Raw genomic sequence first — 72089 nt, forward strand, 5'->3', positions numbered from 1 at the left:
TTACTAGCATAGTTTCATTTATTTAATAGAAATTTTACTATAAAAACTAAAACAATATGAAAAGGATGTTGTTATAAAATGGAAGCCTATATAGGTTAGATTTTTTCTGAGGGCTAAATTTCAACTTAATGTTGATTAACAGAAAATAGATCATGTGGCATTCATTGAGGTTATTCAAGCTATGTGAACACAAACAAATGTGGTTGGGACAGCAATTGTTTTGCATGGGTTCAACCCAGATTGTTCCCTGCACTTAAATCGTAGTTTGTATTTTATGCCCATGGCCAACTATGCCTGGGACATTTTAACCTATATAGAGTAATATGGTTTGCAGTGATTTCTTGATGCTTTTAAATTTTATTTTAGTTTTCATTTGCATTTGTCAGCACTTGTTCCCTACTCTCACCCCAACATACACAATTATGGGCTTTGAAGACCAGCTTTCGGTCATCTTCAAATAAAATTTGATTTTTCAACCTCCTACACTTTTTATTACTTTTTAAAAAAATGTTCAAATAGTATGATACTTTTAATGGAATGATCAGGAATCTACAAAACAACTGAAGAATATTTTACTAACTTTTCCATACCTGGAAACCTCCCATATACTTTCTGTTCCTTAGTTTCAGCACATAGTACTCCTGGTAGGTTGTATTTTCTGAATATTCCACTATGGATAATGTGAGAAACTTGTCTGTAGACAGAGCCACTCCAGTTAAGCTTATATTCATGCACAGACCACAATTTTGGTGCATGCAGAGCAGCAACAAAATTCTAATTAGGTTAAATTAGGCCCTTGAAAAGCCAAATAAAGAAAATATGATCTATAGCTAATTATACTTTAAAGCATGACTTCTTTTTCTTTATCCTTCATTTGGAATCCATGACTAATACTAGTTTAATGTGACAAAATTTAAAGTAAAAATTGTTTCTCAGAAAACACTTCTGGCAAAGATGGAGGCATAGGTGGATGCACCGTACCTCCACGCACAACCAAGATTGGAACAACAACAATTTAGAGGTAGAATAACACCCAGAACTGACAGAAAATTTATCTGAATGGAAGTCAGACAGCCAAGAAGTTGAAATAGACCCCTTCATCCAGACCAGTAGGAGGGGCAGAGACGAGCAGCCAGGTGTGGGTCCTGGTGTGGAGAACAGGGAGAACTGGGCTCATAAGGCAACTGGGAACACGTAAGGCATCTGGGGCACACAAGATTGCAGTGGGTGGACCCTGAGTACGCAAGCGGCAGCTGGCAGACCCAGTGAGGAGGCGATTGTGGAGCAGGGCAGAGCGCACAACCAAGGATCCCAGGGAAGGGACTGAGGTCCCACAGAGAACGGAGCTGCTGCCATTGTTCCCTCTTGACCCTGCCCTCACAAACAATGTCACAATCTAGCGACTGGGGTGCCCAGCCCTGGTGAACACCTAAGGCTCCGCCCCTTACCATAACAAGAACAACCAGACCAAAAAAAAAAAGAGAGAGAGAGAGAGAGAGAGAGAGAAAGAGAGATGGCTCAAACAGAACAAATCAGTGCCCTAGAACTCATCCTTTTGAGTAACTAAGAGATAGCTAACCTATCAGATGCACAGTTCTAAACACTGGTGGTCAGAAAGCTCACAGAATTGGTTGATTTTAGTTGCAAATTAGATGAACAAATACAGGTTACCATAAAAGAGAAATGAAGGAAAATGCACAGGGAACCAATAGTGATGGGAAGGAAATGGACTCAAAACAATAGAGTGGACCAGAAGGAAGAAAGAAACAACCAAACAGGAAAAAATGGAGAAATAAGAATTCAAAAAAAACAAACAAACAAAAAAAAAAAAACAAGGAGAAGCTTAGGAACCTCCAGGACATCTTTAAACATTCCAACATCCAAATTATAGGGGTACCAGAAGGGGAAGAGGAAGAGTAACAAATGGAAAACTTATTTGAACAAATAATAAAGGAGAGCTTCCCCAACTTGGCAAAGGAAATAGACTTCCAGGAAGTCCAGGAAGCTCACAGAGTCCTAAAGAAGTTGGACCCAAGAAGAAACACACCAAGGCACATCATAGTTACATTAGCCAAGATTAAAATGGAGAGAATCCTAGAAGCAGCATGAGATAAGGGGACAATAACCTACAAAAAAGTTCCCATCAGACCATCAACTGATTTCTCAAAAGAGACCTTACAGGCAAGAAGGGGCCAAGTCATGAAAGGCAAGGACCTACATTCAAGATTGCTCTATCCAGCCAAACTTTCATTTAGAATGGAAGGGCAGATAAAGTGCTTCTCAGATAAGGCCAAATTAAAGAAGTTCATCATCACTAAGCCCTTATTATATGAAATGTTAAAGGGACTTATCTAAGAAAAGAAGATTTTAAAAAATATGTACAGTAAAAGGACAGCAAACTCACAATTATTAACAACCACACCTAAAGCAAAACCAAAAGAAACTAAGCAAACAACTAGAACGGGAACAGAACCACAGAAATGGAGATCACATGGAGGGTTAGCAACAGGGGAGTGGAAGGAGGAGAGAGGGGAAAAAGGTACAGAGAATAAGTGGCATAGATTGTAGGTAGAAAATAGACAGAGGGAGGGTAAGAATAGTATGAGAAATGTAGAAGCTAAAGAACTTATAGGTATGACACATGGGCATGAACTAAATGGGGGGAAGTGGGTGGGAGAGGGTGTACAGGGTGGAGGGGAGTGGAGGGGGGAAATGGGACAACTATAATAGCATAATCAATAAAATATATTAAAAATAGCTAGATATGTTTAGTAATAATTATAGTTCTATATCTTTACACTTATATGTGTTGTACCATCTGGCCTTTCATGTATTATATAATTTCAGCCTAATAACAGGTTGCAATCCTCTATGCAATCCTCATTTGGAAAACTGAGGCCCCAGATGTTAAGTGACTTGGGTAAGATTATATGACTGTTGAGACCCTTAATTTGAGGCAGTGTTATTTGAAGCCATATGTCCCTTACTCTGCAACCCCACTTTTATCTGTTGTCTAGCAATTTATGCTACAATTCTCTAAATAAATTTTCAACTAAGGTGTAGTAAAAATTTAGAGATGTGAGAGACCTTAAAGATTCTCTAAATCAGAAGTTTATATAAATAAAACAGAGATCCAGAAAGGGTCAATCATTCTCCCAGCTACATCCATTTCAGGACAGAAGCCTGTGAATCCGACTCCTAGAACTGTTCTTGTGTTGTGGCAGCATTCATCAGCTGCTTTTTCTAGCACTATCAGGGGCTGTTTTCAATTATCCCTGTTATTAGTTCCCTTTACTCTATCATTAGGCCTTAAGCTCCATCTTTTTTACTGCTTCTAGATCAAAAATTAATCAACCAACACAGCATTTTGACTTCAAAATATGTAATGCAATACTTCTTTTAAATAGTTAACCATAGTTTTCAACTAAAAATCAAAATAACCATATACTTTTTCATTTGAGAACATTTAAATAATATGAAATGGCTGTTTTTACTGTTTTTGAGCTGATTTTTGGGTGATTGTATAAAAAATGAAATATAATCATTTATCATTATCCTGTAGCTCCCTGGATCTCTCTTAGAATACCTGTCTTAGGAGAACGCTAATGATCAAATTAAACTCTCTAAATACAATGGTTAAATAAGGAAAGCTTACCCAAGATCCAGTGTCATATTATATATATATTTTTTTCTAGCTCCTAATAATTTCCCCAATAGTACAGATCTGTGATAAAACAAATAAATATGCTCTCCAGAAATGTGTTCATAATGGCAGACAAATTGGTGTGACATTTTTTACCACAACTACTTATTTTTTTCTTCATTCAAACTTAAGTTTACTCTAGATCCTTACTCCCTATATATATCCAAAGGCACAAATGTTTATGATTAATGTGTAAGAGAGTAAAGCTCATCTGAGAGTATATATAATTACACTTTTAAGAACATCTTGAGAGTTTGGTAAGAGATATGAAGTACATGTGTAGAGTATAATGAGAACCAGTTTGTTATTTAGTGATTATATATACTAAATCAACAATTATGAGACAGCTATTTGGTTTTTAACACCACATCTTCTTCAGTGGACATTATATTTGTTGACTTCTTTGACTCAAAGAGTGGCCTGTGTGTAGTGGTTAAGCTTCTTTTCCAAGAAAAATAATCCACTTTTTTTGAGATATCATATATTTCTCCAAGATTTATGCAGGTGTAGCATTGCCATTTGGCATTTGCATAAGTTCTGTTAATTAGAGGGTTTATTTCAATTCCATTGTATAATTATCTTGAAGCACCATTTATATTTATTTTTTAAAAAAGGGCCCCAGAAAGCCAAACCTAGACAAGGATATTCTGAATCACAACAGCACAATTTAATATAGAACCATCACATTTAAACCATTTACATGTCTAGTTGCAAATATACTTATTTTCAGCATAATTTATATATATTGATGGACAAAAAATATGGTTAGAATCATTATATGTATCTGGTTCAATAACAAACTTACAATAAATGACACATTATATCAGAGTACATTTTCTTGATAGCTGAAAAGTCTTCTTCTATCTCTAAGATACAACACTAATTCATTATTTTAAAATGAAAAAGCTAATAGCCATTATATTAGATTCACTTTTTTAAGCTCACATTCATTTGATAGTTGCATAAAATTCATTACCTACAAGTGTGGCAAAGAAGTTGGATTTTGACACTGAATGTTTGAAAGCATGTCATTGACTCTACAGACTACTACAGGCTTGATGTTTTAAAAAATGTGAATATACAATAAATTACCCAATAAACACACTGTAACTATTGCAAAAGTATGAAAATAAAGTGTTTTATTCTACTGCTCTATTGCACACATATTGCCATGAAAGGTTAATGTAGCCAGTGTCTAAAATTTTTCTGTTGCTTTAGTTTCATTGAGAATGAGTTTTTAAAAATTATGTCCATTGAATAGAGATGGAAGGATACAAAGCTGTTTGCATGATGTCAAAACACTGCAAGTGTGAGTATAAATCCTTATCTTCTACACTTCAGATCTCTATTCCTTCCTTGGAAACTGGGGAATTTTGTGTGTGGAGGTATCTAAATAAAGACCCTGCAATCTTTGTTTCATTCCTTTTGATCTTCAACTATTATGGTCCTTTAAAAATTGCCTGGCTAATATTTAGCTTATTTATTAGTGGATTTTCTATTAACCCAGTTTTTATTAAAATATTTTATTTATTTACTTTTAGAGATAGGGTAAGGAAGGGAGAAAGAGAGGGAGAGAAACAGCAATGTGTGGTTGGGACCTGGCCTGCAACACAGGCATGTGCCTTAGATGGGAATTGAACCAGTGACCCTTTGGTTCACAGGCTGATCTACTGAGCCACACCAGCCAGGGTCCAGTTTTTTTTTTTTAAATATGTATCTAGTTTGAGAATAGGTAAAAAATAATGGGCTTAATAAAATAGAACATTATTTGTTAACCAAAATAAGTTACCTAGTTTTTTATATTTTAGATAAGGTAAACTATTTCCTTCCATCTTTGTTATTACAAAATGAATGCAATGAACAAAGTTTTCACTATTGATATTTATTCTTTTTCATTGGATTTAATATGGTTATTTGCTTGAACAATTGTTTCCTCACAAAACTGTAAAATACAATGTCTGTAAAGAAAGTAAACTCCTCTACTGTACTCTTTTATGCTTTTTCTGTGAATGCACAAGCCTAAATAGGTTTAAACAAAAAGTTATGGTGATGGAGTGGATAAAAATATGATTAAGGTAAGTGTGCTGGAAAGCATGGCACATCTGAAGTATCATGTTTGCCAGAAACGGTAGTCTCCATTAATTAATCACTTTTACAGATCACATGATTTCATGTCTATAGTTTTTTTTTTTTTAAAGTGTGTCCTGCCCCTGGCTCTTCTCTCAATCCATGTCTCATAATCTTGGGATATCCACCCTTATTAATTCCAAAAATGTCCTCCTTCCAAGTGCTCCAGAGGTCATTGGGCATAGAGTAGAATTCTGACCAAATAGATGAGTAAAACTAATTTTCTTCTCACTTAGGTATAAATAATGTTCTGTAGAGATTCTGAGTGCAATGTCATATTCATCTTCAAGTTTTTAAAAAGATTTATTTATATATGTATTTTTAGAGAGAGGATAAGGGAGGGATAATGAGAGGGACAGAAACATCAATGTGTGGTTGCCTCTCATGTGTCCCCTACCAGGGACCTGGCCCACAACCCAGGCATGTGCCCTGACTGGGGATTGAACTGGTGACCCTTTGGTTTGCAGGCTGGTGCTCAGCTTACTGAACCATACCAGCCAGGGCTAACCCTCAAGTTTTGATAAAACATTAAAAATATGGGGTGTTATGACATGTAAAATTGTTTCATTTTATATCTTAAAATTTACCCTGAAAATTTAATTCATGCTTAATAACAAAAATATATTATTTGATGTTTTGCGGCAGTACAATTAAAAAAAGGAAATCTAACTTCTCAATCACAACTTTTATACATAATTTTAAACACTGTATTAACTTCTCTTTATATATGAATCACACACAAAAAATTCTTTTAGAAAAATTGCTTTCATTTGAATAATTCAGGTTGCCTCTCTTTGTTAGATCAAATGCTCAGATGATTTTTTTAGTTCATCAATTTATTCTGCTTTTTTACACACAGCTCCAGTTATTTCTATTTTGTGACTGGTGGGAAAGCATTTAAAATTCAAAAATGAATACAAGCCATTACATATCTATCTATACACTCACATATTTTTTAACTCAAGAAAAGGAGCAAAATAGTATTTAATGACTGATGAAAGTTATGTAGACACCAAATGTTAAAATTGATAGCTTCCTCCTTCTAGAACTTATTTTTACTTTATGCTTTTTTATGCATTTTAAAATTCACTGTATACTTTTTATAGTGGTGATTTGTCCAGTGCCTAAGGATGGCTTACATGAAAAAGTGCCAAAGAACAGTTTTTTAAAGTATACTTTTATTGAATTTATTAGGGTGAGATTGGTTAATAAAGATATAGTTTTCAAATGTAGAATGTTATTATACATCATTTGTATTGGATTGTGTGTTCACCATCAAAAGTCTAGTCCCTTCTGTCACCATTTATCCCCTCTTTACACTCTTTTATCTAATCCTACTCTCATTTCCCTCTGGTAGTCACTGTACACTGAGGTCTGTATCTGTGAGCTTCTTTGTTGCCTGTTTGTTTGTTTTTTGCATAATCCTTTCACCTCTTCCACATAGGCCCCAACCACACCCCCACTACAGCTGTCACTCCCTTAACAGTAAATCAACCTCTTTAATAAGGGTGAAGGGATTAAAAAGTACAAATTGGTAGTTACACAAAGTGAGGGGGATGTAAAGCACAATGTTACAATATTGTATAAAGTCAATATTATAAAGTCAATATTATTGACTTTATAGAGAATAAAGTTAATAATATTGTAGTAACTATGTATGGTGCCAAGAGGGTACTTGAAATATTGTGGGGCTCACTTGTAAAAGTAAATGATTGTCTAAACAGTATGTTATACACATGAAAATAATACAAACTAATGTTGAACATAAACTGTAATTAAAGTAAGTGTTAAAGTAAATAAAAATAAAAATAAATAAATAAATATCTAAAGACATGCAGTGCATCTCTCATGAACTTTATCTGGTGTTATGGCACTATCTCATCTTACATATGGCTCAATTTCAATTCCAATAGTAGTTTAGATAGTAAGCAAAGACATTACTTCTTTAATCATGAATTTTGTAAACTTCAGATGAAGGTAAAAATGCACTGTTTTCCCTGTTATTTCATCTTAATGACCTTGTTGACATATTGCTTTAAGGTTGCCTAATAATCATGTCTTCCATGCTCCAGGTACTCTCCTCAATGTATGTGGTAGTTGCAGACTCATTCAAAGAAGCCCAGTGCTCCCCTACAAAGATGGAGTGTATTTTTCTATCACCTTGCATATAAAGAATTCATTATATAACATTTTTGTGTGTTTGCTTTATCTATGCTTAGAATTATACATGCCACTACTAAAAGAAAAATGCATATTCGACATATGTGATAGTTAAGAACACAAATTAAGGGGTACATTATCAAATCAAGAAAATCAGCTATTTAATTCATTGCACCATTCATTGGTGTAATGTTGAGTTATTCTCATAGCTTTAGGGTGGTAATTAAACTGCACTCACCAGTGCACTAGCAAACAAGGTCTGGATGAAGATGGCATAATTTTCTTGGCTCCTTCATATCTACTCTTTTTCACAATAAGGATACTCTGTTTGGCCCTCTGTTCTTTGGGTGGGGCTTTAACTGATTTTTGAATACTTTGTAAAGCTGTCTAGTGTCAAACCAAATGAGGATGAGAACAGCAATGAGAAAGAGAGCTGTTGCTCTCCTAGGTACTCCTAGCTTGGCTTGTATTTGTACAGTTGCACTTTTTATATGGATTTTTGTCCTCCTGAATGTTATTTTTAAATATATTTGTATATGCTACACACTATCCTTCCAGCACTAGCCTGCTCTAGAGCTGTTTGAGGAAGCAGTACTTTATTTGGATGGGTATTATAAATTCTCTTCAGTCCCAGACCCTTCTGGGCTAGAGTCCATGTCAAGAAAGGCCTCTTTATTGGTAAAAGTTGAGCTGAGAGTTATGCTCTGTCGGGGCTTCACAGGTGCAAGTTCATCTAATTTAATATTTTCATTTTTGACCAGAATTGTCTTATCCATGTTTTCTTCACTGTGCCTTGCGACAACAGCATCAAATACATCTAATTTTGGTGGCAGGGTTCCGCTTTCAAATAGGTATTTGGCTAGATAAGAAATGCCAATGTTGGATAAAAATGAGGTAACCATGGCAAGAGTTTTAAATGGGAACCTCTGATTGTAGACGCCATTCTTATCAGAGTAATAACCAGGGTAAAAGATCAAGGGCTGCAGATACAGATATGGCTCACCACCAGTTATTCTCAGGAAAAGGCCAGAAACATAACCTGCCACAGCTCCATATGTATTGGTCCCCTTGACAAACAGCACACAAAGCAGTTGTGGGAAAATGATGATGTAAACGAGGTCTGAGCTGAGGTACCAGAGCCCGTACACAGTCTTCGTTAGCAATGCCATAGCCGTTGCAGATGCTCCAAACACAAACACCGTGATTCGCATAACCCAAACGATTTCCTTGTCTGATGCCTGCAAGAAATTGCCACAGTGTCAGCTTTTCACACAATGTGTTGGCTCATGCAGGAGAAGAATGCATATTCGACATGTGTTATAGTTAAGAATATGCACTATGAGATGCACTTCTGTGCTTTAAAACTTGTCAAAAGAATTCCCTGGTTTCAAATGGCTTCATTTATGGGCAAAACCAACCTAAACCACAGCATATGAAGCAAGCAAACTAGGCTGCCTCCCTGGTGGGCCTTTTGGAAGGGTTTCTGAGTACCTTATGCAGGAAACACAGACCACCTGCACCTTTCCCTGACTGTGCAGGGCAGAGGGGAGATGAGCTGTGTTGTCATAGGAGAATAATAATGCAAGGGGGGATTTTGCTTACTTTTCATTTAAAGAAATAGTTCTTATGTGGCAGAGGAAGCAAGAATAAACCATTTTCTCTCTTTCCATAGGAGCCCTACCAAATTTAAGGTTGACCACCTTAAAAAACAAGTGGGACCATTTTGTTAACTCTGACCTAGAAAATCTAGAGAAACACAAAGCCTTAGTCAAAGGAAGAAGGCAGAGAAGGATGTTGGGCCTTCAGTAGCCCACAACAGAATACTGTTCTGTACCTACTTAACACAATAGGAAAGTCAAACGGGGAGGCTATTTTCAGACAAGGGGGACTTGAGAGTCAGGTGAAGAGTAGGACAGATGTTAATACAAACACCCATGAAATAACTCACTCACCATGTTCTGCTTCCACTAGGGATCTCAAGTTTCTTATCATATTCAACTAAACTCAAAATTTTTCAAAGATATTTCAGGTTTCATTACTCTTTCATTAGAGATATGAGAGTTTAAAATATAGAAATATAATTGTACCTCTTGGAAAATAGTTATTTTTCTCTTTTGCTTTCTGTATTAACATGAATGATAACATGCATTAAAAACATTCATACATAGCATAAGTAAAAATCATTATTTAACCTTGTGTGCTTAATCAAAATAGGGTCAAACTTAATATAGAACATTAGTAAGTATATAATACTACATACACAATAAAAACACTGACAAAGACAGTAACAATAATGTAACATTTTAAAAAGACTTCTTACATTTTGTCTGAATGAAAGCTGGTAGATGTTGCGAGCAAACATTGAACTTGCTGACAAAATAGAAGAATCTGCTGATGACATGACAGCAGCAGAAACTGCACCAAGACCAAAGAAAGAAATGTATACAGGACAGAGATACTGCAGAACAATTGGTAAAATCATGTCTGCTTCTTCTTTACTTTTGGGATCTGGAATCCCATATGCTGTCTGGTTCCAGTCTGTTGAATAGAAACAAAAAACATTAACAACCACTAGAGTCATACATTCTTTATCAGTCTGGGGTCATCCTATTTACTAGGGAGTTTTTTAAAAGAAATTCAGAATGTATAAATTAACCTTATTAGCTGGGAAGTCTAATTATTCTAACTAGGTATGTTAGCCTAATTAGGGGGGAAGTCCATGTACTACTGGTCAAGTGAAATTATCCTACAGGTCCTGGCCTCTAATGGGTTTTGGTTACACTTAATCTTATTCACAATGCCTGCAGAGAACACGATGGTGATCTGTCTATCTATCTATCTATCTATCTATCTATCTATCATCTATCAACCCATATCTTCTTCAATGGTGACATTCCACTGTACAGAATCATAGAAAAAATATTAAACTGAACCATTGAGTATTTCTTCAACCATTCGAAGACATGAGCAGTAACTCAATGTTTCATTCCTGAGTCCTCAGTTATATATGCATAAATGGATGAGGACAGTACTGGGTCTATTCTCACTCATACCCTTCCTGGATAAAAAGTTGGTTTGGGAGCTTCATCGGCATTACTTCTTCCCAATTAAATTCCTTTTTGCATCAGCTTTTACTTACTGGAAATAGGAACTATGATAGATAAAGGAAAGTCTCTTTTTACTGGGTAAAATGTTCAGGAATGAGGCTGACATTTTCAGAATATATTTGGATTCTGTGGTATACAGACTTTAAATATAAGTTTATCTTTGGATAGCTCCTTTAATATTTAGTTATACAGTCGTCCCTCACTATATCATGGTTCACTTATTGTGGCTTCACTGTATCGTCGGGTTTTTTAAAAATATATCTAATTCTGTATTGCGGAGTTTTTGCTATATTGTGGGATTTTGCAGTACATAAGTATTTATATATTTATGATTTTAATTATTTTTGCCTAAAAAATTTAAACAGTATAAAAATACAAAAAAGTTAATTCAAACATATTAAAAGAATATTAAATTGAAATACAATACAGTATGTACTTCATTAGAGGGTGAATACCATACTATACACAATGGAAATGCAGTATGCCACTACTGCTTGCACAAGTTTGCCAACATGTGACTGTACACGGCACACTATTGGCTGATGAAATGGAAGGTGACCAACCACAGCACTGTGTTCCGTATCCTGGGTGCTGATTGGCTCAGTGACCATAGCATCAGTCTGTTTGCTCTCCCGCACTGCTTCTCCTTGTCCACTTCACATTGACATCTGATTGCTGTGTGTAGTGTTGCTCTGCGGTGTTGTGTTTTTGTGAAATTTTTGTAAAGTTTGAATTTATTTTAAGCCCTATGATGCCACACAAACATTCCGCACCTTCTAAGGCTTCTGGCAGTGAATCCAAGTGCCAGAGGAATATGCTTACCGTCAAAGAAAAGGTGGAAATTCTCAACATGTTAAAGGAAGGCAAAAACTATGCAGCGGTAGGCCACCATTGCGGGATCAACAAATCTACTGTTCACTACTTAAAGAAAGACGAGAAGAATATTAGGTCTATGGCAACAATGACTTTTAACAAGACTGCAAACAGGGTGGTCACTTCCTGCAATAAGGCCATTGTGAGGATGGAGTCTGCACTGGTCCTGTGGATAAATGACCGTGGGAAGAAGAATATCTCGCTGGATACCAACACTATCCTGGCGAAGGTCAAGAAACTTTATGATAGTTCTGTGGAAAGCACGGATGTTCATGACGGTGATGAGGATGAAGATGAGGACAAGGATGCAGTGGCAGGACTGTTGAGTGCTTCTCCCACCAGACCAACCCCATTCAGTGCCAGCAAGGGCTGGTTTGAGAAATTTCAGAGACGCTTTGGATTTAAGAGTGTTTCTCTGCCTGGAGAAGCTGCCTCTTTGGATAAAAAACAGTGCCAGCAACTCCCCATAACTACGTTCATCACTCGGATGGAGAGATCAGTTATGCCTATGTGTTTAGCAGAAATAGAAGACACAGCTCAGGGTGAAGATACTGTACCACTTGATGAAGTGGTGCCTTCAGAAGAGCTGTAATTCTCTTCTTGGCTGTGCAGTACATTCATCTCATCGTCATCACCTTCATCACCATCAGTACTGCACGGCTACATAATTCTTGATCTTCATCATTCAAATTTCATACATCACTGGTGAGTACCCATATAGAATTTTATATGTTGTTAAAATTATGTAGGTTTAAAAGTGTAGAAAGTGTTTAAGAGCACATGAAGTGTTTATAAGAGTGTGGGAAAGGTTAATAAGAGAGTGGGAAAGGTTTATAGGAGTGTGGGGAGGGTTTATAAAGCCTTAAAATATATATAAATAATAAAATACATATAATGCTGCTACTTCAAGGATTTTCACCTATCGAGGGGGTAAATGGAACGTAAGTCCTGCGACAGGTGAAGGATCACTGTATAGTAGTCCTCCATCTGTGTTTTTGCTTTCCGTTACTCATCGTTTTTACTTTTCAGTTACTCGTGGTCAACCATAGTCTGAAAATAGAAAATTCCCAAAATAAACAATTTATAAGTTTTAAATTGCACCGTGTTTTGAGTAATGTGATGCAGCCTTTTACAGTTCTGCCCCATCTGGCTAGCAATGTATCTATCTATGCTATATATGCTCCTCATGCATTAGTCACTTAGTAGCTGTCATGGTACCACACTGCTTGTGTTTAGCTAACCTGTATGCAATGTCACAATACCTACACCATTCACGTCACTTCATCTCATTATTATATGCATTGTGTCACCACCCATCATCACCAAAAAAAGAAAGATGAATACTGTAAAATAAGATATTTTGAGGGAGATAAAGACCACATTCATATAACTTTTATATAGTATATTATTGTAATTATTCTATTATTCTTAATATATCACTGTGCCTAATTTATAAGTTAAACATTATCATAGGTATGTAAGAATAGAATAAAACAGTATATATAACAGATCCTCAAATAATGTCATTTTATGAAATTGTTGATAAGATATCACAGGAACCGAACTCTTCCTTGTTATTAATTAGCCTGTGGTAAAACTGACTTCATTATATGTTGATTTGCTTAAAATTGCAGAACCAATCAATGGCATTAAGTGAGGACCTACTATATTAGTTTTGGTACTATCTGCAATTTCAGGCATGTGTTGGAGGTCTTGGACTGTATCTGCCCATGGATGAGGAGGTGACTTGTAGTAGTATGTGCTAAAAATACAACAGATTTTTTGTGTGTACATTAGTATAGCTCCTTCTTTTATTCATTGAACTTTTGTAATGTCATGAGTAAAGAACCAAATAGGAGTCTTTTCCTTTGGACCTTACCATTTTTTCTCCCCCTGTTTTCCATTATAATTGTTCAAACCATGATTTGATAAAGCTTATTTTATAGCATTAACTAAGATGCTATGATACCAGAAATAACAACCACTAAAATGTGTACTTAATCCAAGAAAAAAATCTTTTATACATTTTTCAGTCTATTGTCCTACAATGCACACATACACAGACTAATGGCCAGATCTGTCTTCTGATTATGACATACATGCTATCTTTTATTCAAAGCCACACAATCACCTTTGTCAGACATCTTTTTAAGTGTTTATTTATTAATCATGGATGAACTGGAATAGAGAGTATACAATATGAACCATAACTGCTCTTTTCAAAATTAAATAATACAATAAATAGCTCTACTAATTGAAAATCAAAATAGGCATTGAGTATCATCCTGGATAATCTTTACAAAACACAACAGAGTGAAATGCCACCTTCTTAAATCTGTTTTAATTAGTTAAACCTAGAGAGCTTCTTTAAATTTGGGTTAATATGACATACTTGCATGAAATACTCAAAAGCTGTATAACATGGGAACATAAGGTTCAGGAGTAATCAATAAACTCAATCAAGGGTGAGAATTAAAAAATGTTCTAGATAGAGGCTGATGGTGAGGTAAGCATTTTTAATGTTCTTTGTACCAATTTTGAATAAGATATTCTCTAAGTGACTTAGTGCCTTAATTTATCTTTACCTACACATCTATTGACCAATTTCTCCAAAAAGGAAAACTTAACAAACTATTCAAAAGGTAAAGCAGGAATCTCAAGTCTAAAGTGGTCACAATGGCAGGTAAACTTCTTTTTAGCCAGTAACCATTGACTCTGGCTGTACTTTGACTCATCAAGGAAATTTTTAAAAAGCACTGGTCACTGGCTCTATCTTAGATTGTCAAAATAAAATCCTTATGGGCTAAGAGAGAAATGCTATTTTGCTATTATGCTATTTTTTAAGGAGTCTTTCTTCCCCTGGGTGATGTCAGTGTACTACTTGGTTGAGAACCACTACTCACAGGATTGATTACAAGTACACACTGTTGAAAAGTATAACAACACTGGGAGAGGGGATGCTTATAAATATTTTATTGGCAGGGTGAGCAATGGAAAAATGTTTGGGGAGCATAAATGTAAGATACAATTTGAACACTATATCAAAGGTATATATATGAGGGGGGACCCAAAAATTATGGAATTATCTTCTGGAAGGTAGGCTCCTTGTAATACAGGCTTACTCTGCTACAGGACTATTCTAGGAACCCGTCTCTAGCAGTGTACCAGCTGGCGTTGTTGTGAGAGGCTGCATTCAGCATCAGTGAATTGTTTTTGAAGAGTCCTTCAACACATCTGCCCATTTCATGATGGGGGGTTTATGAGTGCACCTGCCCACACTGCTCTTAGTTCAGAACTTTTTGACTGAAAATGGCATGACCTCCATGCCAAACCCTCGCTATTTACCCTATCTCAGCCTGAGTGACTTTTTTTGTTTTCCCTGAATGAAAAAAGTCCTCAAAGGGAAATGTTTTGCTCATGTGCAAGAGGTGAAACAAATAATGGCAGAAGCACTAAAAGGCATCAAAATCAACAAGTTCAAAAACTGTTCTGAGCAGTGAAAAAAAATCTTGGTAGGTGTATTGCATGAAATGGCGAGTACTTTGAAGGTAATTGAAGTTTAAATATGTGAGAAAAAGTATACAATTTTTAATAAATAAATTCTAGTTTTTTTTAGAGGAAGTGGGAGAGGGAAAGCATTTGTGGTAATTGTTAACTTTGGTGAAGCCTGAGTGAGTTGATTAGTGAAGCTGCAATAGAGTTACCTGTTGATGCTCCAATGGCCCCAATGAGTATGGCTGGTAGAGCCATCACCAGGCATCCAAAAGCTGCCAGAAAGGATAGCACCTGAGCATAGGTGGCTGAAGATGAGGAGAGGACCCTCTGAAAGTAGGCTTGCCATGGGATTCCACCCAACATCTGCATGAGAACCACAGGAACTCAGAATAAATTGGAGGCAAGTAGAATCCATTAGATATTTTTAACATGATATTTTTTACAATCACCTTCAGAATAGTCATTTGTACATCTCTGAAGTGTAGAAAATAGCCCTACATGCCACACATCTCAATTGTTTTCATTATGTTATTGTCATATTTATAATTACGCAGACTTTCCTCAAGTTGTTTTCCTTCATAATCATGTGAAATGTTTTATTTTCCTAAATTTACCTACTTGAAGTTGCATTACAATTACCATGAAGACTATTTTTTCTTATCTAGATGCCCATCTTAATCATCACAAAATTATTTCAAAATATTAAGATTCCGAAAATATGGAGTTTTTCAATCTGAACCCATATAACCCAATGAATATTTCCAGACTGTAATGTGTGCCAGGGAAGGTAATGGTTGTCCAAGCACAAAGATGAATAAGGACTGGTTCTTGCTTAGGCTTCACTGTTCCCTGGGAGAGTCAGTGCATCACAGTGTTTTCCAAAGTGGTGTGTGCAGAGTGCTCAAGACAAAACAGTAGGGCATCAACAATATTAGGATTTCTATTGATAGTCATTTTATTTCATACTTGAATGTTATATGGCTGTTTTATTAAATTATTTATAGTGCATTAGTGAGGTGTATATATTTATATATAAATAATTTGTAATTACATGTACCTGTATTGGGAATGTACTTAAAATTCATATTGAGGCAAATATGTTTGGAGATGTTGAACTATTGTATAATATATTGCATGCAATAAAAAGATACTTATGGTGACAAAAGTGAAAAGCAATGAATCATGTGGGGGTAACAGAGGGGTGGAATGGTGTGAGGAAGCACACTGCCTGGTAAACAGGAAAACTTACAGAAGTGATATTGGAAAAAGTCCTTAAGCACTGGGAGGGTATACTAGATGGAGATGAAGAGAGAAGACAGTATCTGGCAGAGAATTAAATAGAAAAAGAAAGAAAAAGAACAACAAAGCAGCTATGAGAACACTATGTGTTTTGTGTAACTAGAAGTTAGTGTATAGGGAATGGTAAGAGAGAAGGCTGGGAAAATACCTTCCCCTTTATAACTGCCACATTCCTCTGACTGACATACAGTTAGTGTTCAATAAATATATGTTATATGAATGAGTGATGATGAATGAGCTTCCCATATCACAATGTATTTAAGTCGATTCTTTAATTGCCAGTCTCTCTCAATAGGTTCTAAATCTTGGGATGTCTGTCTTGTTTATCATTGTCACATCTATGTCATTCAGAATGCCTGCCACGTATTGATTCCAGAACAATTTTCTTTAAAAAAAAAAAGCCATACATGGCCGTCTGGCTAAGATGGAGGTGTTGGTGCATACACTTTGCTTCCTTGCACAACCAAATGGACAACAAATTTAGAAACCAAAAATAAAATGACCAGAACTGCCAGAAAATTGAACTGTATTGAAGTCCAACAACCAAAGAGTTAAAGAAGAAATATTTATTCAGATTGGTAGGAGGGGTGGAGATGTGTAGTGTGGCAAGGTGGCTAATGGAGGACTGGGTGGGCAAGGCAGTGGCTGGAAGACCAGATGGATAAATTGGGAGGAACAACTGGGGAGCAAGGCAGACTGTGCAACCCAAGGTTCCAGCATGGGGCAATAAAGCCTCAAAACCTCTGGCTATAAAAAGCTATGGGAATTGTGGCAGAAGAAGAAATTCCCAGCCTCAAAGGAGAGCTCATTGGAAAAACCCACAGGGTCTGAGAACATACACAAAAGCCACCCACCTGGGATTCAGTACCAGAAGGATCCAATTTGCTTGTGGGAAGCAGAGGAAATGACTGAAAGCCAGCCGAGAGCTGAGCAAGTGGCACTGTTCCCTTTTGAACCCCATCCCCACATAGGGCACCATAATGAAGGCTAACTGGACTGCTCCACCCTAGTGAATACCTTAGGCTCCACCCCTTAGAATGTAACAGGCCCTCAGAGACAAAAAAAATACAGCCCAAATTGAGGAACAGAAAAAATACAACTAAGTGATGAAGAGATAGCCAACCTATCAGATGCAGAGTTCAAAACATTGGTAATCAGGATGCTCACAGAAATGGTTGAATATGGTTGCAAAATAGAGGAAGAAGTTAAGGCTATGAAAAGTGAAATAAAGGGAACCAACAGTGACTAGAAGGAAACTGGGATGCAAATCAACAATTTGGAGCATAAGGAAGAAGTAAATATTCAACCAGAACAGATGAAGAAACAAGAATTCAAAAAATTAGGAGAGGCTTAGGAACCTCTGGGACTACTTTAAATATTCCAATGCCTGAATCATAGGGGTGCCAGAAGGAGAAGAGGAAGAACAAGAAATAGAAAACTCATTTGAAAACATAATGAAGGGGAAATTCACTAATCTGGCAAAGGAAATAGACTTCCAGGAAGTCCAGGAAGCTCAGAGAGTCCCAAAGAAGTTGGACCCAAGGAAGCACACACTAAGGTGCTGAGGTCCACCCTGCCTGGTCTTAGGAATCTGTAACTGCCTGTGACTATGGCTGAGTAAGAGGCCTCTGAACCAGGAGACGCTAAGGAGACAAAAACTTATTTCCTTGGCATAAACACTGCCTGTTCTAATGCCTGGCTCCCTGTGCATGATAGGCAGTGAATGATGGGTAACAATTCTCTAGGAAAGAGAATGAATCTAAGACAGATGCAATCATGTGGGAATGCCCTAAGGGAAGAGACTCAGGGGGCTGTGGAAATAAAGGGGTGATCAACATCGACCCCTGCCCCCTTGGCCTTGCCAAAGCCTGAGTCCTTGAGAAATCCAAGTCTCCCAGCTGCCTTTGTCTCCTCTGCCTGACTCAGACCTGCAGAAATAACAGGGACAGTGCAGTCCAGACCAGAGTCAGCAGATCCCCGGGGTAATTAGGCCTGAGACATAGAATGTGAAAGACCCTGTGAGATCTGCTTGCTGGAGGATGCTATTTAATTAAAATATGAAGGCACACAGAGGAAACAAAACTAAGTTTTTAAGTCCTGTAGTCTTTTTAAATGGTAAAACCTCTAAATCTCTGGCTTAGGATCCCAGCAGGAGATCTGCCAGAGCCTTTCAAAGCTAACTACTTGTAATTTGCAAACGGTATTTGTATTTAAGAATAAAAGCTTGCTTGGGCAAAAAGATGAGGTACTCCCCACTAGAGAGAGTGGTTGTTTTCATCCCTATTTCTCCATAGGACTCAGTTGTCCATGTGTATGTTTTTCTTGTGTTTCGATGAGCCACCTGCAGTGTTCTGCAATCACTGCCAGTCAGTGGCCCAACACTAAGGCACATCTTAAGTACACTACCCAAGATTAAAGAAAAGGAGAGAATTTTAAAAGCAGCAAGAGATGAGGTGACAGTTACCTACAGAGGAGTCCCCATAAGACTATCAGTTTATTTCTCAACAGAAACCTTCCAGGCAAGAAGGGGCTGGAAAGAAGTATTCCCAGTCATGAAAGGCAAGGACCTACATCCAAGATTACTCTATCCAACAAAGCTATCCTTTAAAATTGAAGGGCAGATAAAGTGCTTCCCAGGTAGGGTCGAGTTAAAGGAGTTCATCTCACCACCAAGCCCTTATTATATGAAATGTTAAGGTGACTTATCTAAGAAAAAAGATGATAAAAAATATGAACCGTAAAACATGACAACAAACTCACAACTATCAACAACCAAGCCTAAAAAAGCAAAAACAAAACCAAACTAAGCTAACAACTAGAACAGAAACAAAAATGGAGGTCACATGGAGGGTTATCAGTGGGGAGAAGGAGGGGAAAGAATGGGGGAAAAGAAGTGTAAATGAAAGGGTAGGGATAAAGTACATGGGGGGAGGTTAAGAATAGTAAAGGAAATGAAGAAGCCAAAGAACTTATGTGTACAACACATGAACATGAACTGAGGGGATGGGGAATGCAGGTAGGGGGATTGCAGGATGGAGGGGAATAAAGGGGAGAATAAATGGGACAATTGTAATCAATAAAATATATTTTTAAAAGCCATAGATGTTCAAAAGTAAAAAAAAAATTTAAAGATTCTAAAATTTATAATCTCATGCCTCAAGTCTATATTTTTCCAAACATTTCCTTTTGTCTTTCAATTGGTAAATCAATATATCATTAACCTCTTCTATGTAAATCAATATTGCTCAATAATATCAATGACTACAGGGTCCAGCAGGAGTGTGGCTTGCTTCGGTGTGGTTGGTAGAGTAATAATATGGGTATAATAATTTGTAGGTTTAATTTGAACATTTCACCTAAAATATCATATGGTATGCTTAAGTGTCATATTGTTAGGTTACAGAATTGTATGCTCATGATTTTGTAAGAAAAAGGGGCATTATTTGTGCCAGATCCTGTATATGGATTGATATATAATAATTTACATACCAATCTCTCTGGACATTTAGGTCACAAGTAGGGTAAACTTTGACTCCCACTGACAAACAGAAGCTCTGTTTGGCAAGGTGGAAAATGGGCCTGGAGGTGAGAGAGGTACGTGTGCTGACTTCAGGGAGACCACTGATGGGCTCTCACAATAGGCCAGGTGAGGAAAGTTGTCAGCCTGATCTAGTGCTAACACAGGGACAGTGGGCAGGTTCCGGATGGGACTGAGTGATACCTTGAAGGCATCATGAGCAAAGCTTGACAAGTCATTTGTATGATAATTGGGAGATCAGAAAGATAACTGGAAGATCAGAGACCATTGGTGAAATATTTCAAGGCTTATTTCTATAGTTATTCATTCATTCATTCAACATCTATTTCAACTTATTCTACAATTTACAAAATCAACTTGACTTAGTCAAATAACTTCATTAGATGGAACAACTTTAGCCATCACTGGATATTATACTTTATCTTGAAAATTAGTAAATCTGAGGAATAAACATGTGGTGTAGAAGAAATGACTTTGGGATTTTGATTCTTCTCTATTTCAGTCTCTTGCTCAGATAATTGTGTGATTATTAATGAATTACCTAACTTATTCTAACTTCTCCATATAACCATAAATATCACTGCCATGCAGGTACAATTACACACACATAATGTTTGATCTCTTTTTCCATTAAATTCAAAATTGCAAACAGTTCAAGAATAATTTCAGCTGATACATTTCTTAACAATCCTTGGGAAAGAAAACCCCTTGCCACCACAGGAAATTTTTTTGTGGTTTTCCTGTGTTCTTAACAAGGAAATGTTTTATTGAGATAGAAACGTCTAATTTCAGTGCTAAAACTTAGCAGGGTGCCACAAACACAAAGTACAATAATCACAACCTATTGTGAACCCTCTAAAGAGGAAAAATAAACAATTTTCCCTTAATTCTGATATAAAAAGTGTTTAATTAATTTATTTATTCATTTATTTTTTAGCCTCACCTGAGGACAAAAAATTCCTATTGTTTTTACAGAGGGAGAGACAAAGGAAGGGAGAGAGAGAAACATCAAAGACAGAGAGAGAGAAGAATACATTGATTGGCTCCCAAACACTCCTGGACTAGGGATTCTATGTGCCTGTTCGGGGGACTGAACCCATAACCTAGGCACCTGTCTCCATCATAAATCAAATTTGCAACCTTTCAGTTATAGGAAGAAGCTTCAACCTACTGAACCACCCAAGCCAGAGCAATGTTTTATTTTATAAAAATATGTATAATTAGCCAAATCACAAAATATGGCAGGTTCTTCAGGTTTTTTACTCTTCCCTCACCTTGCAATCTGCCTTTATCTCTCCTGTGCCCACCTCCCACTGCCAGCATCTCTGCCCTGAGGTTCTGCTCATTCCCAAGTCACCTCTGGCTGTCCTAGGCTTCTTTCCTTGAAGACGCCTTTGCCAATTTATCTCATACACTTATGGCCTAGGGCACCACTAATGTACTTTCTGTGTAGAGACTGAAGAACTGTAGTAGTTCAGAAGAATTTGCCTTTAATGCCTAATTCAAAATACAAAAAAAAGTCCTTTTAGATGGCTTGGCTCTCAGGTTGGGGAAGGTATCTGGAGATAGGACAAGTTGTTCCTTCATTTACAGCACAATGGAAATGTGTACACACCACACATAATACCGTGGGTGGTATCCCTTTAAAATCTCATTTGCTCTCTCCAAATTGACACTGTAAATCGCTCCATCCTTCCAATAGAAATGGTAGGTTCAGAAATGGACAGGAGCCAGTAGGTGAAATTTACATGTAAACATTAAAATCTTGAAAATGCATTTGATTTTAGGAAAAATTAGATTGCATTCCTCAGGTGAGACACCACTTACCAACAACAGAAAACTGTCAAGCCAAGTGTAGACTTCAAATGATTCAATGGTCCCCAGCCAAGGAGCCTGGTATTTGGTGTGCATAGCAGTGAACCCAATGTTGGTAACTGCAGGGTGTGACAGTGCAAAAGGGACGCTGATCCACTGTAACGAAAGAGTGACATTAGAGTATTAGGCAATGATTTTTAACTGTTTAGTGTATGCCAGTCATTTATATGGCATTTGTATTTTTTTGTTTCTTTTATTCTTATAGACCATATATTTCAGTAGTTCCTCTTGCTCAGACAGAGAATAACCTGGAATCATGTCCTCTGTGGAACATCATGAAAGAGTGACTTAGAAAAAAAGTTAAAGTAACTGCCTTGGCCAGTGTGGCTCAGTCGATTGGAGCATCATCCTGAACACATAAAAGGTTGCAACCAGGGCACATGCCTAGGTTTGTTGCAGGTTTGGTTCTCTGGTTAAGGCACATGCCTAGGTTACCAGTTCAATTCCTGATCTGGGAGTGTATGAGAGGCAACCAATTCTCTTTCTCACATCCATGTTTCTCTTTCTCTCTCCCCCGCTCCTTTTCTATCTAAAAAGCAATGAAAATAATGTCCTCGAGGATTAAAAAAAAGGTTAAAGTAACATATTTTCTACTTCTGTGTTTAATTTACCGATAATATCAACTATAGGAGCAGTCACTAGGCATTTGGGAAGAAAACATTAAATTTGAGAACATACATACTTATATGAACTTTTTATGTTTTCTTGAAATTAGAAAAAATTATCCACTCATTAAAATGATAAGGAAAGATTTGATTGAGAAATGGTTGGATGAAACAAAGCTTCAAGGATGAGTCCAGTACATAATTGGTAGAAGAAAAAAGAAGGAACAGATAGTATCTGGCCAAGAGTAGAACATATGGTGTGTGTTTGCGTATGCATGCACACATGCATGTGCACATCTGTTGGGTTAGGTTTGCTTTCAGGGAGGTGATTCTGTGAAGTAGGACACATAAGGATAGATAAGGATAGATATGTGGACACATAAGGATAGATATTCAAGGAGAGAGCCTTGAATTGTAAGCTAAAAGATTTGTATTTTCTTTTGTTGGCAACTAGAAACTGGAGGAATTTCCTCTGGGTTTTAAAAATATTTTAGTAGAAATTCTTTTTCATTTTAATATCATAGAGATGAACAGTCAGTTAAGAAAAAGGGAGGAGTCAGGAAGAGTAGTCAGGTGGCACTGATATAATCCAGATAAAGTCCTGGAGTTGAGTAATGATATTGGAAATGAAAAAATATCAGTACAAAAAGCAAAAACTCATGAAAACAGATTCAATAGTCTCTAGTTATAGCAGTAAGAAAACAGGTCAGAAGAAAGAAAAAACTAACATGTAAACCTCAGATTTATAGTTGTAGGATGATTATAAAATCTACAGAATTATAGAATTTGAAAAGAGGAGATGGTTCATTCCATAAGTTGATTAATTATATATGAGGGGGACCCCCAAAACACAAAATTTATTAATAAAAAATGTGTATTTATTCTTAAATGTTTAAACTTCAGTCACATTCAAAGCACTCTCCATGTGATGCAATGCACCTTTTGAGATGCTTTTCTCACTGCTCAGAACAGTTTTGGAACTTGTTAATTTTGATGCCTTGTAGTGCATCTGTGTTTTTTTGTTTTGCCTCTTCCACATAGGCACAATGTTTTCCTTTGAGGACTTTTTTCATTCAGGGAAACCAAAACCAGTCACTTGGGGCAAGATCAGGTGAATGCTGAGGGTGGGACAGGAGGGTCATGCTGCTTCTGGACAAAAACAGCTGAACACTCAGTGTGCTATAGGCAGGTACTCTCATAAATCACCCAACATGAAATGGGCAAATGTACTGAGAGTCTTCAAAAGAAAATTCACTAAAGCTGAATACAGCCTCTCACAACACCAACTGGTACACTGATACTGATGCGTTCCTAGAACACTCACCTAGCAGGGGAAGCCTGTACTGCAAAGGACTTGCCCTCCACAAAATAATTCCCAGTTTTTTAGAGGGGAGGTTTCCCTCATATGTATGTGTAAGATTTGAAGCTTAAAGAATAAACTTTATTTGGCCTTTTATTCCAATTTAATAGGACCTCAAGTAGTAACAAACAAAACTTTATTCCTTACCAATTTAGTTACATTTTGCAGCAAAAACCTCTCTAATATGTATCCTTCCATAATTTGCCCTGTCATGTTCAAATTAGTACATTTAATCTATGCACCCATGTGTTTTAAATTCTGGTCTCATACAAAGCAATACATCATAAATAAATAGATTCACCCCCTAGAAGTGTGTTTCTTAGAGTGCCAAGTGCATTCTTTATGAGAACCGTCATTGTCTAACTAAGCTTACCTGATATTTTGAACAGATGTTTGTTTCTGGAAGTTTATGATGATGCTAAGAAAATTCAGAATTTCAGCACTGTCCACTTTTTTTAGATATTTAAAAATAAAGAAAAATAGACTTCCTTGAGCAAGTTAAATATTTTTGGATTTGACTAAAATATAAGTGAGTAAAATTCAGTCAAATGCAAGAAATGACTGAACTGTTAATTCTGACTGTAATTAGTTCTTTTGAATTTTCCTCCTGTATATTAGTAATGCTAGAAAGTAAAGAACAAAACAAACACAAATGAGTATGAAATTCATTCTTCATTTCTCCTTTTTAAGTGTCTTAAACACTGAAACTGTCCAAAGCTTTTCATGATACAAAAACAAGCAAACAAACAAACAAACAAGGAGAAGCAAGGCTGCTTTGATCACCTGAGTCACGATGTGCGGCCTTAGCTCACTCTGTCCATGGCCCTTGCACAGAGATCATGTACATGTATGAACCCCTCACAGCTCCCAGCACAGACTGTGCATTCTATTTTCTCTATACTCTCTTAGGTGTTGTGTTAGGTGTTAGATATTATTATACACATAATTATAATCATCACATTTTAAGGTATTAATTTGCAAAAGCTAAACATTGACTAAAATGTGTTCATGACATCCAAAAGTGCTTTTAGTTCAATACTAATAATTTCATGTCTCATAAGTATACAGTACCTTTTATTTAATAAAGCATAGATATATTACCTAATTTAACCTGGGATATATATGCAGTACCTAATAAATCTTTTTAGTGCCTTACATAATTAAGCCTTTTCTTTGCTTTTAGACCCCAAATACTAAATTAATATTGAATTAATATTGAAATAGACAGTATTTCCAAGGGGAGAATTTCTATGACTTTCGAGCAATTACAGAGAGTAACTGAGACTAATATAAAATGAAGATAAGGGCATAACACAGTTTAGCATCAAGGTTTAAATTTTAACATAGAGGAAAGGGTCTTGTCTTCAAACCTCAAGGAAGATTACACATTGAGTTTCCACCAGATGTACACTCGAAGGAAAGGAAGACTTAGACTTTTCTAGGAATTAAACTGAAGGGACACTTTTCTGGAAAAATCTAACAAAACTAGAATTTTTCATTTAATTAATTCATTAAGAAATTTAATATTTCATGGTATCCAACTTACTATATATTACTTGGGATGAAAAATAACATTTCTGTTAGCTGTTGCTGTGTTAGTATAAAATGCTGCATTATCTTTTACAACAGAAGTAAGTAAAAGAAGGAAGTAACAGAGAGGAGAGAATGAGGAGGTAAGGGGGAAGGAGGGAGAGAGGGAGGAAGGAAAGAAGGAAAATGGGAAAAAGGGAGAAAGGTAGGGAGGGAGAAAGAAAGAAAGGAACAGAGGGATAGAAGGAAGGAGGGAGAGAAAAAGGGAGAGGGGGAGGGAGAGAAAGTCTGTCAATGGCCCCACTTACCAGGCCTATGAAAATACAAAAGAGCTGAACAACATCCGTGTAGGCCACGGAATAGAGACCACCCACCAGGGTGTATAGAGTGGCGATGAGTGCAGAGACGATGACAGAAGCATGCACATTGATGTCAATGATCACACTGATGGTGGCTCCTAGAAGAATGCAAACAAGAGAGTGCTATGGTCAAGGTACTCAAATGGACTCCATGTTTTAGGCAAAGACATACTGAAAGTTCAGTGACAGCATGTATTTGTCCCAGTGTTATGTGAAATATGACAGCTAAAGTTAGTTTTCATATTGAAAATTTTAAATTTCAGTACATTGACTATGCATATACATGCATATATTTAAAAATTCTTCTAATTTAAAAATTAGTGCTTTGCTAACTTATTTATGTAAGGATGCCTGAAATTTATGATATGATTTCAGAAGTCCATGAAATACATGAAATTTAATTCTAAAAGAACTTATATTAATTCTACCAATTATTGTAAACTCCAACTTAAAGTTAAATATATGCAATATATTTACTCACATCTATGAAAAAGCAACCCTTTATGATGAGCATACTAACCCATTTCCACATTTTACAATTAATATTCATCCTCTATTTTGCATGAACTCTGACTCCTGCTATCTTTTATTAGATGGAAGATGGTATAAGACACCAATGTTTGAGAAAAATTTGTAGGAGAAAAAATAAATTTGGTAAATTGCATCTATAACATTTTTCTCTCTCAACTTTGTTAAAGTTTATTTTATTAATTTTATTTTATTTTACTTTATTTTATTTTATTGATGGAGCACTCCTGTTTTGCTCGTAGGACATCAGTGTTGAAAAGCCCTAAATTTCAATATCATAGTTTTAAGTAGCTTTCGGCATCAAAATTTTAAACTTGCCTTCAAAATCAAATTTGTTTTTCTTACTTTATGGCTGTGTTTATTGTTTGTTTGTGTCTGTATTTCCAATGAGAATATGATGGCATGGACAGTGGGACCACTGTGGTTCTTGAACTGCCAGATCTGCATTCACTAATTGCTTTACAAACCTTTTCCCCATTGTTCTCAAAAGCTGTCAAATTTATATTTCATATTATTAAATGCAGCAACGACAGCAACGCTAAAACACACACAACAAATCTGAATTTTTAGTTGCAAATTTTGTTATATTATCCCTTTTCAATTGCAGGCTGATAGTATACATAACCCACCAGAGGTGAAAATCCATTAAAATACAAAATACTTTTCAAACAAATTTTTCTTAATGCTTTGGCTTTGGTAACAATATTACATTTTCTTTCTTGAGTGAAAACCAAATTAATAAAAGGAAAAGTCTGGTAAGGAACTCAAGGATGATGATGATGAGTTTATTATAAATGACTATGGATAACTGACTGAGTTGTTGTAGAGATATTGAACAAATTATTTTTTCTAAAATTATTTACTTCATGGTGAAACTTTAGTTGGCCATTTTTCTTTTTGTCCAGTTCTTTACTTTAATAACAACATTTTAAAGTTATATAGTTCATGACTTATAAATAGTATAATTATCACCCTACCCCTTTTCAATACTGTCTATATATTAATAGTAATAAGATCACTAGACTAAAAACCTAAAGATATGGAATTCCAGTAGGTGCTGCCATTTGGTTTTAACTCAGTGGCTGCAAAGAAGTCACCTGCTTTTCTATCATTTTTAAGTTTGGGATGAATATTTCTCTAAAATATTTTCTAAATAATTTCATCATTTGTAGTGAGTAAAATCAAAGTTATACTTCTAGATTTGTTGTTAAATATTAGTTTGCTAAAACATAAAACAAATATATTATAAATAAAGTTATTAAAATTCACTGAATTTGAGTTGTCAGAAATATAAACACTGTACATTTCTTTAAAAAGTTTTAAGGTGCCCGTTTATACCAAGACAATAGTTTAAGATTCTCTTAAGTTTCAGTGATGAACTATGTATACTCAGGATAAGGTGGTGCTTGATCTTATATTTGTTTATTCTTAAGTATCCCAAGTTATATCTAATAAACATTGACTTTGAATTATATCCAACTATTTTTTTAAATAAACACAGGTGTTAAAAGTAGACACACATTATCATTATCAGAGCATGCATTTCAACCAATATCAGTAATGTTTTCATATATATTGTTGATGTGTATGTATGTGTAGAGAGAGAAACATTAACATATTTTACATAAACTGACATACACACACTGAAGCACACACACACAGAAGTAGACACACACATACAAAATAATTAACTGCAGCAAAGTTTGTTGTTTAGTTATTATGTTTTATATTTCCAAAATACTTTAAAATATTAGCTCATTAATTCTTTTCTCTCTTAAAGGCTCTGTTATATAAATTGATCTTTATTCAGTAAGAATAAATATTTTGTATTCTGTCAGATATTCAGCCCACTCCTTTTGGATATCTCAGCAGGCAGCTTGTCTTAAAACCAAATTTTTCCAATGTTGAAAACAATGATAAATAAACTACAATTGCTTCTTAGCTAATGAGAGCCAGGTAACAAAGGAGGTGTATTTTCACACATATTTTCATTAGAACACAAGTGCAGAGGTATTTGTGAAGTATTGTTATTTAGCACCATGCAAGTGCAACATTTTTCACTGAGTTATTACAGTATTTTATAACTATCAAATTGTCTTCTTTATTACATCAAGTCATTCCTCTATTTTACAATTGGAGACCAAGAAAATAAGATAAACTTATATAGGATTTTGAGAGAGAAGCGAGTTAAAGGTAGTATAAACTAATATCTGATATTGTAGGGACAAAATCTGATGATAATACTGAAACCAGAAGACATATTTGTAGTTACAGCATATAACATAGAAAGAAATTCATCATATTTTACTTTTGTTTTGACCACTGGATGTCCAGTTGTAGACTTAATGCCTTTATGTCCAACTGTAAGAAGATATGGAGAGAAACAAAGTGAATGCCTGGATGTGAAACATTGATATAGCTTACTGAGGAAAGTCATGGAACTTCCAACTCTATCCATCTTCCAGGAGGAACTCAACACTCAGTAGGATAACTTACATTTCCCCTTGATCAAAAGGGAGGACATTGACCCTGAAGATTTCCCATGATCCCACTGAAATCTCTTGTTTTCCAAATCTTGTAAGTGGGCCAAGAACTCAAGGACCAATAACAGGTTGCCCCTAGCATTAATTGATCTTGGTAATGAGTTAGACCTTAAAGAGTCTAAGTTTATTTTCTAGATCTTAAACATGTCTATGACCCAGTACTTTGCCATGCGATGTGAATACATCAAGAAAGGATGTTACATTCTTTTTCTTTTTCTCTTTTGAAGAAAACAGTTAATAGATGGTTTACTCATTCATTTGTGATAGGATTACAACTGGTAACAAGACACAAATCCTGCCTTCAAGAAATTTGTATTTTTTGTGAGAATGAAAATTTGGCATGAAATAGAAACATAATCACACAAAGTGATAAGTCCATTGAAAACAAAATTCTTTGTGTCCATAGGAAAGGCATTAGCAAGTTCAGGATGACTGCTCTTGAGAAAATGACATCTATGAGAAGAGGACAGTTCTTGGTTAGCTAGGTAGACATGAGAAAGAGGAGAGAGCTGAGTCTAAGGCAGAGGGCTTGGAAAGTGTCAGAGGCAAGAGAGAAGGACTACAGTTATGAAAGAAGGAAGGAGGAAAGAGGAATAAGAAAGAGAGAATCAGAGGCTAAGTCACGAGAAGCCTATGAGCCTGGTTAAAAAGTTTGGTTTTAAAAAGGAAAGGGACATAATAAGGCTTGCATTTTAGAAGGACAAGTGTGATTATCACATGGAGACTACAGGAGTCATGTAGAACTGTAAGCAGGGAGGTGCATTAATCTTGGAGAAAGAGGCTGGGGAGGTCTGATCTGTGACCAAAGAAAGTGAAACTGTGTATCTGATGTTCAGTTAGCCAGAGATTCAGGAAGAGCAATGTTTTGTTAGTTCTTACCTAAGGCTGAGAAGATGGCTGCTGCCCAGAACATTTCTCCCATTAGTGCAGGGATAAAAAGGAGGCCACCCATGCGTTTTCCATAGATCTGCTGAAATGGGTCTAACATGGTCACATATCCCTTGGAACGCATAGGTTTTGCAAAAAACAGACCACCTAAAAGGAATGAAACAAGTGTTTATGAGAAAATAACAAATTCATAATATAATATTCTTTATTATGCTATAATTTCTAGAGGGAAATAAAATTTTAATATATGTTGAAGAAGCAGTCTAAAATAATATCATGTGAGTATAGAACCAAGAAGTGTTTAGCAACCAAAGGCATATATCTTAATACATTTGTCATTGTATGCATCCAAAGAACAATTGAATGGTGTATCCGAGGCATGTAGATTGAAAAAACATGGAGGAACACAGCATTCACTAAAATGACTTCATGCATCACCTAGCATAGCAAGTATTTAGCTAGTTTGGGTAAGCACAGGATTTTTTTTTAGATTTTATTTTTATTTATTTTTAAAGAGGGAAGTGGGGGAGAAAGAGAGAGAAACATCAATGTGCGGTTGCTGGGGGCCATGGCCTGCAACCCAGGCATGTGCCCTGACTGGGAATCGAACCTGTGACACTTTGGTTCGCAGCCCGCGCTCAATCCACTGAGCTACGTCAGTCAGGGCAACATTTTTCTACAATGGTTATTTACACTGTTTGACTTGTTATTTCACTTTTTATTTGTATTCCTGTTCTTTGTGATTTACTGAGTCAATCACTGAGATCTGAACTTTCACTTACCTAAAATCAGACTAAGAGAATATCCAATTGGTGCCTGAGCCCAAGCTAGACCATAATCTGGTACATACACTGCTTCCGCTGTTCCGTTGATATATCCTCCTCCAACCCAGGTTGCTGAAACAGAATGAAAATTGAGGGAAAGACATTCTCATACTTGTAATACCTGAGACCTGCTCATTCTAAAACAGTGACTATTAGCCTCATGTGGCTATTTGAGTACCTGAAATGTGGCTGGTCCCCATGCGCTGTTCTACGAGTGTAAATTACACACTGGATTTCTTTTTTTTTTTTAAGATTTTACTTATTCATTTTTTTAGAGAGGGAAGGGAGGGAGAAAGAGAGAGAGAGAAACATCAATGTGCGGTTGCTGGGGGTCATGGCCTTGTACCCTGACTGGGAATCGAAACCGCGACACTACACACTGGATTTCAAAAGTGTAGTATGTTAAAAACTTTTTTAAAAAGACTTAGTTTGGAAAACTAAATGTAGGATTACTCAATTTTTTTTTGTATTGACTACATGGTAAAATGAAAACATTTGCAACATATTGAGTTAAATACATTCCCTTATTTACATCAATTCAACTATTCTTTATGTTGTCTAAAGTAGTTTGTAGAAAATGTAATATTACATTTGTGGCTCTCATTATACTTCTTCTGGACAGGATTGCCCCAGATGTCTTCTAAATCCATTTAGTCATCAACATTTATCGACACTTTTAAATGACATTATTACATCATAAAGTCTGAGATCATATGCAATGTAGTATATGACTATTTACATTTTCAGTAAAACTGTAACTTTGCCCCCAGTCTCCTAACATGGATCAAGTGTCTTTATTTTGAGTTTCTTCTGTTTTAATTGTATTGATTAACCATGTAGATCATGACTATTGTCCTTAAAGAGTGTGTGTGTGCATGCACATGAACATGCATGCAAATATGTAGTTGTGCATGTGTGTACTTTTTATTAATAGAGTAACTTTAAATCATACCTAAGTTATTTACTACTTTAAAGTGTTAAGAGAGTGAAGGAAGGGGAGAGATGACATTTACTCCAAGGTTAACTAAAGTGAGTTTAAATTACTTTTTCTCACTCTCTTCCCAAGTACCCAGCATATAATTAGGACCTAGACTAGTATTCAGAAAAATTTAACATGTTGAATGCATGTCTACTTGCAATTCTTTGTTCTAATCTGGCTCTTCTAGTAAGCTATTTGACATTTCATAGAGAATAATAAATGTTTTAGATGTTATTTAGTAAAATTTCTGCAACATAATAGCTGAAGGGCAGGTAAAGGAACCCCCCCAAAAACACATTTTGGTTAAATAGGTTTGAAGATGATATACAAATTTTACCATTTTCTTTGATATTGCAATATAATATTTGATTCTTGCTGAAGAACTAAAGTTAATGGAACATTTACATTTCTGCAGTTTATGTATTTTAATAACCAAAATATTTAAAATAATTCCTATGTAGAATTCGTGTAAAATTATAAGACATGTAGATTAGTAAGAAGCTTATATATGAGTGAAACTGAATTCTAAGCTATATCATCCAATTTGACTCTGAAAACTTTTCTACAATCTCACAGAATGTAAGTAAAATTTTAGAATATATACATATATAAAACTATACAAAACAAGCTTTTCTGTTATATTCATGCCAAAAATCTGTTTAAAAAAATAAAAAGCGAAGAAGAGAGAATATTTTGAAGTTAATACTACTTTTAAAGGGTTAACATCAAAAGGCCTCTCTGCAAAGGAATTTTAAGTATATTAGATGGAAAGTTTCTGTACAAAATCCTAAAGTGGGCAAATAATTAATTAGGAGCCATGGTCATCTTCATAGGAGCTTTTGCATGGGTGTTAACAAATAAATGCTGTCATTTGTCTTTTTCATTCTAAGCCCTGCTTAAATTTTACTTTTTTATTTTTATTTTTTATTGTTGACAAACACTATTACAGATGTCCTCCATTCCCTCCCTTTGGTTCCTCCACCCAGGTCCAGCCCTCATCCTGACCTTTACCACATTGTTCTCTGTGTCCATGGGCTATGTATATAAGCATACATGTTCTCTGGCTAGTCTCTTCCCATCTCCCTTACCCCTTACCTCTGAGATCTGTCAGCCTGTTGGATGTATCCATGTCTCTGGTTTTATTGTATCCGTCAGTTTTTGCTCAGTACATTCCACATATGAGTGAGATCACAAGGTATTTGTCTTGTTTTGACTAACTAGGCCCCTGCTGAAATTTTAAAAAGGGTTCACCTATCCCAGCCTCACTGGGTGTATAACTAAGACCTGAAGAAACAAATCCTCACAGGCACCAGACCTGAGACTTCATCTTTCATGTTTCTGCTAGCAACTGGAACTGCAATGTTTCACTGCATAAAAGTAAATGGTCTGATGGTCTTACAAGCACAAAGCTTATTAGCAATCATTTTTCATTGTGTAGGTCTCTTCTTCCTAGTCCAAAAAGAAAACTGATGCCTGAATGATCACAAATATTATAATATAGAAGTAGAGACTTAGGTACCTGTTATGGTTATAGCCTCTCCATTATCAAGTTAGTACCTTATAGGACAGAATTTACTCTTCATGTTTGTATATTTCATGTCAGAATCATAAATGAGAAAAAAACTTTTAAACTATATGTATTTTTATTTTTAATTTTTATTCTTTATCAAAAATATAAAATCAATGATCTGACGAGGGTTAGATAATATGATTCAGATTTTAAATGAAATATGATATTGACCAAGATTATTTTCAGTTCTGAGAGATTAAAAAAATTTTAAAACTGGGCTAGACCATGACTCATTATAAAAAACATTATAATTCAATTTTTTCTGTATAGTTTAACAGCCTTTAAGTGTAACAAACCAGTAAGAGAAAGACAAACAGCATATGATTTCACGTATATGTGGAATCTAATGAGCAAAATAAACTGGAAAACAAAATAGAAACAGATTCATAGATACAGAGAACAGACTGACAGTTGTTGGGAAGGGTTTGGGGTCTGGGTGAAAAAGGTGAAGGGACTAAGGAAAAAAAAAGAAAAAATCCTCAGAGACACAGATAAAAGTATGGGGGTGGGGAAAGGTAGAAGAAGGTAAAGTAGGGGATAAATGGTGATGAAAGGAGACTTAATTTTGTGTGGTGAACACACAGTACAATATACAGATGATGCATTATAGAATTGTACACTTGAAAGCTATATAATTTTATTAACCAATGTCAACCTAATAAATTCAATAAAAAATTTTAAAAGAGGAAAAATAAATAGAATAGATTATTAAAAACAGCCTATTATCACTCTAGGTGATAAAAGAACAAATGTAAAATATTATCTTGATGGACAAAAATAAATAGAATGTTACATTAGAGTAATACAACATTATAATAATTTACAATGAACAAATTGCATTGATATGTAACAGCTTATTTATTATCTTCAGTGTTTTTTGAGTGAAATCAACCAGCTTTGTTTTGCTTTGTTTTCTCATTTTCTGTGTAACAGAAGAAACTTAAGGGAAATATAATAAAAATGTTTTAATCTGCTTCAAATACCAGTATCAGATTTGAATCTTTAGGAGAAAAAAGAAATACTGTAATGAAAAATGAAAACAAAGACACAGAGTTGTGCTCACTGTCTATCAGTTAGGTAGATACTAAGAAAAAAAAATCTGAAAAGCCATGCTAAAATTTTAATGAATGAATTTTATTCTTTGGATTTTGTATTTATCTGATTTTGCATATTAGGCATCATAGAAAATATTTTGCACAATACAATTATTACATACGTGTGACTGGAAAAAATATACAGAGGGTAAAAAAAAGACCTCTTCACAACTGTGTACATTTATAAAGAGATGAGGACAAACCAGCTAGAGGACTGAGTATGCTAACACTGTGGAGAGGCCCTGGGTGTGGCTCTCAGAAGTCCAGGGTTTGGCCCTGACTCTGGTCTTTGTTAACCATGGACTCTGTGCTCACTTAATCACAACATTCAAATATAAAGATAAAGGTATTCATAAAGACCAAATGAAACCATGTACACTTGTCTAAGAGTTAACAAATATGTGAATATCTAAAAGAGCAATCTACAGTCCACAAATTATTCTAGAACACCATAGATTTCAGGTGGCCAAACAGGGACGTAGTCTTCACACATTGGTTTGGTAAGGTACTTCACACAGAGAGCAAATAATTTTCAAATGACACTTTAGGACTAATACTGAGCATCATTTGGATATGACTTATAATGGGATATTTTCCAATGAACACTCAAGAATTCCTTTCAGTATGGGTTATGTTGTTTAAAAACCTAGTAAGACCCTAAAGTAAAATATATTTTGTTAGTAAATATGTATTAAATACTATTACAAATATAATTTTAAATTGTTTTTCAGAAATATTTTCAATGACTAAAAAATATAAAAGAAAAATAATTCACCTCTTAAAAAGAACCACCTCTGGACAAAGGAAGATAGAAATATCAGCCCCTCCTGACACAGAGAAAGCTCAAATGGGAGAGAGCTGCAGATGGTGGCTGGGGATTCTGTGATAAGGCATGCCATAGACTTTTTTTCCTTTTGTATCAAAGTTCCTGGAAATTTTTCAGTGCTGTGAATTACTAATGTGATTGTGTTCCTGTAAGGAAATTAGTTTGTGAAATGGGAGAATTAGGTTTCTAAGCAGGGCATCAATCAATTTGGAATTGTGTTGCCCCGTATTGATTTATTGTTTAAAACCATCACTAGTTTGTGTTTATTGATACTCATCATTTAGTGCAAAGTCATAACTTCATTCCTGTATTAATAAATGAGAGGAGATGCTGACTTTATCTCATTGACACAAAACTTGTAAGGCTAAGACCCTTTTGCACTTCCCTCCACCTCTTTGTTTTTACAGGTTCCACCCACTCAACAGCCCAGATAGCCTAGGTTTGTTTCATTAATATTCTGTCTGATTAATTATAAAATTGCTTTGTTCAGATACTACAGAGTTAAACTACTTAGCTTTTGTTTTAAATAAATGTAAAATTATATATATAATGAACACAAAGAATCCTCAAAGGACAAAGAGTAACATTTGCTTTGTCACTCTGAGAAGTCAAAGAGGGAGGGCAGGATGGAGCTGAGCTCTAAACCTACCTGTCATGGTAAATCCACCCACCAGCAGACCAATGTCTCGACCACCAACTATTATGGCCTCACTGCGCTCTTCTGTGCTGCCACTGTTCTTGGTTCTCCAGGCAGCCCATATTCCCACCAGCAATATCAGAAGGTAGAACACGATGATAGCTATCAGTCCTTCCACATGGAAAGCCATTTTTATCTGGGGGTCTGGAATCTTCCACAGCTGGCTACTTCATTAAGATTTCTGAAGAAAATACAGTAATGCAATATAAACCAGCCAAGCACACATAAACCGTGAGGAATACACCAGCTGGCTCAGGAGAAATCATTTGCAACTTGAAAAAGTACATCAAAATCACATATTAAAATGTCAGTTACCAACAAGTGTCCATATTATTCTATTTAACAATATAGCATTGTTTTGAGCATTCAAAAGATTAAAATGCTTTGTAACAAATATAATCATTTTGTGTTTGATAAATTCTTTCAATATAAAATTAACTTTTTCTTGTATCTTAACTCAGCAAGTTAAGAAGCTCAGGCAGCAAGAAACTGCTTATAAAGAATATGTCTGTATTTGTTTTTTTTGGAACACTATTCGATCTAGAATTATTCAGTAAGGTAAGTGTATCATAAAAGGCTACTCTGAGAATTCTAACACATTCATTTATTCATTCATTTTTTATCTGTTCTTTCAATTTCAGGAAATGTTTCAAAAGTAAGTTGCAGTGAAAATATCTACAAAACACACACAAAACAAACAAAACAAAAACTTTAGAAAAATTCATTCCAAAAACACATCAACTGCAATTTTCAACAAGTGCCTGTAATTCACGTTTCTGTAGCAAGTGGAGATGTTATGTTTAACATCTTGATCAACCTTCTTCCCTATCCACTGTCTTTTGTTCCTCTCATTTCTGCCCTACCCCCTCAATGGTATATACAAGAAAATGATTTAAAGATACACAAGTCCTTAAAAACATAACAGAGGGTCGAAGTATTAAAATCAAGACTCTTAGAAGAGAGATGTCAAGTTCTAACGCCTTTACTTTGTCTTTATCGCCCCACCCTCCTTGAGACCTCGGCTATTTCATGTACCCAGTTCCCTAAGCAGCTTTGTGCGGGAAACTAATATTTGTGCCTGCAGGTGGTTATTGAGACCTTAGGCAAAAGAGTTAACCTCCCTCAGATTCCGGGGTAAGCGAAAGAAGCCCCGGTGGGCTTGATGGGCTCTGCCTTTGTGAGCTACCGAACCAGGAAGTTCTTTCTCGGGTCTCGCCCGGGGGCTCCCCTGCCCATCTGTTCAGTGCAAGGACTTTGTCTCTCCTGTAACCAGACTTTCCAGTCCCTCGCAACCGAGAACCGTGAGTGCCAGGGAGTGGATAGCCCGCGTGTCCCTATGAAGAGGCAAGAGAACCGCGTCCGTCTGCCTGCTCTGAAAAATACCCCACTCCGCGCCTACAGCGTCGTCCCAGAGTGCAGTCCCAACGCACCAGGGATTCCCCGGCTCTGCTCCTACCTGGGGTGGTCGCAACACGGAGAAGAACTCCGCCAGTTTGTCTGCTCCTGGGACTGCCACCCCCGGGAACAGTGGTGGCTGGGGGCTGCAAAGGTGCAGAATGTGTGTGTGTGTGTGTGTGTGTGTGTGTGTGTGTGTGTGAGCGCCTGTGCGCAAGAGTGCTGGTGGGAAGGTGTGGGCGGGGGTGCAAAGGGGCGGGGGCAGGGCCAGGAGCTGGGGTAAGGATCCACGAGCAGCTCCTTGCCTAGCTTCCCCAAGAACCTGGGCGCTGGCAGAGTTCATAGGTGTGGGCGCCGGCGGAGGGAACCTGGAACTCAGCGAGGTTGTGATAGATCTCACTATTGACAAAAGTCCCCTTTATAAGGGTGGCGGGAAGGGGCGATCGTCAGAGCTCAGGAGTGGACGTCAGAGGAAAGTGGTGCTGGGGTGTGTGCGTGCTGGGGACGGTGCCCTCGGAAGCAGAATGGGTGTGCTGGAACCAGGGACTGAGGAACTGGGGCCCAGCCTGGGCTCTGGGCCAGTGCCGCGGTGACATCAAGGTCTCTGTCAGATGCAGCGAGTCTTGTCACTCCCACTTCCTTTCCTCAGGAAAAAGGGCGTGATTCCATTTTCAATCCTAACTTCTGTGACTCACGAAGGAAGCAGTGAATGGGAGCATTGGGAGGGTCTCAGATAATTATATTTTCAGATGGAGTAGCTGGAAGTCCTTAAGAGAGGAGGGGTCGGGTGTTCTTGTCTTTACAGACTTTGTTGGAATGGTTTCTTGAGGAGCCTTTTACTGAGAGCAGAGAGGTATTCTTCCACTGCCTCCTATGGGCCTGGGTGGGGGATCCTGGTTCTGGCTTCCCTGGTGATGGGTTACAGGGGTTACCAACCTTTTGGCATCTTTGGGTCACACTGGAAGAATATAGTTGCCCGGGCCACACATTAAATACACAAACACTAAGGAAAAAAGTTTTAAGGAAATTTATGATTTTTTGTTGTGCTCCATTCATAAGTCAACCTGGGCCTCATGTGCCCATGGGCCATGGGGTTGGACACCCCTGACCAGTAGACATTTCAGGGACCTTTCAAAAGTCATTTCAAAAGTCCCCTTCAATTCTTAAATGGGATCAAATGAAAGACTCTAGGAGCTGTCCAAAACAAGTGAAGTTAGCACATAAACCAGGGAAGACAGCTTTCCTTGTAGAGCAACTAAATTGATTACTCACAGAAATATCTCGTTCCGGTCTTACAAAGAATTTTCTATTTAAGTTTAAAATATCTATCTACACCTAGATACAGAGATTTATGTACTACCTAGATTATTTATATATTCATGGATATAGTTACATACCTATAGTACATGTAGCTACCAGTGTATTAAATATTAAAATGTGAAACTCTAGCCCTGGCTGGCGTAGCTCAGTGGATTGAGCACGGGCTGGGAACCAAAGTGTCCCAGGTTCGATTCCCAGCCAGGGTACATGCCTGGGTTGCAGGCCATAACCCCCAGCAACTGCACATTGAAGTTTCTCTGTCTCTCTCTCTCTCTATCTCCCTCCCTTCCCTCTCTAAAAATAAATAAATAAAATCTTTAAAAATATATATGAAAAAAGATTCTTTTAAAAAATGTGAAACTCTAAATGGGTACAACAAGAAACAGTGTTTTTTAACTCTTGTCCACATCTTTTCAGGCAAAATTTCAGACCATCCCCCATTTTCTACACTGGATATGAAAATGAACCCTCAAATTTATATCACTATACTCTTTTTCTTTGTTCTTGTAAGAATGATAGCTGTATCCACCTACCATGTGTGAGATGAGGAAGCTGTTCAGAGAGAGCAGATGGGGAGAAAGGCCTGCATGGACGGCTATCTCTTTCTGAGTTTCTGGAAAAGGCTGAGATAGCCTGTCAACAGAAACCCTTTTTTACAGGGAAGGATTATGAATTGAAGCAATCTTAAGTAATTGACCCTTGACATTGGCCACAGGTTTAATTTATGTCATACCTATCAGAATATAGTTAAGGTGATGATGATAAACAGCTAACGGTTGTAGCAGGACAGGTATGGGTGATGGCAGTGTATGAAATAATACAAAAGACTCAGGTCAGGAAGCTAGACTCAAATCCAAAGGGGAACAAAAGAAGTGGCTGTCTTCAGAGAAATATCATTAAGGCTTTAGGTATAAGAATTGGGAATACAGCCAGGACATCAGTCTCTCTTGGGAGCCCACCTAATTCACTTTAAGAAGCCAGACTTGCCAGACTATATTCAGTGCCAGTTCTGGGAAGGTGTATTGACCTTGGAGGTGGCCTAAAGTATTCTGATGTGGCAGATTAGCTGTTTTCATGACAAAAAGCATCAATTGAAAATAAAAACTGATAATGTACTGAATCTACTTCTGTACAGACATTTCCTCATTTGCCAAGTCCTTTGAGCTCCTCTGTCTGATCTAAGGATGATGATACTGCATGTGAATTTCTGTTCCAGACTATCCTCCCAGACACCTGTTCCTCTTTTGCCTTTAGTATGCACCTCTTCCTCCAGTTTCCTGAGTATGTGTGATCATGCTTAGAGTTATAGTATACAGGTAAATAGAAAATCAGTTGCAGCTTCTAAATCATTTGTTTATTTGAGATACATTTTTAAGTGTCTTTTATGTTCCAAGTACTATCCTAAGTACTGAGAAACATGCAGAAAATTATATAGACCCTGCTCTTAAGCAACTTATCTTTAGTGAAAGAAGGAATAAAAAACAAAAGCTCTACTTCGGTAGGCTGTTATAAATGCCAGGAAAAATGTATCATATCACAGAAGTTAGGAAAAGCACAAACAAAAGGCCTTCATCAGACTAGAGACAAGGTAGATTTTATTCATTCATCAAACACATGATGAGCACCCACTGTGTTCCGGAAATTGTGATATGTACTAGATATATACCCAAGCGACTGAAACAAAAAGAACCCTGTCCTCAATGAGATGACAGTTTACAACCTTGCTACTGAAAGTGTGGTCCATGGAGCAACAGCATCAGCATCATCTTTTCTTGTTTTTAAATAACACTGGTTATTTGAGAAGGATGCCATTTAGCATGTACATATTGAACAGGACTTGGATACAAATGTAAATGAATAATGAGATTTTGGGGATCTATTTTCTTTAAGCCCTCGTCTTTCATAATGTCTCAGTTTCTTCATACAATTTTTACTTGAACATTTCATAACTTTAATTGATTACATTTAGCTTCAATTGCAATTTTGGCCTGTCATTTCAAAACCAGAGTGATCATTGGAATCATAAAGTGCTTTATAAATTGCAGAATCTAGAGCTCCACAGCAAGGATTCTGATTCAGTGAATCTTGGAAAGGTTTCAAAAATCTTTTTTTTTTTTGTAGTAGACTTATTTTTCAAGAGCAGTTTTAGGTTCACAACAAACTTGAGCCAAATTTATTCTCAGTATACTCAAATCACCCACACATGCACAGCCTCATTAACATCTGTCATTGGCATCCCCCACCAGAGGGGAGAGGGATGAACCTACACTAAAATATCAGCACGCAGAGCCCACAGTTCCCATTAGTGTTCATTTTTGGTGTACTTTCAATGGATTTGCACAAATGTATAATAACATGTATCCACCATTATGGTATCATATAGGCTAGTTTTACTGCCCTAAGAATCCTCTGTGCTTCATCAGTTCATCCCTCACTCCCAACTAACCTCTAACAATCACTGATCTTTTTACTGTCTTCATCGCTTTGCCTTTTCCAGAATGTCATACAGTTGGAATCAAACAGTAAGTAACCTTTTTTAATTAATCTTCTCTCAATTAATAATAGCATTAAAGTCTCCTTCATGTCTTTTCATGGTTTGATAGTTCATTTTTTATTGCTGAATAATATTTCATTGTCTGGATGTACCAGTTTACTAAAGAACATTTTGGTTGCTTCCAAGTTTGGCCAATTATGAATAAAGCAACATAAATATCTGCGTGCAGGTTTTTTGTGTGGACATATATTTTTTATTCCTTTTGGGGAAATATCAAGACATGTGATTGTCTGATTGTATGGTGAGAGTATATTTAGTTTTTTTAAGAAAGTGTCAACCTATGTTCCAAAGTGGCTGCACCATTTTGCATTCTCACCAACAATGAAAAAGAGTCCCTATTATTCCAGATCCTTAATAGTATTTAGTGTTGTCTGTGTTCTAAAATTTGGCTCTTCTAGTAGATGTATAATGGCATTGCAGTTTTATCTTAATTTGCATTTCCCAACGATGTTGAGGGAACATCTTTTCATATATTTATTTATCACCAGTTTACCTTCTTTGGTGAGGTGTCTTTTAAGGTCATTGGCCTATTTTTTAATCAGGCTGTTTGTTTCTTATTGTTAAGTTTTAAGACTTCTTTTTTATCTTTTGGATAAAAGTTCTGTATCAGATAAGTATTTTGAAAGTATTTCCTCCCAGTCTGTGGCTTGTCTTTTCATGCTTTTGACAATATCTTCTGTAGAGCATAAATTTTTCATGTAATTCCAGCATATCAACTATTTCTTTTATGGATTGTATCTTTGGTGTTGTATCTAAAAAGTCGTATTTGTACCTCAGGTCATCTATATTATCTATCCCCTATGTTATCATCCAGGTGTTTTGTAGTTTTTTATTTTATACTTAGGTGATTCATTTTTGTATTTATTTTTATTAAGGGTAAAAGGCTGGTGTCTAGATGTATTTTTGCATGTGTATATCTAGTTGTTCCAGCACAATTTTTTGAAAGACTGTCCTTTCTCAATTATATGGCCTTTACACCTTTGCCAAAGATCAGGAGACTACATTTATGTGGCTCTGTTTCCAGGCTATCTATTCTTTTACATTGACCTGTTTGCCTGTTTCACCAGTGCCACATTCTTCATTGCTGGAGCTATATAATAAGGCTTGAAGTCAAGTAACATCAGTCCTCCAACTTCATTTTTCTTCTTTAAAATTGTGTTAGCTATTCTGGGTCTTCTGCTTTTCCATATAACTTTTAGAATAAGTTTTTCAATATTCACAAAATAACTTTCTGGGATTTAGATTGGAATTTCATTGAATCTATAGATCAAGTTGGGAAGAACTGATATTTTGACAATATTGAGTCATCCTAGCCTATCCATGAACTTGGAATATTTATTTATTTAGGGGTTTTTTATTCCTCTCATTAGAGTTATATAGTTTTCCTCAGGTAGATTTTATACATATTAGATTTATTCTTGCTTCATTTATTTGGGTGCTCATGTAAATGTTGATTCATCTTTAACTTTTTTCCTTGTTTACTCAGAATTTTTTTTAACTTTCCCCATCGATCCTGATTGTCAGCTTGGTTTGGGGAGCCCTGCTATGTTTCAGAGTGGAAAGAGTTTTGAATTCTAAACAGAAAACTCTAGTTTATATTTGCTAGTTATGGAATCTATTTTGTCTTCTTTTAGTTTTAATTTTCCTTTCTCTAAAGTGGAAATATGAAATGTGCAATGTTAGTGTTGATCTCATGGGAATGCGATGATATATTGAGATGGTAAATGTTAAAACACTAAATACTCTATATATGATAAACAACTGCTGTTGCAATAGCTCCTATAGTTTGATTCACTGTGGAAGGCTGCTGATTTTTCAGCTTCTGGTGGTGGTTAATTTCACAATTAGTGGGTGAGTAAATGTCCCTGCCTATTATTATCTAATAGTAAAGAAATGTTTTGCAACTAACCTCAGATGTGCTTCAGGAGTTCACATGTTCTGTGAGCCATGTCATGGATGAAGGCTTAGATTCCAATTCTTGACAATTCTTTAAAAAATTCTCACCTGAGGATATTTTTTAAATCATTGATTTTATAGAGAAAGGAAGGAAGAGAGAGAGAGCAACAGAGAGAGAGAGAGAACATTGATGTGAGAAAGAAATATCTATCAGTTGCCTCCTGTATACAACCCCAGCTGGAGATTCAGCCTGCAACCTGGGTATGTTAGGTATGTGCCCTGATGGGGGATCAAAACCACAAAATTTGGTGATTGGGACAATGCTCCATCTGAACCACTCAGCCGGGGCTCTTGACCAATTTGTAACATGCTTTTGTAGGTAGGGCCGAGAGGAATATAGGAGAACCTTCTGTGTGGCATGAGCCCAATCCCACTCAGAGATGCACAGGACCCACGCCCACGAATAGGTTTTCCCGTGGGGAATCAGGCCTGCATTGTACCTAGGCTGTTTTCAATCTTGCTCTTGCTAAAAAACTCCCTCACCCTGAATTGAGGCAGCAAGTGCCTACTGTTACTTCCTAAAGCCTGTGCTAAACCTCCCCAGTATGAAGTGTAACCAGTTCAACCACTTTTCCCTTTGCATTTGCAAATACCCTTCTTCTGTGATGTGATTAGCAGCATTGTCTCCTTTGTTTTCTGTAAAAGGTAACCACCTAAAGCAAACCTGTGCATAGTAAATGAGGACCATCATGTAACGTGCCCAGAAAAGAAATAAAGGCTGGTCAAGGCAAGGACTGAGGCTTTTTCTCCTCTTGAGAGAGAGGCCATGCTGTCCCTTTTTCTCCATAGGACTCGGTAGTCCATGTGAATTTCTCATGCTTTCTCCATAACTTGGTGGAACCCACGAGCTGGGGTCCACATCAGAGGAGTGGCAATAATACACTTTCAGAGACATGTATGTGGAAGAGATCCAGCTTCTTTTTTTGCCTGACACTCAACCTTACCAACAGTTCCCAGCTTTTCAATGACATCCTCTTCACAATGTATGAAGCTAATTCTTTTTTATTCCTTTAGACTTAGCTCAGAAATAGATTCAAGAGAGCTTTCATGATACATTATCCATGTCCAGAGTGGGTAATATGTTCCTCTTTGAAGCTTTCTCCCACAGTACTTGCCACTACATGTCAATTGTCTACAGATCATGTTTATTCCTCTTTTAGTCTGGAGAAGATCGTATGCCATTCACATTTATATACCCTATACTTAGCTCTATACCTGGAATACTACTAATCAAAAATTTATTTGAATTAAACTGTTTTATCATTTTACAAAAAAAAAATTGAGACTCAAAATGAATAAAGAGCAGACCTTATTGGAATAGACCTCCATGTACTGACAATGACAATAACACTAGAATTAATCACTTGGCTACTAATCAATTAGAATCAAATGCAATTGCCTAGCAAATGCCAAGTTTTTTTCTTGTGTTATGATAAATGGTATGTGATGACTAAACCCTTGTACTTTTAGAACAAGAAGTGATGCAGGAATAATCCAATTGTATATCTCCATCATGATTTTTTAAAAGTACAAAGGTAATGAATAATGTATTTTAGGGTCAATAATTTTCCTCTGTGATAGTGTCATATCCTAATATTGGCTTTGTTTCTTTTTTTAAAGTAACTGAAGTAAAATTTGCATAACATAAAATTAGCCATTTTAAAGTGGAAAATTCAGTGATATTTAGTACATTCACAATGTTTGCAACCACCTCTATCTAGTTCCAAAACATTTCAAAAGTAAAACCCTTACCCATTAAACAGTTCTCCCCACTTCTACACTCTTCTCAGCCTCTGACAACCACCAATCTGCATTCTGTCTGTATGAATTTATCTATTGTGGATACTTCATGTAAAAGGAATAATATAAAATGTGGTCTCTTGTATCCGGCTTCTTTCATCTACTGTTTTAATAATGTATAACCCATATTGTAGCATGTATTAGTAATTTATTCCTTTGTATGGCTAAACAACATTCTATTATAATTGTATGTATATAAGACAATTTATTTGTCCATTCATTTGTTGATGAACATTTGCATTGTTCATCACCTTTTTGTATATTTTGAATAGTGTTTTTATGAACAGGCACATGCATGTACATGTTTGAGTCTCTGTTATCAATTCTTTTGGTATATACCTGGGATTGAATTGCATGCTTTATATGGTTATTATATGTTTAACATTCTGAGGAGCCACAAAATTTTTTTCCAAGGAGCTGGACCATTTTACATTTACACCAGGAGTGGACAAGTGTTTCAATTTGTTCAAATATCAACCCCTATTTATTTTCCTTACTTAAGACATAATAGTAGGTATGTGAAGTAGTTCCTTCATGTTCTTTTGATTTGCATTTTCCTAAAGACTGATGGCATTGAACACCTTTTTCTTTCTTTCTTGGTTTTTTTTTTTTTGCGCTTTGCATCTTCTTTGAAGATACGTCTTTTCAAGATTCCAATACATTTTTAATTGGATAATTAGTCTTTTTGTTTTTGACCTGTAAAAGTTTTTATATATTCTGGATAAAGATTCTCATCAGATAATATGATTTGGAAATAATTCCTATCATCTATTGGTTGTTTTACTTCAATATATATTGTTTAATTATATTTTATTGATTTTGCTATTAGAGTTTTCCCAAATTTTTCCCCTTTATCCCCGCTCCACCCTGCATCTCCCAACCCTCCAGCATTCTCCCCTCCTTAGTTCATGTCCATGGGTTATACATAGAAGTTCTTTGAGTTCTCTGTTTCCTACACCATTTTTGACCCTTCTCTATCTATTTAATGCCTATCAATTATGCTTCTTACTCCCTCTACCTTTTCCCTCCTACTCCTCCCTTCCTCCTCCCCATTGAAAACCCTTTATGTGATGTCCATTTTTCTGATTCTGTTCTTGTTCTAGTTGTTTGCTTAGTTTTTTTGTATTCATTGTTTCTCTTTCTTTCTTATTTTTTAGGTTCATTTGTTGATAGTTGCAATTTTGTTGTCATTTTACTCTTCATATTTTTTATCTTCTTTTTCTTAGATAAGTTTCTTTAGCATTTCATATAACAATGGCATGGTGATGATGAACTCCTTTAACTTCACCTTATCTGGGAAGGTCTTTATCTGCCCTTCCATTCTAAATGATAGCTTTGCTGGGTAGAATATTCTTGGATGTAGGTCCTTGCCTTTCATAACTTGGAATACTTCTTTCCAGCCCCTTCTTGCCTGCAAGGTTTCTTTTGAGAAATCAGCTGATAGTCATATGGACACTCCTTTGTAGGTAACTCTTTCCTTTCCTCTTGCTGCTTTTAGAATTTTCTCTTTCTCTTTAATCTTGGGTAACTTAATGATGATGTGCCTTGGTGTGTTCCTGTTTGGGTCCAACTTCTTTGGGACTCTCTGGGCTTCCTGGGCTTCCTGGAAGTCTATTTCCTTCACCAGATTAGGGAAGTTTTCCTTCATTATTTGTTCAAATAACTTTTCAGTTTCTTGCTGTTGTTCTCCTTCTGGCACCCCTATAATTTGGATATTGGAACATTTCAAGTTGTCTCAGAGGCTCAAAAGTCTCTCTTCATTTTTTTGAATTCTTGTTTCTTCATTCTGTTCTGGTTGGATGTTTATTTCTTCCTTTAGTTCCAAATTGTTGCTTTGAATCCTGGTTTCCTTCCTGTCACTGTTGGTTTCCTAAATATTTTGCTTTATTTCATTTTGGGTATCTTTCATTTAATCTTTCATTTTTTCGACCAATCTCAATTAGTTCTGTGAGCATTTTGATTACAAGGGCTTTAAATTCTCCATCAGTTAGGTTGGCTGTCTCCTCATTGCTTAGCTCTCTTTCTGAAGTTTTGCTCTGTTCTTTCATTTTGACTCTATTTCTTTGTTCAGGGCATCTGTTAAGTTATAAGGGGGTGGGTCCTTAGGTATTCCCCTGGGCAGGGCAACCCTCCTTGTTGTGCTGCAGTGCTGCTTTTGGGGGAGTGGCCACAGAGGGAGGATATTTTTTGATGCACAGAAGTTTTAAAATGTCTAATTTAAGTATTTTTCTTTTTTCATTAATTTGGTGTCATATTTAAGCACATTGCCAAATCCAAGGTCTTGATGATTTATCATATGTTTCTTTGAAAAGATTTATGGTTTGAGTTAATTTTCTATATTGTGTGAAGTCCAACTTCATTTTTTTTTTTTTTTTGCATGTGGTTATCTACTTGTCTTGTTAAAGAGATTATTCCTTTCTCATTGAGTGGTTCTGGCATAGTTTGTGAAATGTAGTTGACCATGAATATATAAGCTTGTTTCTGGACCCTTAATTTTATTCCATTTATCTTATATGTCTACCATTATGCTACTACCACAATGTTTGGATAAGGTAGCTTTGTAGTAAGTTTTGAAATTGAAAAATATCAGTTCTACAACTTTGTTTATTTTCAAAATTGCTTTGACTATTTGGGGCCCCTTGTAATTTCATAAGAATTTGATAATTATCCTTTTTATTTCTGAAAGAAAAAAGCATTGGAATTTTTATAGAAATTGTATATTTAGGTTATTTTAGGTAATATTGACATGTTTGGATATTAAGTATTTCAACCCCTGAACATGTCCTCACTTAAATTTATTTCTAGGTTTGTATTGGTTTAGATACTATTATAACTTTCTTCTTTAGATTGTTTACTATTGGTGTATAGAAACAAAATAAAATACAATTATTTTTGTGTATTCATCTTGTACCCTGTTACTTTACTGAATTTATTTATTAACTCTTAAGTGTGTGCGCGTGTGCATGTGTGTGTATATTCTTTGGGATTGTTTGCCTATAAGATATATTCATTGGGCCCTGGCTGGTGTGTCTCATTGAATTAAGTGCTGGCTTGTGGACCAAAGGGTTGACTGTTCAATTCCAAGTCAGGGCACATGCCTGGGTTGTGGGACAGATTCCCCACGGAGGTGTGGGGCACAAGAGGCAACCACACATTGATATTTCTCTCCTACTCTTTCTCCCTCTCTTCCCTTCTGTCTAAAAATAAATAAATACAAATCTTTAAAAAAAGATATGTTCATGGAAAATAGACATCATCTTATTTCTTCAATTTCATTTTTTATTGATTTTATTTATTTTCTTATCTAATTACTTTGGCTAAAATTCCAATACTATGTTGAATAGCAATGGTGAATTCAAATATCATTGCCTTGTTCTTGATCTTAGCAAGAAAACTTTAAGTCTTCATTAAGAAGATGATGAAAATTACAAATTTTCCTATGGTTTTATATCATGTTAAGAATTTTTAGTTATATTCCTCACTTTTTAGTTTTATACTATGTGAGCGTGTTAAATTTGTGAAATGCTTTTATGCATCAATTGTAATGATCATGGAGGTCTTTCTCTTTTCATTCTAGTAATGTAGTACCTTGATTTATTTTCTCAGGTTGAATGATCTTTGCTGTATGATATTAAGTCATATTTGTTCGTAGTGTACAATTCTTTAAATAAATTGTTATATTCTGCTTGCTAATATTTTGTTGAAGTTTCTGCATTAATATTATTAAGTGATTTTGGTCTTTAGTTTTACTTATTTTAGTGTTTTGTCTGGTCTTAGTATTGAGATAATGATAGCCTCATAGAATTAGTAGGGAAGTGTTCTCTTTCTTTAATTATTTGGAAGTGTATGAGTATAATTCATGTTATTTTTTATATGTTTAGTATAAATTATCAGTGAATTCATTTGGTTTAAGGCCTGTCATATTAAGAAAATTTTTTATTGCTGATTCAATTTGCTTAGTAGTTACAGCTCTTTTTAGATTTTCCATTTCTTTATGATTCAGTTTTGCTAGATGGTGTGTTTCTAGATATTTGTCTAATTTATCTATCCAATTAGTCTGCATACATTGTTTATAGTTTTCTGATATAATCTAGTTTATTGTGTGTAATAAGTAGTAATGTCTCCATCTTCATTTATGATTTTAGTAATTTAAGTCTGTTAACTATTTTTCATAGTAAATTTAGATCATTACATTTATTGATGTTTTCAAAGAACCAACTTTGAGTTTCATTGATATTATGTATTTTTTAAATAATTTTTATGTGCAGGCACTCTAATGTTTATTATTTCCTTCCTTCTACTGTTAGGTCTAGTTTGCTGTTCTTTTTCTAATTTCTTCAGGTATGAAGTTAAGTTATTGATGTGAGATATTTCTTTTTAATATAGGTATTTATGGCTATAAATTTCCCTCTGAACACTGTATCCCACAAATATGGTATGTTTTATTTTCATTTTTATTGATCTCAAATTATTTTCAATTTCTTTTGTGTTTTATTCTAGGACCTAGTGAATTATACTGTTGTATTGTTTAACTTCCATATATTTCTGAATTTTTAAATTTTTCTTGTGATATAGATTTCTAGTTTCATTACCTCGTGATTGCAAAAATATTAATAACTTCATATAATTTACATATTTTAAACCTCATTAAGATTGCTTTCTTCCCTAACATATGTCCTTTCCTGGAGAATGTTCCATGTGTGTTTAGAAAAATGTTTATTGTGCTGTTGTTGAGTGGAATGTTCTTTATATATGTTAGGGGAAATTGAGTTATAGTGTTATTCAAGTCTTCTGTTTTCTTTTTGATCTTCTGCTGGTTATTTTATCAATTATTGAATGGAATTATTAATGTCTCCAATTATTATTTGAGGATTTTTCATTAATTTTGTTATTTGTTTTGTGTATTTCTTGACTTAGAACTTTTTTGTTCCTCATTCGTTTTGTTATTGCCCTCTTTTGGTTTAATAAAAAAATATTTTATCACAAAAATGTGTAATGCACATTTGATTCTTTTCTCTTATATACTGAATTTTGTCCCACCAAAATTTATATACTGAATACTTAAATACCAATTACTGTATTTGGAAACAGAGCCTGAGGGAGATAATTAAGTTTAAATGAGACATAAGGGTGAGATTCTAATGTAATAGGACTGGTGTCCTTACAAGGAAAGGAAAAGATATCAGTCTTCTCTCTGAGAGTACACAGATGAAAGGTCATGAGAGGACACAGTGAAAGGTTGGCCATCTACCAGCCAGGAAGAAAGACCTCATCAGAAACCAGCCTTGCCTGAATTTTGTATTTACATCCTCTAAAACTATAATAAAATAAATACCTGTTGTTTAAACCACCCAGTTTGTGGTTCTGTTATTGCAGCACAAGTGGACTAATATATAGTTTGGTGCACTACTGGGGTAATGCAGAAACAAATACCTAAAACTATGGAAAGGGCTTTGGATCTGAGTAACAGGTAGAAGCTGAAAAAGTTTTGAGGTGAATTCTAAAAAAAAAAAAGCTTTAGTTTAAACTGTGTTGTTCAAGGGTTGATTGTTCTGAAAACAAGAACTACAATATAAGAATCAAGGTGGTGGTGGCAAAGTGAGTGGAAGATATACTACCCTCCTCCCAGGACCAAACTGAATTTATAGAAAAATTATCCTAAATAACCAACTGATGATAGGTTGGAGAGAAGCCTTATGACCAAGGACTTACAGAAGAAACAACATTGCCACATCAAGACTGGTAGGAAGGATGGGGGTACAAGAAGCCTGGCTGGGGAGGCACCAAGTGTGGCAATTGAAGTTCCAGTGGGATATTTCAATAGCCAGGTGGGTTTCTCCTGAGAAAAATGGGTTCCCCAAGCCAGGCTCCCCAGTCAGGAGCACCAGAACCAGCAAATTCTCCTAAATAACATCTGACTGTGAAAAGCAGTGGAATTTTTGTCCTCTAGGGAGAGATGGCTAGAGATGCAGCCATCTTCTTAAAAGGCTAACACAGAAAATTTTATTTGTATCCACTTACAATAGACTCCAGTGAAGGTAGGGCAGAGAGGACTATAGCTACATGAGTAGATTCTGAAGTTGGTGACTCTGGTGAGAGACCTGAAGGGTCAGCTGCTATAATCCCTGTACTCAATCATTCCTCATAATTCAGAAGCCATCTTTCTTGGGCTGAGAATTCCCCTTCATGTGACTTCAACCAGGGGAGAAGCAATAACACACATGCAGAAATCCCTCTTGCCCCACAACATTAACTCTACTGAGGACTACAGCAGGGAGCTTTTTCAGTTACTGAAACTAACAGGCAGCCTGTAGGCAGAGGCAGATCTGACACTCTTCTGGACCTGGTGATGGTAAATGCCAGCCATGGTACACAGCTTTGTCTGTTCCTCATCCACACAGACCCAGCAAAGGGAGCCACAGCCTGCAGATCATTGAAGGCTCCAAACAGGTTTCCCAGGACAAGTATCAAGCAGTATGTTAGGTCTGGCATAAGCCTGAACTGGAGTTTCTGCAGATCTATGTAATATATAGAAATTAACACAAAAAGGCAGTCAAAATGGGAAGACAAAGAAGCAAGCCCCAATTGAAAGAAGAAAAGAATTCTTCAGAAGAACAACTAAATGAAGTGGAGGCAAGCAATTTATCAGATATACAGTTTAAAGTAATGGTTATATGGATGCCCAGTAGAATGAAAATTATATAAAAAGCATAATAAAGGACCAGTCAGAAATAAAGAATGCAATATGTCAAATAAAAAAGACACTGGAAGAAATAAACAGTAGGTTAGATGAAGCATAAGACTGAGTCAGTGATGTGGAAGAAAATGTAGAAAAAAGACACTCGATAAGAACAGAAAAAATGTAGTTTAAGGGACATATGTTACAACACGAAGCTAAAAAATCTGCATTATAGATATACCAGAAGGAGAAGAAAGAGAACAAGGGACTGAGATCCTATATAAAGAAATAATAACCAAAAACTTCCCTAACCTAATGAAGGAAAAAGACATAGAAGTCCTGAAAGTGCAGAGTCCCAAATGAGCTGTATCCAAAGAGCCCCACAATAAGACAAATCATAATTAAAATGATAAAGCTTAAAGAGAAAGAATCTTAAAAGTTGCAAGAAAAAGGCAGTACAGGTGAGTTCCCATAAGAATCTCATCTGAATTATCAACAGAAACATTTCAGGCCAGAATGAATTGGCATGAAATATTCAAAGTGATGAAAAGCAAGGACCTAAATAAAGGCTATTTTACCCAAAAGCCTATCATTTAAAATTTAAGGAAAAATAAAGGGCTTCTCAAACAAGAAAAAGCTAGAAGAGTTTGTTAATACCAAACCAGTATTAAAACAAATGTTAAAGGGCTTGCTTGAGGAAAAAGGAACAAGTGGAGGAGGAGGAGGAGGAGAGGGAGGGGGAAGAGGAGAAGGGGGAGGAGGAGGAGGAGGAGGGGGAGGAGGAGGAGGGGGAGAAGAAGAAGGAGAAGATGATGGCGACAATGATGACAGAGGAACATAGTTAAGAAAAATAAAATGGCAATGAAACATATCTACCAATAATCACTTTAAATGTAAATGGCTCAAACACTCCAAAGACATAAGGTAGCTGAATGAATAAGAAAACAAGATCCATATATATGCTGTCCTTATATAGAGAGAAGAGAGAAGAGAGATCTACTTCAGAACAAAAGATACACACCAACTAAAAATAAAAGGATGTAAAAAGATATTTCATGTGAATGGAAAGGAAAAGAAAACCTAAGAGAGCAATATTTATATTTGACAAAATAGACTTTAAAACCAAGGCTAGAGTACAAGACAAAGAAGAACACTACATAATGATACAGGAAATAATTAAACAAGAGAATATAACTTAGTAAACACTTATGTACCCACCATAGGAGCACCAAAATATGTAAACAAATCATAATGAACATAAATGGAAGGATTTACAGAAATACAGCCATAGTAGGAGATTTACCACCACATGGACATCAGTTGATAGATTTTCTAGACAAAAAATCAACAAAGAGAAAGTAGCCTTAAATTACACACAAGAGCAAATCAATTTAATTGATGTTTTCAAAGCATTTTACCCCAAAGAAGCAAAATACAGAATCTTTTTAAGTGCATATGGAAAGTGTTCTTGGATAAGCCATATGTTAGGACACAAAACAAGTCTCACTAAAGTTAAAAAGATTAAAATCATATCAAGCTTTTTCTCCAAGCATAATATTATGAAATAGATATCAATCACAAACAAAAAACTAAAATACACAAAGAAATGGAAGATAAGTAACATTTTATAAAATAATGAATGAGTCAACAATAAAAGCAAGAAAGAAATATCACATGAAATGTCCCACTGTGGAAACGGGGAAAGCTGTGTTTCCTGCTGTGGAAACAGGGAAATTTATAGCATTATAGGTGTATCTCAAGAAACAAGAAAAAGCTAACAAAAAAACAACCCAATATACTTATAAACTTAAAGGAACTTGAAAAAGGCCAACAAATAAAGTCTAAAGTGAGTAATGAAGGAAATAATAATGATCATAGCATATTAAACAAATAGAATCTAAGAAAACAATACAAAAGATCAATGAGTCTAGGAGCTGGTTCCTTCGATAAACAATATTGACAGCACTTGAACCAGACTTATCAAGATAAAAACAGAAAGGACCCAAATAAGTAAAATTAGAAATGGAAGAAGAAAACTAACAACTGACACCAAAGAAATACAAAGGATTATAAGAAAATATTATGAACAATTATATGGCAGAAAACTGGACAACCTGATCAAAGTGGATATATTTTTAGAAACATACAATCTTTGAAAACTAAATCAAGTAAAATCAGAGATCTAGATGGACAGATTACAATAGTGATTTTGAAACAGTAATCAAAAAAACCAACAAACAGAAGCTCTGGACAGGATGGGATGGCTCCACAGGTGAATTTTACCAAACATTCCAAGAAGATCTAATGCCTCTCTGTCTCAAACTCTTTCAAAAAATGCAAAAGGAGGCAACAATCCCAAGCTCATTTTAAAGACCAGCAATATCTTAATTCAAAAACCTGATAAAATACTACAGAGATAAAGTAGGCCAATAACTTGGATGAATATAGATGTTAAAATACTCAACAAAATATTATGAAACCAGAACCAGCAATACATTAAAAAGTCAATACACTATATTCTAGAGGGATTTCTTCTGTGGATGCAAGGTTGGTAAAATATCTGTAAACCAATAAACATGATACACCATATAAACAAAATGAAGGATAAAAACTACATGATCAGAACAATAGATAATCACTTGATAAAATCCAACAGCCATTTATGATAAAAAAAAACTCTCAGCAAATTGGAAGTAGAGGGAACATATCTAAACATAATAAAGGCCATACGTGATAAACCCATAGCCAGTATTGTACTCAATAGGCAAAAACTACAAGCTATCCCCTTTAGATTAGGAACAAAACAGGGATACCTGTTTCACAATCTTATTCAACATAGTACTGACAGTTCTAGCCAAAGTAATCAGATAAGAAATAAGAAATAAAAAGCATCCAAATTACAAAGGAAGAAGTAAAACTCTCATAAGTTTCTGATGACATGATACTCTATATAGAGAACACTAAAAATTCCACCAAGAAACTATTAAAACTGAAAAATGAATTCAGTAACATAGCAGGTTACAAAATTAATCCAGAAATCAGTTGTACTTTATATGCTAAAAATAAATTATCAGAAGGGGGAATTAAGAAAATGATTCCATTCACAATTGCTTCGGAAAAAATAATACTCAGGAACAAATTTAACCAAGAATGTAAAACACCTGTACTTGAAAAATTATAAAACAGTGAAGCAATTGAAGGTGTTACATGTAGGTAGAAACATATGCCATGTTCATGGACAGGAAAATTTAACATTATTAACATGTCCATACAACCTAAAGTGATCTATAGATTCAATGCAATTACTGTCGAGATACCAATGATGTATTTTACAGAACTAGAACAAATATATCAAAAATTTATGTGGAACCATAAAAGACCCTAACAAGCAACCACAATCATGATAAAGAAGAACAAATTGGAGGAATCATACTCCTTAATATCAAACTATGCTATAAGACCATAGTCATCAAAATAACATGGTAATGGCATAAAAACAGACATATGGATCAACCCAAGAGAATAGGAAGTCCAGAAATAAACTCATGCCTTTATAGTCAATTAATATTTGACAGAGGAGGCAAAAACATATAATGTTTTTTTAAGAATATAAAGTTCATATATTCATTAAATGTGTTGGGAAAATTAGACTGATACATGCAAAGAAAATGAAACTAGGCCACCTTCTTATGCTACACACAAGGATAAACTCAATATGGATTAAAAGTTTAAATGCTAACAATATTTTACCAGGTGTATCTCACTAGGCAAGGGGAAGAAAAAATATGCAAATGGGACTCTATCAAATTAATTTTTTGCACAGCAAAGGAAAACATCAACAAAATAAAAAGACACCCCACAGAATGGAAGAACATATTTGCCAATACCTCTGACAGGGGTTAATATCAACCATTTATAAGAACTTGCAAAACTCAACATCAAAAAAAAAGTGCTCCTCTCTGAAGGCAATTGGGAAATCTGATGAATTTATTGAATGTTGGCTATGTGCCTCTCATTACATGTCTCTTGGTTTGGAGCCCTGGGAGAAAGGATAGAAGATAGGGAAGGAATGACTCTTATTTGATTGGAACTGCTGTGGGCTGGATGTTGGTGTTTATGGACTCTAGAAATTGGTAAATGGAGGAGATTAATGCCTTGACCTAGTTCCAAAAGATGCTGGAGTTCTACTTCCATTTAAAAGGATAAAAGAAGATATTGTAAAGATTAATCCTGAATAACCAACTGAACACTAGCTGCAGAGAAGCCTTACAACCATGGACAGACAGAAGAAACCACTTCACTGCAACAACACTGCCACTTACCCTGGGCTCCAACAGAGGGAAGACAGAGTGGATGAGAGACCCTTAAGGAGAGTCTGGGGTTGGTGGCCCTAGGAAGACAACCGAAGAACAGCTGCCAGGATCCCTGTGCTGAGTCATTCCCCATACTGCAGAACCCATCTTTCTCAGGCAGAACACTCCCCTCCAAGTGACATCAGCCTGAGGGGAAGCAATAACCCTGCCCACAGGAATTACTCTGCCCCACCCTGTGGTGCTTAAGCCAGGCTACTAATCACAGCTTGATTAGTTTAATGATGGAACAGTTTGAAAGCTGATTTGTTTAACAACTAAGGTGGAAAATGCAAAAAAGCAGACAAAATGGGAAGACAAAGAAACAAACCCAAAATGAAAGAACAAGAGAATTCTCCAAATAAGAACTAGATGAAATGGAAGCAAGCAATTTATTAGATAGAGAGTCTAATGTAATGACTGTAAGAATATTCAACAGCATGAAAAAAGAGATAGAAACTATAAAAAACAATCAGTCAGAAATTAAGAATACAATATCTGAAATAAATAATACACTGGAAGAATAAAAAGGAGGCTAGATGAAGCAGAGGATCAAAATAGTGAAAGACAAGGTAGAAAAAAACACCTAGGCAGAGCAACAAAAAGAAAAGAATTTTAAAAAGTGAGAAGAGCTTTAAGAAACAGTTTGGACAACATGAACCATAACAACATCCACATCATAGGAATACCAGAAGGAGTAGAGAGTAAACAAAGGATTGAGAACCTATTTGAAAAAATAATGACCAAAAAATTCCCTAATCTGGTGAAGGATAAAGACACACAAGTCCAAGAAGCTCAGAAAGTCCCCAAAAATTTGGGCCCAAAGAGGCCTACACTGAGACACATCATAATTAAAATGACAAGAGGAACCAAGAACTCAGAAGGATAGAGTAACACTTAAAGGACTGTGGGACCCAATCCAGTATGGCTGGCAAGCAGAGTACTTTTCAGAGTGGAGAATTTGGGCCAAGCCTCCTGCAAGAGAATGAAAAGCTGGGGACTGGACAGCAAGGACCTGAATACCTGAGATTTGCTGCAGCCAGGCAGATTCCTCTGAGACAGGCAAGCCCAACCCTCACCTGTGAGATTACAGGCTCTGCAGATCAGTGAGGCTAGGTTCAGGAGCCCACTGCAAGGCACATTTCCATAGAGGAAAGAGGAAAAACCTCTGAAAGGGCCCTCCCCCAGACACTGAGCTACACTGTTCCCCATACACTGATCCACTAAACCTATCAGAGCAGAGAGTTTAAACAGGCACAACAAGGGGGTTTCAGGTCACCACCCATCCTCAGCATCTAGAGAAAGCTGCTATCTGAACCAAGCAAGAAACAGCTGCCACTTTTACACAGATTGGACTCTCATGGGAAACAGACATCTAATTAACCAGAAACCATACATTATTGGAAAGAATCTGGGACAGACCAAGACTTGTGGTGAAGGGATAGGGAAACACTAGCAACATCTCCCCTGAAGACTTAATAGTGCCCCGGGGAGGTGACCCAGTGTTCCCTCCCTTCCTATTGTACCAGAGCCCCCTGCTGGTGGCAGGTGGAGAAGGTACTGTCCTTTCAGGTCATTAAATGAACTACTTCTGCTCCCAGGGCTGATGCAAACAGGGAAGGGCAGAAGAGTGGGTCCAGCCAAAACTGAAAAAACTGCCACAGACTGTGGATCACTTGTAGTTTTGAACAGGATGCCTAAGTCCAGACTAGGACACTATCTGATATTACCAGGGACAGACCCAGAAAGAAAAGACAATGATAAACACTGAATTCTACTAAGATGAATTCCACCACAGGATTCTTCATGATTTGCATTATTTTCTCTCCTACATAGATTTTTAATATTCATTTCTTTTCCTTTCATTTTTTGCATATTATGTCACTAGTTTTCATATTTTAGTTTATTTCAAATCTCATATTTTGCTCCTATATTCCCTTACTCTATTTTATCCTCTTTCTTCCTCTTCTTATTTTTATTTTAAATTTTATTTTTCTCTTGCTATGGTTTGTTTCTATTCTGCAGCCTTACTATTTCTCCTCCCCCAGCCTCTTAAAACCAATTTTGTTGTCATTATTCATTTCACATTTTCCCCTTTCTTAAAATACTTTTATTCTCTTTCCACCTTAATTAGTCTTTGTTCATTGGTTGTGGATGTGGTGCTTGTTGTTGCATTTCTCCAATTTTATTTCTAGATTTTCACTATGTTTGTATTTCAAAGTTGAAATTTTACCATACCCCTCTCCTACTCCATTTTGCCTTCCTCTGGCCCTTTTCTTCATTTTACATTTTAATTTTTCCCTGTCTAAGTCTGATTTTTATTCCTCGCTCTTAATGTTCCTTCTCCCTCTATCCTTATCAAATCACTTTTCTTTCCTCTAGACATCTCTTAAGCTTTGATTTTCATTTTTCCTTCTTGTTCCCATCCCATCTTTATTAATGTCAGATCATTTGTTGATGATATTGCTGTGGTAGGTCTTTTTCTTCAATATGGTTCATATATATTTTTTTCTTTTTCACTACAATGTTTTAAAAATTTTAGTTTAAACCTAATACTATATGCTCCCCATCTCTTATTCCACTCTGCCTTCTTTCCTTCCTTTTGTGTGATGTAAATTTTATCTTATTTCTTTCTTCACCTTGTTTCTATTCCTTACTCTTATTATATCTCCTCTCTCTACCTCTCAAAAATTATTTTTCTTTCAGTTAGTCATCTCATCTTCATTTTCCTTTCTTATAATAGTCTTCATCTATTTACACATCTATTAATATTTGTTTGTTAGCTGTTGATAGTGTGGCTGTGGATTTTTTTTTTTTTACAGAAGTAGGTTTATTTCCTGGGCTGTTTGGTTTTATCCTGGAAACACCTGTACAACAGCATAGAAGACTTGGTGGGTGATGTGACTGTCAGTCAGCCAACCAGAGGGAAGAATCCACCAAAGAAAGACTTAACAACAACCAAAACCTAATTACAACTAAAGAGCCCACATAAACAGCATAAAGGATATTCTGAGATCATCAAGTTCAGGTGATCAAGTAGACTGCACCACTGAGTCCTGAAAATCTTCTACTACAGAAGGACACACCACAAAAATAGGGAGTCAAAAATGAACAATCTAAGGAGCAGAACCAATAAGAAGAGTCACCTAAAATGAGGAGACAGAGAAATAACACCTAACCAAAGCCAATCCCCAGAAAGAGTTAATGAAATTGAGGACAGCAAACTATCAGCAATTGAGTTCAAAATAATGATTATAAGGATGCTCAAGGAGCTCAGTGAGAACTCCAAGGAACCCCAAGGAAGATACAAGAAACTTACTGCAAACTATACCAGCATGAAAAAGGAGATATAAACTATTAGTAGAGCCAAGAGTAAATGAAGAATACAATATCTGAAATGAATAATTCATTAGAAGAAATTAAAAACAGGCTAGATGAAGCAGAGGGTCAAATCATTGAGCTGGAGGACAAGGTAGAAAAAAATTCCAGACAGAGCAAAAATAAAAAAAAATTTAAAAAAGACTTAAAAAAAACACAAAAGGGTTTATGAGAGCTGCAGGACAACACGAAACATAATAATATTCTTACCATAAGGATACCAGAAGGAGAAGAGAAGGAATAAGGGATAGAAAACCTGTTTGAAAAAGTCATGACAAAAAACTTTCCTAACTAGATGAGAGAAAAAGTCATGTAAGTCCAGGAAACAGAAGGTATCAATCAAGATGAAATCGAAGAGGCCCACTCCCAGACATATCATTACTAAAAAGGCAAATTTTAAAGACAAAGAGAGAATCTTAAAGGCAGCAAGGGAGAAACAGCTTATAACATACATGGGAGCTCCAATAAGGTGTTCAGCTGATTTTTCAACAGAAACACTACAAACCAGGCAGGAATGACAAGAAAATATTCCAAGCAAAGGCCTGCAACCAATATTACTCTACACAGCAAGGATCTCAATGAAAATATCAGGTGAAAAAAGGCACTTCCCAGCCAAACAAAAGGCTAAAAGAATACATCTCCAACAAACCAGGATTGCAAGAGATGCTAAAGAGACTGCTTTAAGAAGATGAAGAAAAAAGAGATGAGCAGGTACAAAGGGAGAAAAAGGCAATGAATCAATAATAACCTTTCAATAGTAATCTTAAATGTACATGGCTTAAATGCTACAATCAAAAGACATAGTTTAGCTGAATGGATTACAAAATATGACCTGCATATATATTGTCTATGAGAGATCAACATCAGAACAAAATATTTACACAGACTGAAAGTAAAGGGTTGAAAACAAAATATTCCAAGCAAATGAACATAAGGCTAGGGTAGCAATACTTATCTCAGACAAAACATACTTCAAAACAAAGACCATAAAAAGAGACAAAGGATTAAACTACATAATACTTAAGGGAATAAGTCAACAAGAAGTTACAACACTCGTAAAAATATATGTACCAAATATAGGGCCACCCAAAATACAGGAAAATCTTAGATGATTCCAAGAAAAATATAGACAGCAACACACTCATTGCAGGGGACTTTAGCACCTCATTGTCAACAATGGGTAGATCTTCCAAAGAATCAACAAGGATATTGTGGCACTGAACAACATTGTAGATCAAATGGCTTAATTGATACATACAAAACCTTTAACCCAAAGAAGCAAAAAGGTACATTCTTTTCAAAGGTGAATGGGACTTTTTCAAAGATAGACTATGTGATAGGACACAAAACAAGTATCAACAAATTCAAGAAAGTTGAAATCATATCAAATATCTCCTAGATTCAGAATGGCTTTAAACTAAAAAACAACCTCGAGGAAAAAACTCAGAAACATTCAAATACATGGAGACTGAATAGCATGCTATTAAATAATGAATAGGTTAACAGTGAGATCAAGGAATAATAAAAAAGTTTATAGAAACAAATGAAAATGAACATACAACAAGCCATAATGTATGGGACACAGTGAAGACAGTCCTGAGAGGGAAGTATTACAAACCTACCTAAATAAATATGGGAATATCTCAAATAAACATCCTAACACTAATCTACAAAAAAAAAGAACAACAACAGCAATCAGAGTTGAGAGTGAGTAGAATGAGGGAAATATCAAGATCAGCATAATTTAATAATATAGAGATGAAAAATCCTCAATAAATCCAAGAGCTGTTTTGTTTTTTAGTTTAAAACTTTTTTCAAACATGTCAGTACAACTTTATTTTTTATTGTTGTTCAAATACAGTTGATTGCCTCCCCCCCACTCTCCCCCATCCCAACCCTTTCCACCTACATCCTTTGATTCCAGGCCCCCTTTGGTTTTCCCCATGTGTCCTTTATAGTTGTTCCTGAAAGCCATTCCTTTCCAAGCCCCACAATCTCCTCCCACTTCCACTCTGGTTACTGTCAGTTTGTTCTTAATTTCAATGTCTCTGGTTATATTTTTCTTGCTTGTTTGTTTTGTTGATTAGGTTCCACTTAAAGATGAAATCATATGGTATTTGTCTTTAAACACTAGTTTATTTCATTTAGCATAATGTTGTACAGTTCCACCCATGCTGTCTGGAAGGGTAGGACTTCCTTCTTTCTCTCTGCTGCATAGTATTACAATGTGTAAATGTACCACAGTTTTTGATCCACTCATTTACTGATGGGCACTTAGGTGGCTTCCAGCACTTAGCTATTGTAAATTGTGCTACTATGAACACTGGGGTGCATAGGTTCTTTTGGATTGGTGTTTCAGGGTTCTTAGGGTATAATCCAGGCAGTGGAATTGCTGGATCAAAAGGCAGTTTCATTTTTAGTTTTGTGAGGAAATTCTGTACTGTTTTCCACAGTGGCTGCACCAGTTTGCATTCCCACCAACAGTGCACAAAGGTTCCCTTTTTTTCACATCCTCTCCAACACTTGTTGTTTGTTGCTTCACTTATGATGGCCTTCTCAACAGTGTGAAGTGGTATCTCATTGTGGTTTTAATTTGCATCTCTCTGATGGCTAGTGATGCTGAGCATCTTTTCATGTGTCTCTGGGTCCTCTGTATGTCCTCCTTGGAAAAGTGTCTGTTCAAGTCCTTTGCCCATTTTTTAATTGGGTTACTTGTCTTCTTAGAGTGGAGTCATGTGTGTTTCCTTATATATTTTGGAGATTAAACCCCTGTATGAGGTATCATTGGCAAATATGTTTTCCCATATGGTTTGTTCTCTTTTTATTTTAATACTGTTTTCTTTAGCTGTGTAGAAGCTTTTTATTTTGATGAGATCCCATTTGTTCATTCTTTCCTTCATGTCCCTTGGTCTAGGGAACATATTGGTGAAAATATTGCTGCTTGGAATATCTGAGATTTTCTTGCCTATGTTCTCCTGATAGACTTTTATGGTGTCACAACTTATATTTATAAATCTTTCATCCACCTTGAATTTATTTTTGTGTATGGTGTGAGTTGGTGATTCAGTTCCATATTTATTGCAGGTATTTGTCCAGATCTCCCAACATCTTTTATTGGAGAGGCTATTTTTACTCCATTTCATGCTTCTGCCTCCCTTGTCAAATATTAATTGGCCATACAGACTTGGGTTTATTTCTGGGCTCTCTATGACACACATTGGTCTATGTGTCTATTGTAATGCTAGTACCAGGCTGTTTTGATTACAGTGGCCTTGTAATACAGTTTGATATGAGGTATTGTGATCCCTCTACTTTGCTCTTCTTTCTCAAAATTGCTGCAGCTATTCAGAATCATTTATGGTTCCATATAAATTTCTGAAATGTTTGTTCTATATCTGTGAAATATGGCATTGGTACTTTAATGGATATTGCATTGAATCTATAAATTGCTTTGGGTAGAATGGGCATTTTGATGATGTTAATTCTTCAAATTCACGAACATGATATATGTTTCTATTTGTTTCTGTCTTCCTTAATTTGTTTATTCAATGTCATGTAGTTTTCTGAGTACAGGTCTTTTTCTTCCTTGGTTAGGTTTAGTCATAGGTACTTTATTTTTCTTATTGATATATCAAATGGGATATTTTTCCTGATTTCTGCTTCTGATATTTCATTGTTCATGTAGAAAAATGCCTTCTATTTCTGAGTATTGATTTATATCCTGCTGTTTTGCCAAATTTGTTTATTGGGTCAATTAGCATTGTGGTGGAGTCAATAGGGTTTTCTATGTACACTATCATGTCATCTGTAAACAATGACAGTTTTGCTTCCTCCTTTCCAATTTGGATGCCTTTTATATTTTTTTCTTGTATGATTGTTGTGGCTAGGCATTACAATGCTATGTTGAATACAAATGATGAAAGTAGGCATTTTTGTCTTGTTCCTGATCTTAGTGGGAAAGCTTTTAGTTTTTGCTCATTGAGTATGATTCTGGCTGTAGTTCTCCCATATATGGTCTTCATTATGTTGAGGAATGCACTCTGTATTCCCACTTTGCTGAGTGTTTTTATCATAGTGGGTGCTGTACCTCATCAAGTGCTTTTTCTGCATCTATTGATATGGTCATGTGATTTTGTTTTTCCTTTTGTTTATGTGATGTATTATGTTTATTGATTTGCCAATATTGTGCCATCTTTGCATCTCTGATGAATCTCACTTGATCATGTTGTATGATCTTTTAAATGTATTGCTGGATATGGTTTGTCAATATTTTGTTGAGGATTTTAGCATCTAAGTTCATCAGTGATATTGGCATGTAGTTTTCTTTGTTTTGTCTTTTTCTGGTTTGGGGATTAGAATGATGCTGACTTCATAGAAAAGAGTTTGGGGGTCTTTCATCTTCTTGGATTTTTTGGAACAGTCTGTGAAGGAAATGGGTTAGCTCTTCATCAAATGCTTTGTAAAATTCTCCTGTGAAACTATCCATTCCAGGGCTTTTGTGTGCAGAATTAAACTACATAGGCACTAAAAGATCATTTCTAAGGATCAATAAATCCAGGAGCTGGTTCTTTGAAAAGATAAACAAAATTGACATGCCTTTAACCAGATTCATCAAGAAAAAAAGGGAGAGGACCCAAATAAATAAAATCAGAAGGGAAACAGGTGAACTAACAACCAATACCACAGAAATATGAAGCATTGTAAAAAATACTAAGAGCTATTATTTTGTCACCTAGGTGAAATGGACAAAATTTTAGAAACAGACAATATTCCCAAAATGACTAAATAGAAGCAGAAAGCCTGAGTAGAATAATAAGAACTTGTGAGATTGAATCAGTAATCAATAAACGCCCAGCACACAAAAGCCCTTGACCAGATGAATTCACATAAGACTTTCACCAAACATATAGACAAGAACTAACTCCTATCTTTCTCAAACTATTGCAAAAATTCAAGAAGAAGAGAAACTCCCAAGCTCTTTTTGAGGCTAGTATTATCTTAATTCCACAACCAGGTAAAGAAACAACAGAGAAAGAAAACTGCTGGCCAATATTATTGATGAACATATACCCTAAATCCTCAAAAAAAATATTAACAACCTATGTCCAGAAATTCATTAAAAAGGTCACACACCATGATCAACTAGGATTCATCACAGTGATGCAAGGATGATATAATATTTGCAAATCAATAAATGTAATATACCACATATACAAAAGGAAAGATTAAAATCACATGATCATATTAATACATGCTGAAAATCATTTGATAAACTATAGCAATGAGTTTTTATAAAAGCCCTGGAAAAGAAGAAGTAGAAGGAGCTTATCTCTATATAGTAAAGGCCATATATGAGAAACACGCAGCTAACATCCTACTCAGTGAGAAAAAACTAATAGCTTTCCCCATAAGATCAGGAACAAGAAAGGTTATCCACTTTCACCACTTTTATTCAACATAGTACTGGAAGCTCTAGCCACAGAAATCAGTAAAGAAAAGGAAATAAAAGTCATAAAACTTATAAAGGAGTAAGTAAAACTATCAGTATTTGCAGATGACATGATAGTGTACATATTTCCCGTATAGCCTCCACCATGAAACACTTGACCTAACAAGTGATTTTGGCAAAATAGTGGAATACAAAGTCAATATTCAGAGATTGAAAATATATTTGTAAACCAAAAATGAAATATCAGAAACAAAGCTAGGGAAAAGTCTTATTTATTGTAGCAAAAAAAAAAAAAATAATAAAGTAACTGAGTAAACTTAACCAAAGAGGTAAAATACCTTCTCTCAGAAAACTATAGAATACTGAAAAAAATATTAAGGAAGATACAAATAATTGGGAACATATATCATGTTCATGGATTGGTAAAATGAACATTATTAAAATGTCCACATTATCCAAAGCAATTTATATATTTAACACAATCCCTATTAAAATACCAATGGCATCGTTCACAGATCTAGAACAAATATTTCAAAAATTTACATGGAAGTTAAAATGACCACATATAACCTCAGAAAATTGGAAAGAACAGTAGGAGGAATGAAAACACTTGGTATCAAACTATACTACAAGACCACTGTAATCAAACTGTCTGGTTCTGCCATAAGTACAGACACATTAACAGAGAAGAATAGAACTCAGAAATAAACTCATGCCACTATGGTCAACTAACCTATTTGCAAAAGGTTGTAGGAGCACACAATCTAATAGAAATAGCCTCTTCAACAAATGGTGTTGGGAGATCAGGACAGCTGCATTTAAAAAAAATGAAATTAGATCACCATATTACACCATACACAAAAGTAAACTCAAGAGGGATAAAAGAGTTAAATATAAACTATGAGACCATAAAAGTCATAGTGGAAACCATAAGCAGTAAAATTTCAGATATCCTATGCTCCAGTATTTTCACTGACATATCTCCTAGGTCAAGGGAAATAAGGAAAAAATAAATGATTGGGACTACACCAAGTTAAAAAGCTTTTGCAAGGCTAAAGAAAACATCATCAAAATAAAATGGGATCCAACCACATGGAAAAATATATTTTCCAATGATACCTTGGACAAAGGTTTAATCTATAAATATATAAAGAACTCATATGACTCAACATCAGGACACACAATTCAATTTAAAAAATTGACAAAGAACCTGAAAAGACACTTCTCCCAGGAGTGTATAAAGAGGGCCCATGGACATATGAAAAGATGCTCCACATCACTAGCCATGAGAAAGATGCAGATTAAAACCACATTGAGATATCACCTCACATTGGGGAAAATGTCTATCATTAACAGATCAACAAGTTGTAAGTGTTGGCAAGGATGTGGAGAAAAGGGAACCCCAGTACACTTTTGGTGGGAACTCAGACTAGCATGGCCACTATGGAAAACTTATAGAATTTTCTAAAAAAATCTAAAAATTGAACTTCTTTTTCATCTAGTGATTCTATTGCTGAGATTATACATTTAGAACCCTGAAACACCAATTCAAAAGAACATATGTATCCCTATGTTCATAGCAGCATTATTTATAATAGCCAAGTGCTAGAAAGAGCTAAAATGCCCATCGGTAAATGAAAAGATCAACAAATTGTGGTAAATATACACAATGGAACACTACACAGCAGAAAGAAAGAAGGAAATTCTACTTTTTGTGACAGCATGGATGGAATTGGAGAGCATTATGCTAAGTGAAATAAGCCAGGTGGTAAAGGACAAATACCATATGATCTCACCAATAAGAGGAATCTAATGAACAAAACAAGGAAAGGAGTGAAAAGAACCAAAGACATGGAAATGAAAAACAGACTGATAATGACCAGAGGTAGGGAGGTAGGGTAATAAGGGTACAAAGAAAGAGAAGGGACTAGTCGAAGAACATTTGTGAATGATTCATGGACATGGACAACAAGGTGGGGATTGACTGTGGTGGTGGTGGGGGCTGGGTGGGCAGAAGACAGCAATGTGAGAAAAATTGGGACAATTATAATAGAACAACAATAAAATATCAAATTAATAATAGAAAAAAAAGAAAAGTAAAAATAAAATACAATGACAAGGCTTAAAGACAAGGAGAGTATTCTAAAAGCCACAAGAAAAAAGCAGGTAGTTACATACAGGGGAACACCAAATAGACTGTCATCTGATTACACAACAGAAACATTTCAGGCCCAAATGGGGTGACATGCAATATTCAATGTGAAAAGTAAGGACCTAAAAACAAGGCTACTTCACCTAGAAACACTATCATTTAGAATCCAAAACAAAAATAAAGTACTTTCCAGATAAGAAATAACTAAAGGAGTTTGTTAACACTAAATCAGTATTGCAACATATCTTAAAGGTCTGGAAAGAAAAAGAGGAAGAAATAAAAAGAAAGAGAAGATAAAGAAAAAGAAAACAGTGTAACAATAAAATGGCACTAAATAGGTATCTAACAATTATCACCTTAACTGTAAATGGCTCAAATGCTCCAACCAAAAGACATAGTGTCACTAATTGGATAAGAAAACAAGATCCATATACATGCTGCTTCCAAGAGACCCATCTCAAATGGAAAGATACACAATGAATAAAAGTAAAAGGATTGAAAAATGTATTTCATGCAACTGGAAAAGAAAAAAAAAGCTGGGATAGCAGTACTTATATCTGAAAAAAATTGACTTTAAAACCAAGACTATAGTAAGAGACAAAGAAGGACACTAGATAATGATAAAGGGAAAAATCCAACAAGTGGATATAAACCTAGCAAACATTTACCCACTCAGCATAGGAGCATCTAAATATGTAAAGCAAACCTTGATGGACATAGGGAGAAATCAACAGATAAACAATTAGAGTTGGGGATTTTAACACTCCATGGACTTCTGTGGGCTGATTGTCCAGGCAGAAAATCAATAAGGAGACAGCGGCCTTAAACAACACATGAGGTCAAATGCATTTAATTGATACCTTCAGAGCATTTCACCCCAAAGCAGCAAAATATACATACTTTCAAGGGCACATGGAACATTTTCTAGGATAGACCACATGTTAGGACACCAAACAAGTCTGAATAAATTTAAGATTGTAATCATATCAGGCATCTTCTCTGACCACAATGATCTGAAACTAGAAATCAATCACAGGAAGAACACTGAAAAACACACAAAGACATGGAGGCTAAATAATATGCTATTAAACAATGAAAAGGTCAACAAAGAGATCAAGGAAGAAATCAAAAAATAGCTTGAAGCAAATAAAAATGAGGAAACAACAATTCAAAAATCTGTAGGACATTGGGAAAGCAATCCTAGGATGGAAATTAACAGCATTACAGACCTATCTTAAAGAAAAAAGCTCAAATAAACATTCTAACTTTACATTTAAAGGAACTTGAAAAAGAACTACAAACAAAGCTGAAAGTAAGCAGAAGGAAGGCAGTAATAAAGTTCAGAGCAGAAATAAATCAAATAGTGTCTAGAAAATAATACAAAAGATCAATGAATCCAAGAAATGGTCTTTGAAAAGATAAATAGAACTGACAAACCTTTAACCAGATGAATTAAGGAAAAAAGTGAAAAGACTCAAATAAATAAAATAGAAATGAAAGAGAAGGAATAGCAACTGGCACTAAAGAAATACAACGGATTGTAAGAAAACATTCTAATCAACTATATGCCAACAAGCTGGACAACCTGGATTAAATGGATAAATTCCTAGAAACATACAATCATCCAAAACTAAATCAGGAAGAATCAGAGAAACCGAATAGACAGATTGCACCTAGTGAAACTGAAGCAGTAATAAAAAAACTCCTATAAAACAAAGCAACACCAAAAAAAAATCAGTTAAAAAATGTGCAAAGGATGTGAATAGAGACTTCTCCAAAGAGGACATGCAAATGATTAATAGACATATGAAAAGATGCTCAATGTTACTAATCATCAGAGAAATGCAAATTAAAGCCACAATGAAACCATCTCACACCTGTCAGAATGGCTATCATAAATAAATAAACAAGTGCTGGCAAGGATGTAGAGAAAGAGGAACCTTTTTGCACTGTTAGTGGGAATGCAGATTTGTGCAGCTACTGTGAAAAGCAGAATGGAGATACCTCAAAAATTAAACATGGAACAGCTTTTTGACCCAGTGATCCCACTTCTGGGAATATATGCAAAGGAACCCAATACATTTATTCCAAGAAACATAAGCACTCCTCTGTTCATTTCAGTGTTATTTACAATCACCAAAATATGAAAGCAGCCCAAGTGTCCATCGGTAGATGAATAGATAAAACAACTATGGGGCATTTACACAATGGGATACTACTCATTTGTGAAAAAAGAAGAAAATTGTACCCTTCCTGACAGTATGGATGGACCTGGAGAATATTATGCTAAGTAAAATAAGCCAGTCAGAGAAAGACAAATACCATATGATTTCACTTACATGTGGAATCTAATGAACAAACTGAACTAACCAGCAAAATAGATTCATAAACAGAGCAGGATGACAGGTAAGGGTGTGGGAGGTTAGAGAATGGAGGGACTGAGCAAAAAGGTAAAAGGACTCATGACATGGACAACAGTGTCCTGATTGTTGGAGGGAGAAGAGTATAAAGGGACTTAATGGTAATTTGAAATATATATTTTTTAAAAGACTTAAGTATTAGACTCAGAATCATAAGTGTCCTAGAAGGAAACATAAGCAATAAAGTCCCAGACATTTGAGTAATGTTTTTTTTTTATAAATTTCCTTGAGTGAGGGTACCAAAAGAAAAAGAAAAAAACAAATGGGACTATACCAAACTAAAAACCTTTTTTGCAGCAAAGGAAACTGTCAACAACGTGAAAAGAAGCCACTGAATAGAACATATTTGTCAATAAATCTGGTAAGGGGTTAATATCCAATATTTATAAAGAACTTATAAAGCTCAACACCTATAAAACAAAACAAAATAAACTAATTAAAAATTGGTAAAGACCTGAATACTTTTCCAAAGGTGACATACAGATGACCAATAGACATATGAAAATATGCTCAAAGTCACTAATCATCAGAGAGATGCAAATTAAAACCACAGAGAGGTATCACTTCAAACCTGTCAGAATGGCTAACATCAGTATATTAAATTGCGTACCGCATAGAAATCTCTAAGACATATGCTAGGGACTGCAAGTTTTAGGGCAAACTGCACATTATTTAAATCATCATAACTACAGATCATAATGCACTTTAGGTGTTGTTTTTCAATAATTATAACAGTTTTGTTTACAAAAAAATTAAACAACTAAACAATTAAAGTTCCTAGTACTTTTTTAACGTATGGTACTGCGTAAAACATTTTCCTCTAGGAAGAGGGACCAAACAAAATTTACATATGGATCTAGATTCGTTCCTTTTTCCACGGGCCGCACAAACTCTGCAGGCTCTCGTAGGAAATTTTTTCTTTCCGCTCGCTGGAATACACTTAGGTTCATGCTGCTTCATATCACCGGACAACCTTTTGGGTGGATCTTTACCAGGTGCTCGCTCTCCTTGCACCCCCAGGGGAAGGGCTGGACAGATTTATCTCTGGTTCCGGAGAGGCTTCATTATTGTCATCCATTATCCAGTCTCACCACCTATAGCAGAAACTGTTCTTCATTTCCTCTTGGCCCTTGTTGATAGTTTCTGTTTCCTTTTTCATGTTGATATCATTTGCAGTGAGCTCATTGTAGCTTCCCTGTAGTTTCTGGTAGCTCATTGTGAGCTCATTGAGCTTCCTGACAATCATTGCTTCAAACTCAGTATCTGATAGTTGAGTTGCCTGTATTTCATTTAGCATTCTTTCTGAGGCTTCCTCCTTTCCTTTCATTTGGGAATTGTTTCTTTGTCTTCCCATTGTTTGTGAGACTCTTCTGATAGCAGAAACTGTTTATACTTCATTTTTGCTTGTGGATTGAGGCACATGAAACATTAGAAAACTCATGAGCGGTCCTTAATAGATGGCACTCAAAACACGAGAAACCTCATGCACGGTACAAAATGTGTTAACAAGTGAGAACAGATGAGGATGTGGAGAAAGGGGAACCTTTGTGCACTGTTGTTGGGAATACAGATTGGTGCAGCCATTGTGGAAAGCAGTATGTAGTTACCTCAAAAAAATAAAAACGGAACTGCCTTCTCACCCAGTGAATCCTCTTCTAGGAATTCATCCGAAGAAACCCAAAACACTAATTTGAAAGAATATATGCATCTTATCTTCATTGTAGCATTATTTATAGCAGCCAAGATTTGGAAGCTGCCTAAGTGTCCATCATTATAGATGAGTGAATAACAGTGCTGTGGCAAATTTACACAATGGAATACTACAAGCTCATAAAAAAGAAGAAAATTTTACCCTTTGTGACAATATGGATGGACCTGGGGAATATTATGCTAAGTGAAATAAGCCAGTCAGAGAAAGACAAATACCATATGATTTTGCGTACATGTGGAATCTAATGAAAAAACTGAACTAACAAGCTAAATAGAGACAGCCTCATAGACAGAAAAGGATGACAGCATTGGAACAGGTAGGGATGGAAGGATTGAGTGAAAATGAAAAGGAACTCATGAACATAGACAACAGTGTGGTGATTGCAGTGGGTGGATGCAGTGGGTGGATTGCAGTGGGTAGAAGATGGTATAGAGGGGATAAATGGTAGTGGAAAAAAATACAATAAAATAAGCAACAAAAAAGTTTAGATTTGTTTAAATAACTATTGCTAGAAAATAGATAAAAGGCAATTCTGGTGATGACACAGAAAGAATAGAGGATAAACAGAGAAATCTTCTATAATATCTTAGAAAATACATATATCACCATTAACAAAATATTGCTAAAAATATGAACATCAAAGTTGTTTCTGGTGAGGCCTCAAATAGAAATGGGGAACGTTATATTGGAAACTGGAAGATAAAGAAGTAATTTTTGTTATAAAGTGGCAAAACACTTGGCTGCACTGTGCTCTAGTCTCTTATTGAAGATAAACTTGAGTAAGCAAAGTGTGAAAATACACCGGAAAAGATTTGTCAGGAAAACATTGAATATGTAGCCCTGACCAGTGTGGCTAAGTTGGTTGTATGTCTTCCCCCAAAGTGAAAGATCATCATTTCAGTTCCCTGTCAGGGCCTGAGTTGTGGGTTTGGTCCCTGCTGGGGTT

At 35.7% G+C, this 72089-nt stretch overlaps 1 protein-coding gene across 1 annotated transcript; it reads right to left on the reverse strand.

Annotated features, from left to right (window-relative positions):
• Positions 1-4351: 4351 nt before the first annotated feature.
• On the reverse strand, positions 4352-37593 carry SLC5A7 (solute carrier family 5 member 7). Its single transcript, XM_028512462.2, has 9 exons — positions 37437-37593; positions 35933-36161; positions 30773-30886; positions 29982-30137; positions 25981-26129; positions 22130-22273; positions 15675-15828; positions 10311-10528; positions 4352-9228 (listed from the first exon to the last, which is right to left on the reverse strand). The coding sequence occupies exons 2-9, from the start codon at positions 36108-36110 to the stop codon at positions 8602-8604; spliced, it is 1740 nt and encodes a 579-aa protein (XP_028368263.1). The 5' UTR covers positions 36111-36161; positions 37437-37593; the 3' UTR covers positions 4352-8601.
• Positions 37594-72089: the final 34496 nt, after the last annotated feature.

This window comes from Phyllostomus discolor, chromosome 5 (assembly GCF_004126475.2).
Source record: "Phyllostomus discolor isolate MPI-MPIP mPhyDis1 chromosome 5, mPhyDis1.pri.v3, whole genome shotgun sequence".
NCBI lineage: Eukaryota > Metazoa > Chordata > Mammalia > Chiroptera > Phyllostomidae > Phyllostomus > Phyllostomus discolor.

Bases quoted from the DNA above. Each gene is read 5' to 3' on its own strand.
- SLC5A7 (XM_028512462.2), bottom strand. From the start codon at position 36,110: ATGGCTTTCCATGTGGAAGGACTGATAGCTATCATCGTGTTCTACCTT. The intron at 30,138-30,772 runs GTAAGTGAAAGT...CATTCCTTTTAG, and splicing joins TTCTCTTAGTCTGATTTTAG to GTGGTCTGTTTTTTGCAAAA. The intron at 10,529-15,674 runs GTAACTCTATTG...TCTATTCAACAG, and splicing joins GGCCATTGGAGCATCAACAG to ACTGGAACCAGACAGCATAT.